The sequence below is a fragment of the Ixodes scapularis genome, unplaced genomic scaffold (assembly GCF_016920785.2).
Source record: "Ixodes scapularis isolate PalLabHiFi unplaced genomic scaffold, ASM1692078v2 PGA_scaffold2__306_contigs__length_199485367, whole genome shotgun sequence".
NCBI classification, from domain to species: Eukaryota; Metazoa; Arthropoda; class Arachnida; order Ixodida; family Ixodidae; genus Ixodes; species Ixodes scapularis.
In genome coordinates, this window is record NW_024609857.1 from 90,227,197 (window position 1) to 90,277,827 (window position 50,631).

Consider the following 50,631-nt stretch of genomic DNA (forward strand, 5'->3'; position numbering starts at 1 on the left):
AAACTGGGTTCCGGGGAACACAAGGGTTCCACGAGCTGGTCTCATGGGTTCCGCGAACACCCTAATTGAAACCCCCTCCCCTCCCCCCCCCCCCCCCCCCCCCCCCCCATGCCGCAGGCTGCGCGGCAGGACTATGCAAAGCGCCTACATCTCACTTTGTACTGACATCGCGATTGATATGGTGGAGATATATGGGAAGCAACACAAGCAAAATTGCCTACAATTGTGCATCTGTTGCTTCTCGGCCGGCAAATATAGAGGGGGGGGTCCGCAGCAGTTTTTGAGGCTTCCTGGGGTTCCGTGAGGCCAAAAAGTTTGAGAACTCCTGCTCTAGATAAATTAACATAAAATTATCATAAATCCTATTATTCATCTCATGGACTATGTCCCTGGCGTTGTATGCCTGGAGCATGGGGAGGGTCAGCACAAATATCAATATGAAGCTTTTAGTAGTACTTTTCAGAGAATTGAGATGTATAATACTTTGTGTTTTCTGTGTCTATATCTAAATGTATATATGTATAACATTTTCTGTGTATGTACCCTCTCAATGTATCTATGGTATGTATTATGCATTACATAGATACATAGTTACATAGAACTCTCAATGTATGTATCATCTGTTACTACGAGCAATGTAAATATTGCCGCCTGATTACTTTTTGAATTCCATTTGTCTTGTTTGTTTTTTCTTGAGCCACCGCTGTTTGTATGAGAGGGGGGCCGGAGACTCATCAAGCTGCATGATGCAGCTTTTTGCCTCGGTTTCCCTTTATCATTCGTTTGATGGAAAAATAAACACTATTATTATTATTATAAGTGCTCAGAGCTTGGTGTTCTGTCCCTCCCCACGCACTCGGGTTACAATGTCCGTTGTCAACCAGCTTGCTTGCATACTCGCTTTGAATGTGTGTGTCTGCAGTTGTTTAGACAAAATGTGAAATTTTACCACCTGTGTGCATACACACTTTCTGCATAAGGTAGCACTTTAGGTCCACCCTAAAGACCCAAGATCAAAGAAAAGCAACCTGAAGTCCCATCATTACTCTGAATGCGTTCTACTTTTCTTTACTTCACCCGGGCTGACTGAATAAAAAATATGGAGATCACATTTGCTTGACTTCAGTCATTTCTTTATAATTTAGACAAGTTTGTATATGTAGCATGAATATCTACATCCAATGCAACTTGAATCCAGGGACAGTGCCAGTGAGTGATCAAGAGTGCAAAGTTGCATAAAAAACAAATGCACCGTATCTTGCTAAAACAAAAAATTACACAGCACTTGTAAAATTCTTTAGCACACATTAAAAATCTTTAAGAACAGTGTAGTTACTGCAATACAAATAAACAAACATTATTCACTTATTGCAGTGTCTCAATATTTTATGGAAAAATCTATATACCCAAGCGTTTGCACGGTAAAATGAACAAAGAACGGCAGCATAAGAATGGGCAGGAGCCGATTGGCGCCTTACTTAAACAAGCAAGGCAAAAGGCCACAGCTTCCTACTCACATCAGGCGTCGAGAATCTTTCATATTTTGAAACAGAATGAAAATGAAGTGATTTTCATTAAATAGGTCACCTCAGTTGAGGAGCCGTCAACTGAAGATGAAAACTCAGCAACGAAGACGCAATGCATGCTTTTCTATGTAGGTTTCTGTGCCAGAGCCACACCATACACCGTGCACGTTCCAGCACTTCATCATATGATCTTATCAAAGTGTTGTAGAGAATAAAATGAAACACAACTATGCGGACTGCCGGAGCCCACACACTGCTGTTGACAAAGGACGAATCTTGGGTTGTGAACGTGCTTTTGGGTGGACCCATTCTCTCTTTTCACCGATAGAACACATGCGATGTGGTTGCAGAAAGACTTTGCCACTTCCCAGTGACATCACAGGCACACTTTCTACGCTTTCAGTCATACTTGCAATGCCTGTGCACTTAAAGCGAGGAGCATCGCACGTCCCGCGCAAACGAGACATTGTCATCAAATTTAAAATGCGCTGTTGCCAGTGTTGTTAGGCACTCTCTTTGGCAAGACAAAACCAACAAACAAGAACAAATGCTTGCAATGCAGTGGAAGGCAATCGTTGCCATGGCAAAACTGCGACGTTGCTAGATGTTATCCATCAAATCTAACTTGAAAGCTACTAACAGAGGTGAAAACATTGGTTCCAAGTTTTTTGATGGCCGCCAGAACAAATAATTGTAGAAGCTGAGGAGGAAGCACTGGAAACGGTGGCACCCTCCCCACCCTGATAAGAAACATGTACATGTTCATGTATGAAATAAATAGGTGCAGTGAAACTAATCAACAGTTTCTTGAGATGTGTCTAAAAAATTACTCAAACATTTACAGTCTTTCAGTTGTTTCTTTTCTTTACTACATTAGCTTTTTCAAAACATGGTAAAACAACTTTTGCCTAAACTTCATCATGACGGCGAAGAATTCTTGAAACCTTTCTTCTCGTTGTGATTGCAAAGTAATGTGGCAAACTTGCCTTTTGCCGTGTTACTCGAGACCTTGTGTCAGAATGAAACAATCAAACATAACTGCGATCGAAAAAGCTCACCTTCTTTGACAGGGAAGTATTATTGCTCCCTCCCTCCAAGTGCGACGTACAAGTGCAAGCTACACCAAAGTCCCTGGAACGCACGACTTCGCTCCCATACGAGTGTCGAGAATCTCCTCGGGCTCTGATGAGAAGCACAGTGCAGAAATCTTGCAGTTAGTCAAGTCAAAAGCAGAGCCCAGTTCGGCCATCAAAAAATCAATTGCACTACGGCTCTGAAAGGATAGCCCATTTCAACATTTCAACCCGTGGCATGTACAAAAGGCTAGGGAAGCATCTGCACGATATAGTAACTAACATGTTGCAGATAAAGGCTGACAAGTGAGCAGTGACTATTGTAAGTAACCTCGAAGGATGGACTGCCGACGGAGGGCCTCACGTACATCCCCGGACAATGTGAGCTGAAACACTCAATCTGGACTCTTCTATGCCTACAGTTCCCATAAGCTCTATTACCTGTCGAACTGCAAAAGTTCAAAGAATGAGAGCTAAGATTTGTGGGCCAACGCATGTTTTCATGGAAGCTTCTCTTAGAGCTGACAGATGAACCAAAGAAGCATGGAGGGATGCTTCGGCTCATATTGTCCACTGAACCAAAGAAGCACGGAGGGATGCTTCGGCTCCTATTGTCCACGGTGGTACAGCCTCACAAGCAGCAAAGCACTTATTGTCACCATACATCAAAGTGCTGTTGTAGATGCTGAGAGCTGTGACCACAAAAAACAATATTTTTTATAATGCGACGTCAACATGCTTTGTCGTAGTTGCAGCTTGGAATGCCTCCTTAACTCCTTCAATGTCTAGCCATTTACCATTGGTTGTACAATCTAGAGAGAAGCTGGAGGGGTGGTGCAAGAAAAGCTTGCCTTTTTTTGCTACAACGCCGGTTGCTTCGCCTACATTCAGGTCCCCGTGGGAAGAGGGCAGCCCATCGGCACATTCACAACGCCAGCCCTCAAGCACGATGAATCAGCAAACGCTCTGTGTCGCCCTGTCGGAGAGAGTGCAAAGCAAACTTGTCTGTGAGCTCCAAGTTCAGGAGAGACAAGAATCAAGATTAGGTAAGAACTTGCCAGTGGTTCAGAGCCTATACATTAGTCTATACATTAAATATCTTTCCAATCACTGCCTCACTCCTTTCTGAAAGCAGAGGAATATCACGTACTGTAAAATACTGAGCCAGCGCCCACTCGAAATATGAAGATAATCGTGAAAATTGGGGAATGAGCGCTTGTTAGGTCATTAATTTTACCTATATATATACTGTGCATATTTTTTCAGATGTTTCAAAATTTTGGGGTGAGCACTTAGTAGGGAATGTGCGGATGCTCGGTATTTTACGGTAACTCTTTCTGTCCTGCCGACGAAAACTACAGGTCCCTCGAACCTGCTGCCATCAGAAAGTCTTCTGCATAAATTAGCTGCGGTAAATACCGTAATTTAAATATCTTTCCAATCACTGCCTCACTCCTCTCTGAAAGCAGAGGAATAGCACGTAACTCTTTCTGTCCTGCCGACGAAAACTACAGGTCCCTCGAACCTGCTGCCATCAGAAAGTCTTCTGCATAAATTAGCTGCGTTAAATACCGTAATTTCCGCACTATAGAATATGGTCTTTATACCTATAAACGTTTAAATTTTACGCGGTGCAGACTGCCAGCAGGTGCTGTACAAATATTTGTTCCTTCAGGATAGTTTGCTACGATGAGATGCGAGAGGTTTTGCGAATGGTGATTCCCGTATGCTCCTCTGCGTGGTGATCACGCGGGCCTTTCTCAAGGTGTGTCGTCTACGAGAAATTTTACCTTCGGAATATTTGCCACATGCAGACCATACACCGAGTGCGGACTATACATGGTCCGTAAAACGCAGTCATTCGGCTCACCTTCTTTCACCGCAAAACTGTTCTTCAACTACCCTCCCATGAGCAGACTGGGAGGAGGCATCATGCCACAGTCCCCAGAACATGCATTTGGATCCGTCAGAGCAGGCAGCGTGTCCTCTGGCACTGTTGAGAAAGACGGCATAAGACAAGTTTCCGTGAACTGCATAAGAATGTTGCTTGGCAGTAAAGCGAGAAACAAGTTCTGAAAAAAAAAAATGCCGTTTTCGTAACTCCATTGAGCAACGTTGGCGGTCACTTGGCCAAGAGGCAGTGGCGTCACAAGGGGGGGGGGGGGGGGGGGGGGGGCCGGATCACCCAGGGAGCAGCGCTCAGGGGGGTGTCGCAGCGGGCCACGAGAGCAGGGGGGGTCGCGGCGGGCTGCCGCTTTGGGTGTTGCTGACCCTTGTGACATCACTGGCAAGAGACGTGCAATTGTATCAGAGCCCCCGTTGAACGCTGATGCAGTGCTCACGCCCAATATGTGCTCGGAGTGCGTGATCAACCTATGGCGTTCTCCGTCCTCAGCAGCTAATAGTTGCTGCACACTTTTGAAAGGGGTTCATTGTGTAATGTATGTCTTTTTAGACTTAAGCTAGGTGGTGCAAGCTAACGCTGTTACAAAGGGTATGGCCATTAACATCCATCCATCCCTCCAGCCCCCCTGCGCAAGAAAAAAAAAATTCAAGTTATGCAATAGGAAAAGTGCTCGGTATGATTCGATAGGCCGCCACAACTTTCAAAAAGTGAAAAAAAAAAAAAAGATTAATCTTGGCAAAACTAAAAAAAATAGACTGCAATCCTAATGATAACTATGGGATGGATCTTTATACTAACACGCCGATGAGCTGCCCAATGTGCTGCATTACATGCTGACGAAGTTGTGCGATGGTAACTGCCCCAGATGTCAGAAAGGCAGCAGGGCTTATAGGGATCTGCATATACTTGAGATATTCTGGTTCTTGTTCGTCTGACTGACACAAATGTTCTGCTAGCGAAGCGCCGAGTAACCGCCTGCATGTAGATGGAGGATGTCCAAACACACCTGAGTTGTGTGAACGCATTTCAGCTGAGTGAACACATGGTTCAGATTTTCTGCGTTCGTCAAAGACAGATTTTTTCCGGCTCTGGCGGTTTTGCGATGACCTTTTCTCAGCCGCCCAAAGATCGCAATGTCGGAATTCAAAACCCTCCTTTTTTTTAGCTTATTTTACGAAAAACATTTCAACTGAGTACTAACAAAATTCTGCATGGGAAGTCAGCAGTTCCAAACACAAACGATGCTGCATCGGCGCCGCCATCCAGCATTCATATATCCATATAGATCCCCTTCAGCCGATGTGATGCTGAATGCTACTTACCGGCACGATTGCCCTCCAGTTTTCTTGCACTCTTCGCAGCCGACGTTCCTTCGAGCCGCAGCGTCGGGTAGGCGCCCTTCCCGAGTCGCGCTCGTCTCACCTTTGCTATCCCGTACGCTTCAAAATGTCTAAAGCACACCACATGGAAATCGCAGGATTGAAGCGAACCGCGCGGATCATCCGAATCCGCTTATTTCTTACTATGTGGACCCTGGGAAACCTGAGGGGCGACACATCGTCGGCAGGGCACGCACCGCACTTGTAGACGCAGCACGTCTTCATTGCGTCTCGTAGGCACACAATTTGCGAAGACAGCGGGAAGATATAGAGGTCAGAAGATGTTAGAGTCGGACCAACAGCAATGATCGAAGAGATGGATAACGTGCTTATCTGCACGAAGGCGTAGTGTGGATCTGCGGTAGCAACGCGTCAGCGGGCTGTTTCTCTCCTATTCCCGTAAGAATATTCACCGTGCCCACGGCCCCACAATAGCCAGCATCCGGAGCAGGAACAGTAGTTCGGTCAGTCCGGTCCTGTTCGGCTAGCCGTCCTGTTCGGGCAAGAATTACAGCCACAACGCCCCAACCACTGTGGCCCCAACGGCCCCAACGGCCCCAACGGCCCCAACCGCCCCAACGGCCCCAACCGCCCCAACCACAGGCCACAACGCACAAATTCCCTCAAAATGCTCGAAACGAAATCCAAACACTGGATTGAATTGAATTGGATTAGTTTTCGAAGCAAACTTCTTCAATATTCAAAATTACTACTATTTATTTATTCATTTAAACTTCAATATAAACGCATAGACATATTAGTTTTTTTATAAATTATAAATAAAGCAACAGGTAAATGTGTTTTGCTTGGGTTTCTTGATTTCGCAAAGCACCAAATTTGGCGCTATATCAGTCATCTTGCTTGATAGCCCAGCAACAAGGTGCAAGCTGAACCGAAAACCAAAATGGCGGTTGCTGCGAATGGCCGGACGTGGGCTGCAGGCGAACGGAATAAACCGGACGAGGAGCTCTTAGTGTTCGGCTACTCGTGTAAACTTTTCAGGGACAACGAAAAGGCAATGCTTATTGACCGCGGCAAACATTTGATCCCCTGGATGGGTGACGACAGCCTTATGATTGACAGGTCCGTCTTCGAGCAAACAATGCTGCCCTCCTCACTTTGCGGATTTTCACTTGGCCAGGTTTTTACTGACGTTTTTTCTGACTCATACTTGCATGCCTTAAAACCCGTGTTTCGCTAATGATTTCTGCCTAGTTGTTCTAGCATTCCCTGCAGGTAGCGTGCGGAGCCGAAGCAGAGGGGAGAGAGACGCGCCCTTGGGATCTCTCTGTTGTCCCGATGAGTGTTGTGTAGCTGCGGAGCGCTCGCTCGCAGTATTAAGGTTCAAAAGTGCCAAATGTGTGTGGTGTGCCCCGTTGCGGGATCCCGAACAGGTATACCGCGATGTTGTTTCAACTATTTCTATCCAATGTTGCTGTGTCTTGTAGAACGTGCAGACGCCGTTATTCTGCTGGCGCTAGCTTAGAGCAGCCTCGTAGTGTCCTCTTGTTTTATTTAAAGGGATACTACAACGAAATTTCGGCGCTCATTTTTTGATCTATATGTGTTCAAAAAAGCACCATCAAATCGAACATACCAATATCTTGTTAAAAAAGTCACGAAAATGAATTTTAAAACGAATTAAACGATTAGCAAAAAGCACCTGGTGGATGTCGCTAACGCCTCGCTTGTAATGCCCGTCTAGCAACCTTGGCAGCTAGTGACGGAGGTTGTCTCACCTCCGGCCACGACGAGAGAAGGGGGGCAGGAGGAACTCCCCTCTTCCCGAGAATGCCTTTTGTGTGTCACAGAAGTCGCTATTGTCCCCCTACAAGATTATAGAAGATTAACCCGTCACTCAAAATGTGTACAAAAGCAGCCACTTCGGTGGCTGGAACGACTAGGCCATCCTCTCGACGTCAGCCTCGCCGTAGCTTTGCTCGTCTTGAGACGACCTACGTCACGATTTCGTTGGATGTCACGTGGTCTCCGCTGGGCCTTCTCCGAGCGTTTGCCAGAGTGGGCCGTTTATAATGAAAAATACAGCCACCAGGCTCAAAATACAAACGTGCGACTGTCTTTTACGGATATTGTGGATCATATTCAACCTGTTTTTGAACACGGCGGGAATATTTCAAATTTCGTTGAAGTATCCCTTTAAGGCGAGCATAAAATCAGTAAAGCGAAACATGCTGTAGAAACCGATGTTGTTGACCGAAGTAAGCTCGACACGTTTGATTCGCGCGGTATGGTGTGCTCGATATGGTTGCAGTTTCTGGTCATTTGTAGTGCTTATATATTTACGACATTGAACTAATAACACAAACAATAATATACAATTTTAGAGTCTTGATTTACTATTCAGCTACCCATCTTGTCATTGCAGAAAAATTGGCAGTGTCTCTTTTAATTCAAACGTCTTTGGTGGCAGAATCGATTTTGTGTAGACTGCAGTGTGCAACGAGCAATAAACTAAGGAAAGATGGCTAAAGGAGTGCTTCAAATTACGTTTTCATTGCTTAGACATTTGCGCACATATCACGAGGTGTTGCATAGATTTTGCACTGTTTCCGGCTGCATTAACATCGCTCATTCAAATCAAACTGTTGGTTAACCAGAATAAAGTAGCTAGGAAATTCATGCCACGTTGAAATTATATCAAACATATTTTGAAATCAGTCTAATCTTTTTCGTCCAGCTCCTTCGAGACTCGGTTCTGTTTCCTCACTATCTGAGGCAAACATTCAGTGCCATGCTGCAGTCTTCGTGCCTTATAAACTGCAACCATGTCGGCAAACAAGAGAGAAAAATAAGTGCCACACTGTTTTTAGCCAAATTCACTCTCGTGATTGTAATTGTTCCGTTCACGCTGCACCAACACTTCAGACTTGAATCGTGAGCCAGCAGAGATTAAGGAAGGAGCCACGTGGCCTCTAGCGTAGCAGTTTCCCCGTTCCCGAGCCTTGTCTAATGAGCGTCCCCGCGTATGCATAGGTACGACGCCAGGGGCTACCTGAACAACGTCGAAGAGCATGAACCCAAGCCGGGGGCCGTGGCGGCTTACATGGCAAGCCTCTCCGAAGAGGAGAGGGCCCTCGAAGATTTGTGCGAAGAGGAGCGCTTCCTGGCTCTCTTCAGGGATTTGCACGAGGAGTCCATCTTGCACGGTGAGGGTTTGCCCGTCTTCAGAGCTACTCTGCTTCGAGACGGTTTGGTAGGAACTACGGATCCTCGATTTCCGCCCAATGACGTCGAAAAAGTGTTATGCTGCTGCCTACCGCGACCCTGGCGACGGCACAGCTGCGGGAGCAAATGTTACGGGCCCCTGTTCAGCTGTAGCTCGGTCTCCAACCTGACCCGGAAGCTTGGGCAGCCAGCAGTTCGAGCGTGGCGACGACGGCGGTGCTCGCATTGGCTCTTCTTTTTGAAGTTATGCGAGCGTGTTGCGAATGGAATGCTGTAGTTTAAAAAACAAAGGACAAGGACGGACAAACGCTCTTTTATCTAGTGTTCCTAAATGAAAGAGATTGTTCGTCTGTCCTCGTCCTTCGTGTTTCTACTCTCTTAAACTGGAGCTTCCTTTTTCGCCAGTAATTCTGCTGCTAACTGCCGGGATCGCAATGTCTGACGGTAGGATGTGCCGGCATCGTTTGTTGCCACTTATGGGACAAGAAACGCACCAGTCCTAAGATGCATTCCGGGTACCATAGTAGGAACCAAGGAGTCTGTCGGAACATGTGCGGAAGCAGACCTTAGGTAACGAAGCTAGATTGAGCCGGGGCTACCTAGAAATCATAGAGCTTGATTGAGTTACATTCATCTGGAAAAAGTTTAAAAAAGCATTTAGTGCACAGCCAACCGTGCTGCGAGAGGTTTGCATATGATGCTAATGCCCTCGTTCCCATACTCCGTTTCACCTTATAACGGACTGTGGAAGACGCTGCAAGCCATGTAATCCAATCCGGTGCCACGTGACCGTTGGGAGGAGCTTGGCAACGTGCAATCACGTGACGCGCTAGCAGCATCAGATTGCCAGGGATGGCTCGTAGCGTTCGCTGCGGTCCATTTTGAGGTGAAATGGAGTACGGTGGCCTTCCTTGGGTGTTCGTTTGTTTGAACCAAATTCAAGTTTTTTTACGCAACATGTTTGTTTTTTGACGGGCAATTTATGTCTCAGGTCGCTTTGCGACAGTGCGGCTCACTTGCTCCGCATTTCATTTGGCAGAGGAAGAGCTTAAGCGCCTCAACGTGGCACTCAACTCGGATGGCACCTACAAGGAGACTCCGTTCTCCTACGATTCAGAAAATTCGGCCCAGGAGTTGCAAGACTCGCGTAAGTATCTTATGCTGCTTGGTGGACCCTTCTGCCTGGTGCCCTGATTGGGATGAGGGTGATTCGTCACTTGTGCTGCACCCATTATATTGACAGGTGGCGAATAGACCACGTCCCACTCTGGCCACAAAGGCAGTCAGGGTGGTTCAGTCTTAGTCGTGGCTACCATTTTGGGGTGAATTTTGTGCCACTCTTTTTGCAGAAGATGACGCAGAGACCCCTTTCAAGGCACCCAAGGGACTGCACATTCCACCTTCGGTTCCAACGGTATGTATCTTAATTATTTTCATGGAAGCATGGGCCCATTTCGCCTGCTCCAACGCTCTTTTTTTTTTTTTTCAGTTTAACTTTTTTTTGGACAAATTTCAACCTGTCTTGCTCTCTGCACCTTTCTCCTTTTTCTTTCTGCTGAGCTTTCTTTCTTCTCTCCTTTTATCTTACCTTCCTCGCTCCACATTGGTGGCACCACTACTGCCACCACATGTCTTTTGCGAAAAGACTGTGAGTGGGCAGCTGAGCTGGTGGTAGCTAATCGTGTTTAACACGTGAGACTGCGATGAAGAAAAGGAAAACTTTTAGTCAAAGCAACAGACATAGAAGTGACTCAAACTCATCTAACTGGTTTATTTCTCAAACATCCTATATATACCCGCACAGCCACTGTGGTGGTTTAGTGTGGCTGTGCTAAATAAAGTATGGCAGCCTTTCTTGGGTGTTTAGTTCATTTGTCTGAATCACATACCAGATTTAGTTTTCAGGTGTAACTCGCATGATATTGCACTATTTACATGCTATATGATTGTTTTTATCCTAACCTAACCTAACTTCCAGACACGAAAAACAGATCCCCACCCCATATTTAGCCTCCTTTCAGTCTCCCCTTTGATTATAAATGTAACTATGAAGCCGTAGGCTGTGGCACAAGCTTCTGCTCGATACAGTGTGCATACCTAGAGCTACAAAACTAGCTACGACGCTTCAGCTGTCGTGGAGCTTAAAACCATTGTTGCCAGTTACCTGAAGCTTCATCCAAAATCTCGGGAAACCCTTTCTGCCCTCCAGAACTCTTAAACCGATCTGCAGTGGAGCAAAGCCGATACCCCCAAGCTTCCCAGCGATGTGCATGCCTAAAGCTTGGGGGGTACAGTACAGTAGACTAGCGGTAATTCAAACTCAGATATTTCATAGTTCTCGTTAATTCAAAATTTGGGTCGTCTCATTACATTTTTAATGTATTTATAAGCCGCTTAAATCGAACAGCGTTTTTGTGTAAGTCCTACTTTTTGTTCCTGCAGCCCCATCGAACACGCTTCGTTCCAAGCGCCGGTGCACTGCTAAGAAGCAGTACCCGCGAAGCTCACTTTCGCAGGTGTTGCTTCTCTGCAGTGCACCGGTGCTCGGTAAGAGGGGCACTTCACGGGGCTAAGGTCACGTGAGGGATGCAAACGGGCGCCGTGCGGCAGTTTCCCTAGCACCTAGCACGGACGCTGTGACGTGGCAGCAAGGCATAGGTCCACGTCGCAGCGTCCGCGCAAGTTGCTCTGAAAACTACCGTGCGGCACCCATTTTCATCGCTCGTGTGTCTCTTTCTTAATAGTCCAATATAGACAACTTTTTTTGCTAGATAAATAAACTTAACTTTGTTTTGAGGTGTCACGTGTTGTCTAAACGGTCCATGATAAACAGCACTTTTTGCAGGATGAATAAACTTACGTCATACATTTCACCAATGTTTCATGTGTGGCATACCTGCTTATGATTATTAGGCCTATGTAGGGAAAATCGTAATACATCTGCTTTGTATGTGTGACCATCCATATAGCAAATCATAATTTTATCTTGAATCATATTTAGATGAATTTCCAATTTTAACTTCTGATAATTCAAATAAAAAGTGTGACTTTCTGGAGTGTAGTTTTAATTATTAAGCGGCTACTGTGACTGTTTCCACTTGCATCCGCTCTGTGCTGGGCAACGAGACGGCCGTGCTTAGAGGACAGTCGGGGAGTGGGGCGTCGTCATTCTGAGTGTATGTACAGGGCTCGCACGGATCCTTCAGAACCCTTGAATTTGAGAATTTGAAAACATTTTCCGGACATTGAAGGCATTGGAATTTTTAGCAGTGCTTGAATATTTTTGAATTTCCTGGTGATACATTGTAAGTTTTTTCTTCTTTTTTTGTGCAAAAATGAATTGTTTTTACAATAATAAAATATAATTATTATTTTTTACGTCTATGTTAACATAAATTTCAAAATTCCAATGGGGAAGTTTTCTTATATGGCACATGTAGACAGATTTAGCAGATGCCCGTTAAGCGCCTGGCCACAATGATCACTGATCTGGCAGCTTCAGCAGATCACTTCTCTGAGAAAGCCGAGGCAAGAGGTGACATCACCTACATTGTCAAGTCGAACAGCTCAAAGAAAACGGCAAAAACCAAGATGCATCAACTTCTTACCATCGACCAGGAAATCAAGGAAAAGCTGCAGCAGCTCTACTGAACCCTTTACTAGCACCACAAGTAGAAAATTTGTGCATGAATGAATTGTATCGATCAAATAAATTGTTGCGGAACTGCCGAAAAACAAGATCTTGTGCGGCGCCAGGATTTGTATGCTAATCACTACGCCACACCACCTGGTCTTTCGGCGTTTCTTATCTGTTTTACAAACGCACCGAAACGGAACGCATCCAACCAGAGGCATTCCGGAGACACGCACTGCCACGTGGAATACGGTACGACGCTCTCCGGCATGCGGTACGTGCTTGTACTCCTGAAGGCCTCTTGCTGTGTGTGCCACCACGTTTACGTTTCGTGGCTTTATGTGTAATCGTTGCCATCTGCCTGTTTTTCTTTGAGGCACAGTCTTGAGAAACTTTGTGGGACCGTTGGAGCTCGTGGGACATTTACTCGTCCATGCGGATACTGGCGTGACTGCTTCTGTTTTCCCGGTGCAGCCCCCGACCATGAAGCTGCACGCCATCATTGAGAAGACAGCGGTGTTTGTGTCCCAGCATGGGGCCCAGATGGAGATCCTGGTGAAGACCAAGCAGTCGTCCAACCCACAGTTTGCCTTCCTGGCCTTCGACCACCCGCTCAACGTCTACTACCGGTTCCTCGTCGAGCAGATCAAGTGTGGCACTTACATACCCGTGCAGCAGTCGAGCGGTGAGCCTTGTCAGAAACACTGTACTCGCAAAAAGCTTTTTTTACTGTGATAGCATAATTAAGCTACTACTTATGATTTTCAGCTATGTATATTTTGGCCTCCTAATGCACAATGGGTATGCACGCTAGACCACTTCAGCTCTCTGTGCTTGCATCCCATTGTGCTGCACATATGCGGAGCAGCAGTACACACTCCTTCGAATTTGCACCCTCTTCGAAGGACCTGATGACCTTGACATTGTCCTGGGGGTCGTCCTAGAGGTTGTCCTGGGCGTTGTCCTTGAAGTTGCCCTAGCAGCAATTTTAGATGTCGTCTTTGACATCGGTCTCTGGGATGCATTCCTTAACTTGTCGCGAATGACAAGGATTTAATTTAGTGGATAAATTCACATCACGACCTATGTACCAATTCAGTTTCCCCGCTAAATTTGGCTGTGTGCAAAGACAAATACTATCGCAATCATAGAAAAACACCGTTGTGGTTTCTATAAATTTGGCCCAACCATCAAGTTGCTGCCCTGTCATTTTTTTTTTAACTGTTGTGACAGGACACATGTTACAATATGCATTATTCCTAAATGAATACATGATGTCCACACGCTCAGGATCTCAGTGCAGATTGTATTTTTGAGCTCAAGCATTAGTAGGAACTCGTCACTGACTACTTTCCTTCTGTCAAGAGCAATTATTGGCTTCCACCTGTTTTAAGGGGGGACATGGCCTCGGAATTCCAAATTTTCAGAAAAAAAAGTTTTTTTTTCAAAAATTATATGTTTATGTTTATTAACTTCCAAAGAATGGTTTCAGAAAATTTCATTTATAAACATGCAGGATTTATCTCACAATAAATTATTTTCGACATGTCGGCAGCCCTCCAAGTCAGCAGGGAGCACGTTTTGTGTTTTTTATTTAGTGCTGCTTCATACTCGTTTAACATAGCCAGAACATCTCACCTTCATTGGAAGCGCCATTTACCCTAGATTTAGCCCGTAGAAGCTTTCAAAATTTAAAAGTATCGATGGCCAGGAAAATTTTTCACATCCAAACAGAAAAAATCCTGAAAATTTGGTATGAGCAATACATTGGCTGAGACCTGAAACAGGGTTTACAATTGGTCCTACCCAGTGATGTGATATCGTGTCATCTTCAGTAACACCCTTTCACAGTATCTTCCACTTCAGATCATATTCCTGCTTTGTTGCTCTTCCTTAGTATGATTTGCCTCTTAGTTCTTGCCAGTTTAACTGTCTAGAAATGCCTGCTACAAAAGTTAGCTTGCCAACAAATGACACAAACTGGCAGCTATTGCCAGGGGAACAACGAAGTCTCGAAGAGGAAGGTGCTAACAATGCCCCAGGTGAATTTTGCGTACCTCGGGCTCATAGAAAAGAAAGAAACCTAAAGTTGAAACTTCAAATGCCTTTTTCTCAGTTCCACTTTTTGGCAGAAAATGCGGTATGAGGAAATGTATCATTTGATATTTTGAAAGTATGAAGATCTCGTTCAGTGGTGTCCTGGACCGAAATTTCCTGAGGAACAAGTTAAGGTACTTATATTCTGAAAAAGCTAACTTCTTCATGACAAAAACTTAATATTTTAAAACACAGAATTTCGTTAAAATCTTTTGCACTTTTTGGGTGTTCTTGTTTTTCTCTAGAATTGCATTTTCTACAATTAATTTATACCTTAACTTGCACTATGGGTGTTCTACTTTACATTAAAACAAACGTTTTGTAAATTGCAATTAGTATATTTTTTAAATACATTTCCTACTCAAGTCACTTTTTTCTGGAGCTTTTTAAGCATTGTGTGTTGTAGAATTGGCCTACAAGACTGAAACTTTAGATGTCATCCATCCTAATGGTGTTCAATTCACCCTGAATGTTTGAATCAATTTAAGGGAACGGTTCAAAAGTTGACCCTCCCAGGCCATGTCCCTCCTTAAAGAAAAGCAAACATTATTTGTTTTGTTTTTTTACTTCTTTATGAAACATATGAATAGTGTACTACATACAAAATCTTTTCTTAGACAAAAAGTTATTTTAAAAAATGTGGTGAAATAAAGAAAGGATTTGTTCAGTATAGTGTTTTGTTATTAAATATTTTTAAAATAGTTATTTTATATAAGTAGTCATGAGATTCACAAGTTTGTAGTCCACTGTCAAAATAGGTCTCAGCGGTGCTTGAGTTCAGGAAACCAAATTTTACTCCGCTCTTCGCAGTCTCCAACTCTTTTGAAGTTTCTGTAAAGATGATAAACATGGACCCTGTTTTGATATTTTATGCACCTTGCCTCGAATTTTCTGAAAAATATATTTGACTCACAAAAAACGGTGTGAAAATGCTGTAAAGTCATTTCGCTCACTACAACGTTTGTAGACACTGTAGCTCCGAGCTGTCTATGCGATGACCACTGATCCAAATCCGAAATCTCCAAACCTGTTGTGCCTGCTGTTTCACTCTGGATGAGCATCGTACCGGCGTGCGGTTGTGTATCACTACTGCGTGGTGCACATTAAAGACCCCAGGCTAGCGGTTGTAGTTGTACTGCACTCGCTAAATTGCTCATCTACAGCTGAGAGACAGGTCGCCTGTTGAGGCAGACTAACTTCAGGCTGTATAAACATAGACACACCAATTATTTTGTTCTTAGGAAGTCGGGTTGTGGCTCGGCCATGTTTCCTTTTAAATGTGCCCGGTTGCCACATTTGATGCAAATGTTTGCTTTACGCGTATATGTCAAGACATTCACTTAGTTGCTTTAGTTTCATAAAGCGATGGCATACAGAAATCTTCCAAACAAGTACAGAGCGCGATACTGTTAGCGCGAACAAGCGATCGCCGGTTTTTTTTCAGTTTTTCTCTGTGAAACCAAGGGATGTCATTAAAGTTATAATTGCTACGGAAAGAGCTCATTTAGTTCTATAATGTAAGTGATAAAATTTTGTGCTCGCTAATACAAGTAAAATGCGAAAATGCGCCGATGTCGTGTTCGCGCTAACAGTGTCGCGGTGTGTACTTCGTAGTGTTTGTAAAGTCCAAGGCCGGCTTGCAGAGTCCTACAGAGAAGATATTGCGCATTTTATTTCATTGAGAAAAGGCGAAAAGTTTGACTTCTGCACAACGTGCATTTGCTGTGGGAACATTTCCTGCAGTGACAAGGCTGATATCAGGTGGCATGTTGCTTTACTGATACACCTGGGATACAGTTCTCTTGCGAAGTGGGAGTGACAAAAGTGTGGTTTTGACAATCCTTTGAGCGTGAGTGATCATGCTGGGCTGCTGTTCTGGAAAATGTTTCCGAAACCTAACAAAATGTACTGCTACGGATGTTTTCAAAAAATGTCTGAGGCTGACCGCTTAAATTCACGCCTCAGTAACACGAAGCAGAATGACGTTTTCTGAAATATCACAACTGCTATGGCTTGTTTTGACAGCAGTGTACAGATATCTGATTAGAATAAAGCAGTTGGGATGGATACGTAAAAATAGTTAATAGAAAACCACCGGTAAATAGCTTTGTTTTCTTACACAGCACATGTTGGCCTCCCTGTTCAATGAGTACAGTAAATAAAATTCCCCTTTGTACCGCATTCTCAACAGGCAACGAAGATTCTGACGACGATGACGATCACTATCTACACCCGAGCTTGTTTGCGACCTCTTCGCCCTCCCTGGTGAGTCTTTTATTTTCATTATCCCACATTTTTTTCTTTTTCTCTTCTCGACAAGTGTAGAGACTTGCATTGTACCTGATGTTCCGATTATAGATTGGTTAAACGCTCATGCCAATGTTTTGTTGTGAGCTTCTGCAACAGAGGCAGTGAATCGTGTAGTGTGATTGTAGTTATTATATGTGTACTTTGTGGAGCTTTGTATGTAGATATCATTGCATGGTTAAATCTGCATGTTCAGTCAGGGCAGGCTTTCTTGTGCTAGGTCTCTTTGTGCTGTTCTTGAACATTGTGAAATTCAAGTGCATTGTGTTTACTGCTCTAGGAAAAGTCCAGTGCAAAAGAGCGCCATGACGGAGACATTGCGTGAGTTCAGGTGATGTGTCCGATTGGGCGGGCTGTTTCATCTGCCGTTGACACGGAGGAATAAACGTGGAACGCTAAAAGGAGAGGCAAAGCACAGCAAATGCATGCCCTCTGTTTCACAGATTGCGTGCAATGTGGCAGAAACTAGGCGACTTTCGTAGGTGTTTTTTGTACCCTGTGCCTGCTAATTGTACTAGGAGAAAATGATTCCAACGTCTGGGGATCAACGTCTTTTCCTGGGGTTGTTATTCTGCTGGGCTAGCTAGGTAGACATTTTTAATCTTCCACGTATGTGTGGTTCAATATTTAGAATCGTTCGGTGGTAGCAGAGGAGGATGGCATTTCATACACCCGTGCGGAAAAGAGATGCTTGCAGCCTTTGCTGCATGGCACACAGTTTGTGAAATAGAGTGTGCAGGATCAAATGATGGGTAACCAGGGATGCTGGGGAACGTTGCATCCACCAGCCCCATTTCGGTGCCCGAAGTATGGGTGACTCGTTAATGGTATTTATTCCTCCGTGGATGCAAATCGGTGAGCCTTCGTGTCGGTGTTATTTGCCGATACATGGCAGTGTGCTTTGTCATCAGATGCACTTGCGTCAATTTTAGTGAGGCCCTAAGTCACATTATTTATTCTAGTGAAGGAAGCACCACATTCCTTGGTCACATAGTCATGAGCTAAGCATCTAAGTGGATAAAATGATCTCAAGAATCAAAATTAAATAATTCGAAACAAATATGTTTGAATCGCTATCCAGCTCCATTCAAAGTTTGAAACCTACCCAGTCAATTACTTTACCTTCGCTAGATCCGGATAGGTCTATCAAACTTTATATGTCCGTTTCGCACTTTACCAGTGCGAAACGGACAGTACATTTCTTTGCAAATTATATCTTAGCAAAATGACAAAGAATTAAGGGATGCTTTTAACAATGGAGACCTTGGTTGTATTACATTTGAGGCGCTTTACAGATGCTGCTAGCACTCATTATAATCGGTAGCCAACCCATCAGATTCTTTTCTCATCTGGAGGCGGAGTTTCTCATGCCCTTGAACGAAATGTGAATTTTTATAATAAATGGATGCAGTTTGCCATAAAACCTGGTTTATATTGAAATCAACTCATTGCTGCTTTCATCGTTCAAATATCTTTCTCGGGAAAGCTCGTATATTTCAACCAAAAGGTCCGCATTCTCCTTGGGTCTTAAATGTTTTGAAAGGCCACTAGCAATTGGGCCCAGAGGTATGCCCCTTGAGTCAAGGAATGCACCACTTGAAGGAAAAATATGCGTGCAAGCTGGTTAGGAAACATCACAATTTAAACCCAGAGACGAGGAGAAACAAAATGACGGACAATATGACTCGAAATCATACGTCCACGATCCGTTATTTTACTCCTAGTTTCAGTGTTTAGATTATGATGCATATCTTGCTGCGTAACCACAAAACCCGTCGCGGTACTCGGCCACTAAATCTATCTTTGCGCCACTCGGGAGCAGGCAGTGTGACACACGCCAGAGACATTGATGCAACACAGTTTCAACCGGGGGGCTCCCCATTGTTTGCAAAACCCCTGCAAGGTTTCGGACTCTGGGTGTGGGTGTGTGTCTTGCTGTGCAGCCCACTGCGGTGTCCAAGGTGTTCCTGATGAAAGAAGGGGAGGACAACGCCTACCTGCAGCTTGTGAAGAATCTCAAGCCGCAGGTGGACAGTCCCATCGGAGGGGCGTCACCGAGTCAGCCTTTGGATCGGCAGCAGGCGGCGGCACTGGGCTACGCCGACTACGCCGGTGAGGACCCTGCCTCGTTTAGCCGTGCGACGTGAACTACGCTGGATCATCCAGTCGTGGATAGATTCTGTCGTTTTAAAACTCTACTCTCTTCCACCTTGTGGTAGACTGCAGCAGACACCATACGAGCTGTGCCCCTTGCTTCGCTACGCCCCTCCCGAAGGTCATATGACACACCACACGACATTGGATTGGTGCCGATGGTTCGTAACCTTCATCGCAATTCACCGTAAGGTGAAACAGTACAGCTTGATCTACACGCCTCACGGATTCTAAATCATCCACATATTATCTTGCAGAAGTCACCAATGCAGTGAAGTGTGCTCTACTAAAATACCTAATTTATTTAACTGATGATTACATGGCCAAATTTAGAATGACGATGAAGACGTGATTTTGGCATCTGTCCCGGTCGCTGTTCCCAAGCCGTCTTGCCTAGTGCAGGCTTGTGTGGGTCTTTTGTGCGTCCTCCTTTCCCGGCACCTCCTCACAGTGCATCGCTCCGTTGGCCGAAGGGAGAACGGTGGTCCCTAGCAGCAGGTCAGGTACTGGCCCCCGCTGCACGCGGTGCCAAGAGTGCCATCTGGGGGACGTAGCAGAAGGCATGTTTGATGCATCAGCAGACGATCCATACTGCGAATGAATCTAGAATCAAAGCTAATTATAATAACAAACGATACATTCACACTGATGGTCAAGTTAGTGGTCATTATGTAGCTGGTTCTTTTTTCATAAGCTATTGTTGTTTTAAATGTTGCAGTTTTTAGCGGGGAAACATGTAATGTGGAAGTGTTCTCATGGCTACTTCTCTCTTTAATGCTATCTGTATTTTATGTGCGCCTTGCACAGTTTGTAGTGAAGCTTTGTAGGGCTATAAATGGCATACATTACCTGCAGTGGATCTGGAGGGAACATTTCTTTGAATTCTGCATTAGACTGTATAATTGCTCTTAGTAGTAGAGAGGCAGCTTTTAATTTTTTCATCACAGATACTGGAGCTTCCTTGGTAAAAGAAAAATGCCTTGTTTCTGCCATGAGCTAGCAACAGCAGCATTCTTTTTCGTGAGCAGCAGGACACTCATGACTGAGAAGACTTCTCGCATGACAGAACACTATCTTCTGTTAACCGTATGTAAAAGCATGCTTCACCGGTTCCCTGCTCTCCAGGCGGCCTGTAAGCAATCTTTGTACCCGGGTTGGGCAGAGACACTCTAAAATGTATATTTATGAATACAAATATACTGGACTACATGATAAAGGCAGCTAAAATATTGATACTGAAGTACACATCGCTACACTGTTAGCGCGAACATGTTATCGGCGCATTTTCGCATTTTACTTCCAAATAGTATTAGCGAGCACAATGTTTCACCGCTTACATTATAGAACTAAATGAGCTCTTTCCGTGGCAATAATAACTTGGATGACATACCTTGGTTTCAAAGAGAAAAACTGGAAAAACTGGCGATTGCTTGTTCACGCTAACAGTGTCGCGCTCTGTACATCTGTACAAAAGTATTGCAATACTTATCAGAAGTACATTTTAAAAAATAGTAAAGTATTTGGGAGCTCAAATACAGGAATACAATTTGTGGGGAGGTAATGCTTACATTACACTTCTTTTTAGATAACTTTTTATGATGTGAACTCTTGCATTACCAGCAAAAAAGTTATTTCCAGTCCGGGTATATCACACTTGGGTATTTTGAATTATTGTTTATATCAAACAGTCCATACATCCCCTTGAAAATCACATGTAATAGCATAGGAGCATTGTTTTTTTTTTGCATCCAAATCCCACGGCAGGGACACTCACTGTAGCAAACGAAGCCTGGCCGCCCGCCCGTCACTTTTTCTGCGATTCAATTGCGTCCCAATTGTGCCGGTGGCAAGTACATTGCTGGCGTTGTGTGGCTGGTAGACCGCCCAGTCTGCATACACGCACGGGGATACGCAGCAAGAGAGCAGTTGTGGGCACAAGAGACAAGGGCAACCGTAAAAAAAAAAAAAGTGGAGGACAGCAAAGGCAAGGGGAAGGGCACGCGGCGCGCGTGTAGGGAGGGCAGGGAGTGCCCGCTGTTGAAATGGTAGCATGCGCTCTTTCCCCGAACACTGCTGTCGCTGTGTGACTCCTTAGCCCCAAAATAAAATATGCGAAGAAACAAAAAAATAAACAAGTCTTCGTCAAGTTCAGTGTGTTGACAACAACTATTGAGCAATCGCACTTTGAACGCCTTATCTTTGTTCACCATTTTCTTTCGCTGTTATTGCTTTGCCCGTTTTTTTTTTTACATTCTTTTGCCTTTCTTTTTTTGTTTTGGTGAAGTCCCGTTCGTTGCAACCTTCAGTATTAGCAGAGACACACGGAAATTTCAACTGGAGCTTAACATATTTTTAAATATTGAATTATCGATATATCTAACTATTTTGCAATCCCCTTTGAATTCAATATATCTGGGTTTGACTATACTATTTGTAAAGGAGAAAAACAACTTTTTGGCTACATATTTTATGTTTTCATATGGAAGCAATACAAAACTAAACATACGAGTTTGCTTCTACACTCAACTACATTTGATGAGAATTGGCTTTTTAAATAGCTCGTCGGTCAGCCATTGCCGATTTGGGCAAAGAGTCATGTTAGCGAACGAGATTAAGCGTTCCACAGTTGTCAACGAACACGGGTTCATATTAAAATGAACCAAGACCTCTTTCACCATCCTGAAGTTTTAAACCACGCAAATATTTTTTGTTTTATTTTTTTGTGTTTTTTATGTATATGAAGACCTCACTTGGAGGTGGTGGCAGTTAGGCTACATTGACAGAGTTTGTACCTCTAAGGTGAAAAAAGAGTCCCCCAGTGAAAACAAAAACTCATACTAACCGTGAAGTAAAGATTGAAGTTGAACTTTGACGATCTCGAGTCCAAAATTATTTTCGCCTAGGATTGCCAATTTTCATTTAATATAAAGCTGTGGGAACTAAGTGAGTCTTCAGTAGATTGGAAATACTTTCCATCCATAATGCAGTGGAGGTTGTCCATTAGATATATTGCATGCCTTTGAAGCAACATTACATGAACCTCTAATATTGTTTTACATCTACCCAAAGATCCCAGAAAGATCAACATCCTCTAGTCCCATGTCGGTACATTCACTTCAAGGCGTCGCCTTTGAAGTAAATTATGTTCTCTTATCTGATTATCTGAAGGAATAAATTTTGCGCTTGCCCTAGTAGAGGGGCTGGGAGTGCAATGTACAGTTATGAAGCTCGTACCTGCAGTGCCTTCAGCGTTTTGATCCAACAAATATAGTTGCCCAGCTGAAGGACCCCAGAAGACATATGTTATCTTTGGAAAAGAAGGAAAGAAGTCACTAATGTCGGGGCCATAATGTTAGAAATAAACCTTGGTCTGCTTGATAACAGTCTCAAGGTCCCATTTGCTCTACCTTCTACCCCTCTGAACCGTGAAAGAAGAAAGGAAACAGTCTCTTGAGTTTTCGCTTGGGGGGTCACTGATTTCTCAAACATTGCCACGAGAAACATTGGCCAGGGACTGTATCACGATACGAGGAATGCACCAAAAATGTATCTTGATACTGAACTACAAATACCGATTGAAAACATTGTATTCTGATACGGAAATACAGTTACTAAAAGTATTTCTAAAATACTATCGCGATACATTTGTATCGCGATACTGCCCCACCCTCCTTTGTACATTGTTCCTCTACTGAGTCTTCTCACTGGTTTGTTTTTGATAAGTGTACTTGCTAGAAACAAACCTTTGTTGAGTGCTTCTGCGTAGCAGTGGTTGTAATTTAAAGAGGCTTTAATTTAAAAAGTGTAGTTTAGGTCTTCATAGGTTGTGGGAGCAAAATACCCATGTGTAGAGCCTTTTTATAGTGTAACATCTAATTTACAAACGAAAAAAAAAAAAGTTTTAAATATATTTTAGCTAACAATTTTAGTACCTCAAATGCCTGTAACACTGCTACAAGTTTACAAACGACAGCCACTTGATTCTAATTCCTGCTTCCACCATTTGAAACGACGGTTCTCAGAGTGGCTGCAATGAATGGTGTTGATCCTAGCGGTGCCAATCGTTGGTGACAATAGCTTGTGGCAAGCGAGTGGGAGAAGTGTGAGGCACAATCAACTCGAAAGCATTTTATCAATCTCGAAATTATGGCTGAGACGTCACCATATTTCGGGCAGTCTGCTTCTATCACAAGTCATCTGACATTGGTAGTGCCACGTAGAAATGCAACATTCATTGCACATAGACGCTCAAAGATACCTGACGCTACTGTACATAATGCCACGAAATGAATCCTACGTTAAAAGACAAACAAATAATGATTGTGGCACTGTCATGGAGTAGTGTGCTTGTTTGCCTAACAGTATTCTTTTGGTGATGAACAAGCTGATGCAATGAATCACAAATGGCTTGTTAATAGAAATTCCTAAAAAGTTACTAGAACATTTATATGAAATTGACTGGGGACCTGAAGAAATGTCATTATGGTGTCAATTTTACTGTGAAACAATTTGGGCGATTTAGGAGCAACTAATTTAGACTGAAAAATTTTGACCAAAAGCTGCCCTTCAGTGCTGCGTAAAAAATTCGAAGCACAGGTGGCGTGTGCCGTTGGCACCACATTCTGTCGTGTGACTTATTACTGATGAGCCACGCCTCCAGCTATGAACTTAAAAGCTCAGCTGAAGCACAGTACTGTGCATACTCTCACGAAGCAGCAGGCCATACGTAGCAAAGTGGCAGCACTCAGCTATGGCTGTACAGTGCAATCCACTTATGACAATACCACATATAACGATGTACTGCTTATGACGATCAGTTTCTAGAGTTTCTAGACAAGATACGCTAAGTTTTGAGTTCAGATACAATAACAATTGATTATAACGGTTGAATTTTCAGGTTTTCTCATTATTATTATAAATAGATTGCACTGTAAAAGTGCAGTTAGTTTGTGATACAGGTATGGGACTGATATAGTAGTAGCATTCTAATTTTCTGCAATGAGTTTACTACAGAGGACATTCATATAGTGAATACCAGCGCTATAGCATGATACACCATTTGTAAGAGTTTTATTTGATGCAGCAATCTTTGTGTGCCCGAGCTGCTGTAGAGAGATTGCTCTGGCATGTCAGGATCCTTGTCCACGATCACTTTCCTTTGTTGCCCCTCAAGCCTGTCAATTCTTGCAATCTCTTTTAGGCTACGAGGGCTATGGGGCGGTCGAAGACTACTCACAGCCCCCGCCTCCTCCGGGACTGGAGCCCATCCTGCTGCCCTCCCAGGCGTGCCCCACGGGCTATGCCATTCCGCCCCCGCCCGACGTGCAACCCATCATCGATAAGATGGCCATGTATGTGGCCAAGAACGGCGACGACTTTGAGACCATCGTCAAGAGCAAAGGTCTGTGTCTGCCACGATTTACACCATTACCCCTCACATTTTCTTGTTCTCGTTAACTGGAATGATCTAGCATAGGAATGTCACATATTGTCAGCTCATTGTATCCCTGCGAGTGTAAGAAATATATTAGCAGAGTGTCGGCTTTCTGCAGCCAGGCTCCAAAGCAAATTGCAACCTACGGATCCCCAGCTGGCGGGCTCAAATACCGGCCGAGGTGCTCACTAGTCTGACGAGGCTTATTACGGAGAAGGTGCCATGTAACTAAGATCTCGGTTGTGCATGAAGAGACCCCCAGATGACAGAAACTAATCTGAGCTTTTTTGCTGGAGCACGCCAGATGCCCTTTCTTAATTTGGCACGTGAAACTCCCAAATTTGACTTTGTCAGCTTCGTATGCAAAATATTGTAATATCTTGTATGAAAAGTGAAAATAGAAGTCTGCCTGTCCAAGATAGAAACATTTCCATTGGGCTTGGTGGCAAGGACTGCTGCATTGCAGAGAGGGAGGGCAGAGGAAGAAAGTGCCTTGTGGCACTAGTTTTGTACATCACCTACTTGTTTCCAGTCTTCGGTGAAGGGCACGAGGAAGTCTAAATTTATTTGATGCTTTGCTTGTAACCAGGGAAAATTCTATTTTATGCAGCTTTACGAAGTGCATTCTTAAGCTACTGCTCATTCATTTGTATGCTGTCTTTAAACCGAGTCAAATCAACCCAGTTTTATTAAAGCAGTAGCATTATAGGGCCAACCAAACCTCAGGAGCCGCGTAAGCACGAAATGTGTAGGTCGGTCGGTCCCTAACCTCTAAACAATCTTGGCGGTACAAGGGGTTGAACCCCGGACACTGGGCTGGACCCCGAGTCCGCTGCTGACTGAGCTACAGACCGAGAACGCAGGAACGGAAGGAGCAGAGGCAGGTGGTGTGTGAAAGTGCGTGGGGTGGAAAGGACGAAAAAAGAGCAGAAACAGGTGGTGTAGGAAGAGCGTGCAAAACAAGGAGTCGAAAGGGCAGGAAAGCGTGTTTCCCATCTCGGTGACCCAGAAAACTCTGCCCAAAGGCTTTTGTAGTCGGGTGGTGCTGACAGGAAGCTCACGCATTGTCACAAAGAGACATTGATGTGACATAGTCTGTTCCCATACACCACCCACCCTATGCTGTTTTAGTGCATAGGGTGGGCACCACCCACCCTATGCTCTAAAACACTAAGGATTATCCTGCTCCAGGCACCACCCGAACTAAGAGCACCACCCACCCTATAAAACTACCGCATTTGGATGTGTCTTTTTTATTTTATTTTTTATTTTATTTACAAAATTCTTTATTCTCCAGTCAGGAGACACGGCAGAAGAGCAACTCCAACAACTCCTAAATCAACACGGTCATCAAACTGCCGACAACGCCTTTAGATTTCTTTCTTTACCCTGTTGCAGGTTAAAAAAGCTGGGCAAGCTCCTCTCGCGATGCCCCCCACTCTTTCCACTTTATCCGAGCAAATGCTGGAGGGGAGGGCGTCATGATAGGAGCACGCTCACCTTTTTGAACTGCAACAGCATACGGGTTTCTTTCCAGTAGTAGCGAAATTACATCTAACCTGTTTTGTGCGGGCTATTTTCTCGTGGCGGAACTAGGTGACAAACGGTTTGACTTCCTGCTTCCGGACCACGAGTACCACACCTACTACGTCTACAAGAAGCAGGACTACCTGTCGGAGCGCATGGAGACGTCGGCAGAGACTGGGACCAAGGCGGCAGCGGCAGCACCTACCCCGGTCCAGGGCGAGACGGAACCCACGAAGGAAAGCTCGGCCTCCCAGCAGCCGGCTTCGCCCGTGGACACTTCCGTCGCCGCCATGGCTGCGAAGCTGAAGAAGGCTCACAACGGGCTGAGCACCATGGACGACTCCAGGGGGTCCGGGTCCGACTCGCCCTTCCCTTCGCTGGACAGCAACGACGGAGTGCCCCAGCTGGGACCTACGGAGAGGGCGTATGCCAAAGGTGGGAGGTCACTTTCGTGCCTTGTGGAACCTTTTGGTGGCAGGGAGGCTTTCCGAACGGTTTGCAGCTGTCCGAATAGGACTATCGTAAAGTTTTAAAAGAACACCCACTCAAAACGAAAAGATAAGTGGTGACCCTTTCACGTGGCATCGTTTGCTTACTTTGCATCATGTTACTGGAGCTTACGTCGAGTTACGACTGTGAGTTATTCTGACATTCCCGATTCGTATAAAGTGTGGCGACCGATTCAAGAAGTAGGTTTGCACGCAACGTACAGAATGCGAGTGACTCGGGGTCGTATTGTGACGTAACATAGGGAAACGTAAGCAAATGTTTCTGCATAGTTGGGCTTTTATGTTCACGATTCCTCTAGTAGAGCTGAGAATTTGTGCAAAGGTGGTGTTTTCTTTTTACAGCGGAGCTGTTAAGGGCTTGGTTCCCCAAGATTGTGTCCGGTACCAAACAAACGTCGACACAAAACTCTGGACAGCTACCGCCATCTATGAGCGACGGCGACAACTGGCTTGTCGGCCTTGCTCATAGATGGCGGCAACCGGAATCCAGCTTTTCCACTCTGGTTTTCACCAGAGTGGAAAGGCTGAATTTTTTTCGTCATCGTCCTAGATGTCATCCTCGAGATCATTCTAGAAGTCGTCCTTGAGGTTGTCTGAGAGGTCGTCCTAGAAGTCGTCCATGAGGTCGTCCTAGAGGCTGTCCTAGAAGTCGTCCTAAAGGTCGTCCTAGACGTTGTCCTCGAGGTCTTCCTAGAAGTCGTCCTAGATGTCGTCCCTGAGGTCGTCCCAGGCGTTGCCCTTGAGGTCGTCTGAGGCGTTGTCCCTGAGGCCGTCCTAAAGATTGTCCTAGAAGTCGTCCTTGAGGTCGTCCTAGACGTGGTCCTTGAGGTTGTCCTAGACGTCGTCCTCTAGGCGTCGTCCTTGAGGTTATCCAAGAAATTGTCCTTGAGGTCGTCCCATCATAGTACAGCTTCGCTGGTCTTCCTTCTTCACCAGACTGGAAAGGCTCGAAGTTTTATAAATATTTTTGTTTTTGCATTCTGCCACAATTTGAAGCTGTTGCCCCCGCGCACAATATGTGTGGCTCGAGCTGCTTACAGTGGACTGAGACTTCTAGCCCATCACTGGACTTGGGGCAGGCTTGCACTGCATATGATGTGAATGCTTGCTTACACTAGTGGCCTCGATGCCTTAATTTTTTTACTCCTGTGGTTTTACGCTTCTTGCTTCTTTCTTCAGCATTTGCCAAGGAGCTTGCACAAAGAAAATCCCTATGTTTCACAAATGAAGGAAACTTGAAAATATAAATGATGTCGTTGACTTTATATGCTTGACTTTGCAAAGTTTTTGTTTCTCTCAAATTTTTGTTACTTGCCACCCCTTCCGAAAGGCTAGTGATAATTTGTCTAATTTCTTCCTGTCGTCTACTCAACAAGGAGGGCACTGTTAATTTTATTGCGTACAAATAAAAGAAAATAGCAAGAGTTTCTAATTCCTTATAAAACTACAAGTGGTGTCATATCTGTATTAGGTGTATTGCATGGTCTTTGCAGGGGTATGACATCTGCACCAATTGCGCCATTTTGATACAAACCCAATTTTCTGCGCCTAGTTGCGCCAAAAACACAAAATCCGTCGAAATTGCGCCACACTGCGCCAAAGTAACTAAAAAACTAAAAGAAAATTTTGCGGCGACGCTGGATTTAGCGGGAAACGAGTGCTTGGTTGGTAACATTCAATCTTGTCATAGTAAAGTACACGTCACGGGTACAGGGTGGTGCAAGCAACCGCCGGATTCGAAGATTTCAGCTGTAGTACCCTTCTATACCTATGATACGTGGTCTTTTCCCGATTTTCATTCTACTTTCCGCTGTCATTTGTGACTGCCTGCTAACGGTGCACTGTCATGCGGTCTGGCTGCGGGAGGTACGATGCACAGGCTATCAAGATGAGCAAACCTAATTATTTCTTTCGTTTTGAGAGTAAACCTTTTCTTAAAAGTGCTATTGAGCGCGCCTCCATTGTGTAATTGTTCATTCGTGTCTAATCTCGTCAAAATGGACGGCGCCGTCGCCGTGAGTACTTTCGGTTATCACACACGTGCTTCCAGTGCATGAGCAATTGAGTGAATCAGTCACAGAACCGTATTTTGCATGGTGCTCATAGTTTTTTTTATCAATTCGGTACATCGTAAGGTGAAATAGAGTATATACACGAGGCTTAGGGGGCCGAGTAGCGACTGACTGTCACATTTTGAAGCTGATTCATCTTTAACTTAAACATTATTGATGTTGGTAAAAACAATGAAGTGCACAAATGTTTGCGGAAGCACATGTGCTATGTCATTTTTGAGTTAACTGGTTCACGTTGACACCCATAGCCTTTGGTTTATTTAGAACGTTGTCTCTGATTTCAGAAAAGTTAAGAAGAGCTTCTTCACCCCTCTGTCAATATATTGAGCTACGTAACCGTAGAATAAATTTTTATACGCCTTTTAGAAGCTACGGCAAGCCATCTTACGAGCGCTGACAACCGTATAGAAAGCCGAAGTAAACGGAACAAAGTGGACCATCTTTTCGTCTCTCTTTCTAGGTCCCGTGAGCTTCTCGTTGAGGCTTAAAGACTCGGAAGGAAAGGAAAAGAAGCGGGTAACCCTGGGCACCGACGAATCGGATTCCGAAGAGCGGGACGGCGGTTCGAGACGCAGTCCCTCGGCGCCGGTTCGGGAGACGCCACCCGCCAGGTCGGCAGAGGGCGGCGAAAGGAGCAGGCACGTGGGTGAGTTCTCTCAGCACCCGTCGGCCACGGGGTGCCAGGACGTCGTTGCTCTTTTGGTGGAGCCATCCTCCGTAGTGCCCGATGCCGGCGGCGCACGATCGCGGAAAAATACGTCGAAATGAGAGGAAACAAAATGCTGCCTTAGTGCGGATTGAAGCGGGGAGCTCGAGGCCGAAGACGCTTTTTCCGCACTGCAGAGCACGTATTCTCAAACTGGGATCTTCGGAGTGCACTCGGAGTTTCCTCGGGCTTCCGAATTTTCTCGACCGCCCCTGCCCCTAAGTAAAGCGTTTTCCCAGTTCAAAGACTAATTTAGAACAGTCATTTGTCGATGCAGAGCTATGTGCCAAACACACTTTTGTAGGTGTTATTTACGAGGTCCCTAGACCTGTGCGCTGCTTTATTGCTTCAGTGTCGAGGACTGGTTCATTCCAGATGTTTCAGAATTTTCGCTCTATGGTAAAGGAGAAAGAGAAGCGTCGCCACACAAAATGGTCCGATGTCACCGCCCTGGTGACATCACAAAATGGTCCTGTCACCAATCCAGTTAGCCACTTTGGCCAACATGCGTTCGCAGAATAAACACTAAAAAATCCGGTCGAAAAGAAAACCAAAATAAATGACTGGTATCGCTTTAGTGGCACAAAATATGTTCACAGCCGACATATTACGTCAGAGTGCAGGCGCTTTCTCCACTAAAACTGATTTTAAAGATGCGACCAGCTGCTTTTTAGCAGGCGGCAAGTGGGTTAGCTTTTAGTCAAGAAAAACTGGCGCAGCGCTCTTGTGATGTCACGTCGCGGCTATACGGCTGATTATCAGTGTTGCCGTCCCTCTAGCAGATAGTTTCAGTTTTTCTGTGGATGCCCGAAACCAAACTTTGGACCATGATATTTATGAAACTACACACAATATCAAAGAAGAAAAAAAATTATACCTTGCAATTCAGGGACACTGCTTTAGGTGAGAACAGTCGTAATCCTAAATTCGAAAATATTGACTGAAGTTGCCCTTAAGGCGTGGGGCAACAAAGCAGTTTTAGCACAGAATCTGTTTTATTAGTTTATTAGTTAAGGAGGGAGCAGGGCCCCCCCCCCCCCCCCTAATTGACAAAAATGGGTTTTTTGAGAAAATCGACCTCAAACTTTCAACATTTGTTATTTCTTACAACGTTTATGTGAAGGTAGTGGAGCGGCTAGTCGACAGATCATAATGATATTATTATATCTATAATGGGCTTGCTTTGGGCTTTCTGTAGAGCCAAAGATAGAAAATTTACCTTAAGTACAGACAAAGTAATGACCTGTCAAAGTTGACCAAAAAGCAACTGGTGTGACTAGTTTGACATGTTTTTTTAGAAAACAATCAAATTCCTAAAACGATTTGAATACGTCAAGATATCTTTATAGTACCTATCAAATGAGGGCAAAAAGTTAGAAGGGTGTAGAAAAAACATTAGCGCCAGCAGAGGGCGTCAAACACGCGACCTGCGACTAGGGAGGCTCAAGTGAGGATGGGTGCAACTGCTAGATCGGCGATCACGGGACATGGACGCCATTTAATTGCTAAATTTTGCTGGGAGTCTATGGGGCAAAGGGTCGTTTTCTTTCCTAATTCGGGTCATAAAAGCCCATTAAGGTGCTTGCATAATTTACACAAAGTATAAATGATTACTTTTCCATAGCCACCAGTTTTGTTGCGATAGGTTAAGTATTTTTTTAACGCGAAAAATGGTAAATTCCACCATCTTGGACGTTGCTGCTTGTCTGGCAACTTTGCTTTCTCCGCTCGACGTTTGCAATTCTTGGTGCGAGAAGGAAGCGAGAGAGGCTGTGCCAAGGCGCTCGTTGCTTGCAATGGGAGGCGAGAGGAGGAAAGGCGCATGGTGCAACAGAGTTGCAACAGAGCGGGCGCCTGCTCTCGTGCAGGCAACACTGGCGCATATCCTTTCTCGAATCCTCTCCCTCAGGCGCCGCCATTAAATTGCAAACGCTCTCCAGGTTTTGAGTTGCGCCCCCCCTCACTACAGCCTCCCTACCTGCGACGGCAGGCAAAAACATTAGTTTCTGCCACTGCGGCTTCTACGGCTCGTAACTCGCGAACAAAAAATCGGGGGAACATGTGGTTTGCACCCTCCTTCATTTGAGAAATGCCCCCAAAACATACATTTTTTTTCGTGAAAATTAAAAATTAGACACTTTTAGCCTGCCCGATTTGAGATGAAACCACCCATGTGTATACACGAACTCAACTCTCCTACGTCATGCCGCGGTGGTGGCGCGCCGGACGCACTTTCGGTCTGGGGCGGTGGGCAGAAGTCGCCGTGCCAGACATGCATTCCCGTGTTCCTTTGGAAGAAACGAGACAAAAAACCTGCCCTCTCGTCAAAATGCTGCGATGGGGGATGTACCAAGAGAGTCTGGAAAGGTTTGAAGATCAGTTTTCATGAGTTTCTGCCCCCTCCGTTCGTCCGAGAATGTGGATAGTAGCCGTGAAATGGGCGAACCGGACGCTGTCGAACTACGACTGCGTGTGAGGGCAACACTTTGTGGTCGCCAGATGTATTTGCTTTGTTCCAACATGAACGAGAGAAAACCGCCAAGTTGTCCGGACCACCCACGGGTTCAGTGCGTCTTCAAATTCACACGGCCGCCTGATCGTTCCAACTTTCGTCTGCTCTTTCGAACTTGTCTGCTTTTTGTCGTCAGCTCGTTCAAACGACAGCGGCCCGTAAACGAAACGTTGACCCGGTAATTGCGATAAGAACAAAGTGCAGGCCTCAAAACACTTTTGAAGGTTGTTTGGGGTAAGTAGGCTAAGTGTAAACAGTAGATACAAGAAGGTGTTGATCATTGTTACCAGTGGCCATCACCGACTTGTAATGCCCAATTCTACTTGCGGTTTTCAGTATCGACGTCCACCATCTCTGCTACTTTGCAGTCCGAGCGCCGTCGCGACTGAAAATAGCGAGCACAATCTCATTGTGGGAGTCAGGCTTTAGCGCCCATTCTACGGCTTTCACGTGAAATGAATCGCCGCACGTCACATTATTCACGCAAAGTTTTCCCTCGTTAGTTTTGCTGAAGCCGCTCAAGTAGTCAGGCATTGTTAGGAGGACGTAGAATCAACAATTCCAACGCGAAAAAGAGCACGGGGACTCCCACCGACGCCGACAACAATGCAATTCAATGGTTTGTTTATGGGCGACGGCGGGCTTCTTTCCCACCATCCACCGCGCATGCGCGGCGCCGGTGGCGTCCGCTAGGGGCGCTCCGGTTTGTTTGTAAACATGAGTTGGTGTATATTATAGGGTAGGGTCGGCTGGATTTCGCGGGGGGCTGAAGCCCCATAAGCCCCCCCCCCCCCCCCCCCCCCCTTCCCGGCTATGCCTCTGGGCAAAATCATCTCCCGAAATAGACAGGAGTGGTCTGTGTCCTCTGAGGAGCTAGCAGACATTCTGTGCACGATCCTGTTGTACTGTGCACCTTAAAAGCCTCGTGTCAGCCCTTTTAGGATGTTGGCCAAGCAAAGACTGCATCTCTGTTTTTCACTTTAATAAATTGAAGATATGTCAGTATTGCCTAACGTGATACCCCTAGGAGAGACTGTGCACAGCATGACGGTTGTCCAATGTCGAAGCACATTTCTAAAGAGCTTTTCTAGAAGAAGGACGTTAAGAAGGGTGTCCGACCTAGAGTTTGTTTGCCCACACTGCTCGCTGTACAGTGTTGGAGCCTTATCGTAGCTGGCGGTGCCGCTATTCGGTATTTCTAGCAGCGTATGCGACAAGCTAGCTGTGCCATAAGCACTGCAAGAACACCCTTGCAGGAGCGAGATTGAGAGAAGAGTAATGTCTCAGGGGCGTGATTTAGCTCCCATCCTCGTCGCCATTTCTATGGTCATTTATTGCGCCATTTGTTCCCCCTTTCAATGTGTCCCGAGGAGATAAAAGGAAAGGGAATTTGCTTTGTTTTTACAATGTTATCAATAAAGTTCCGTGTTTTCAGGGTTTTCTTTTTTTGTTTTGTTTTAGATTTTCCCAGAGATTTGGTGTCAATTTCTTTGTCTTGGACAAACTACGGGTGTTTATCGGTACTCGTGTCAATGAAAACGAGAGACGGGCACGAGATTACCTAGCCTCCGGGGAACGTGCGCTAGACCCAAGCACGTGGAAAACTCTCCAGTGCCAATGAGAAGAGGAAACGAGATGAGGGGCATCGATTCCGAAGAAAGTAGTAGTCTAGAGGGGGCTCTGTTCCAGGTTGACGCAAAATTACTCCCTAGATAAAACTTGCTTCCCTTGAAGCTTGGGTTTTTCTTGTGCATGGAAAACTCCGATTCAAAGTTTTTTTGGTTTCCCCCAACTTTGATAAAACTGGCTCAGGACTGAAAACACGGAATCCTAGCTGTGGAGGAGGTTTAGGCACTTTTCAGCATTATAGAATTGCATCACGGAAGTGCGTAGCAGAAATGCGTTGCGGAAACATCAAATTTGCCCGCAGGGGCATCGCCCGCCTAATTTAGTGGACAGCGATCATGTGACACCAACTGTGCGGCCGTGTCGCGCGACATCGCTACGCAACGTGACGTTGCAATGTGTCTCGCTATGTTGCGACATTGTGGTGTCACATGACTTTTAGTGCTGCCAACTGTGTGACCGTTGTAGGAATTCTATGTATTGCGATTTTGCGGGGTACGACCAAAGTGCTGCAGAAACCCTTTCACGAACATCGTACGATTGATTCGTGCGACATAGGGGAAACACTTATTGTTTGACTGAACCCAATTAAAGTGCACAAGCTCATTCAGTTTTGTTTGCTGAATGCAAATATCTGGTCAGTTCTTCAATCAATCTTCAAGATAATTAAACTCAAGTGTCTTTGTTTTGAGGAACAATGCAGACCGCAAGTTTATCTTCTTGAGCGAGAGTTGGGGGACGTCAATATGCCGAGCTCTGATTGATTCCTATTGGAAGGATAGCAGGTAGACCTCGACCCACCTAGCATTGAGGTCTACCCACTATCCCACCATCGGAGCCAATCGGAGCTCGGCATTCTGACGTCAGTGGAACCCCCTGCGCAAGAAGTGGACAAACTTGCGCTCCATAGAAAAATGTCTACTCAACAAAAATTTGTTTAATGAATGGCTAGATACTACAAAGTGTAAAGAGTACAATGTCGGAAGTACTTGTGAGATTGATCTATTATTAGTGATGTTATGGTTAGGGGTGTGCGAATACTCGAATATATGAATTCGAATCGAATAGAAAGTTCCCGAATAATTTGATTCGCAAATCGAATTCCTAGTATTCGGTCACTCGAATATTCAATATATTCGACCAAAGGCATGCGGTCGGCGCAGAGCTGACAAAAAGCTGTTTTTTCTCCTGATGTACGTGCCGTGATGTTAGACAGACCATGCAAAAAACAGCTCTTGGTCCTACCATTCCACAAAAATCGAACGCACAGGTTAGAAAAAAGAAATGAAAAGATTTACTCACGATCGTGGCACAATCTACCCTTGAATCACAACTGAAACATCCCGTTTGCGCCGCTTCCAGAGAGGAATTTTTGGGAGGCCGGAACCCCGCGCCATGCCTAATTCTTTTCACGAGTAAAGCCCCTCGTTTCAAATTGAAGCACCGATGTAAAACACACTTTGCCGCACTCATGGAAATCGGCGACTGCACGATCACAGAAAGAAAAGCACGTTAACCACACCGATGAAACCAGCCGAGTTATCATCGTCGTTCTTTTGGAACCGCAAGCCACAAATTCTGATTCGGAACGAAACGGAACGGAAAAATAGTGTGCCTAGATTTGAAAGGGTTTCCAACCATTCGATAGCCGCCTTTGAATTACGAACTGCGAGAAGGTGACGAAAAGACGAAAGCGTCGATCAGGATCGGGCAGGCAGGGCAGGCGTCGTCGCTCTTCTGTTTGCTCGCCCTTTTTCCCCGCGACAACACAACACATGCGCACTTACGACCAGTCTGCGCTGGAGCTGTCTCCGTGGTTTCAGTTTGGCTTGCTCCCTCTTTTAATTCAAGGCTCTCTAAAACAGGATAAATAGACAGGAAAATGGATGCATAGCGGCAGTTGGACGGTGACTTGCGCCACCTAACCACCTTTTTTTTTTTTTCTTGCTTCAGATTATATTGTTTAAGCCTGTTTACTCAGATTTAACACCTATCTGTTTATTTATATGAAATAAAATTCCGGGGGCCCTTTGTCTTCCTTAAAATGGAAACCAAATATCACAAAATGTCCCTTTTCTGAGATATACAAATATTTATAAAAAAAAAAAAAAGTTGCGGTGTTAGGTTGTGCTTTTAACCAGAAAAAAAGGCATGCGTGGCTGTAACTTTGCTTTTCTTGTGACGTTTAGGGTAGATAGATTATATTTGTGCCATAAAATTGGATTTTAGTGCCCAACATCCAACAGCAACTACTTTTATTTTTTTTATTTTTTATTTTTTTCCACCATAATTTTTTTGCATTTTAGCTTTTGTTCCGTACAAGATTCATATTCTGCACCAGGCGCATACTCTGCACATATAATAATCTCACTCACAGCACACTTTGAAAAATTCCTACAAATAAAATCACTATTCGATATTCGATTTGATATTCGGCTTTTTTTTCTTGATTCAATTCGGTATTCGATTTGAAAGCTACTATTCAGTATTCGCGCACCCCTAGTTATGATACATTGAAGTTCAGTGTGGCAAGTAATAATAAAACAATAGATGAGGTGAAACACCTCCTAGGCTTATAGTGAAAAATCAGCTCTCAACATTGTAGGCTTCACATATCTAGCTACATATTGCAGTAAAAAATATATTTCTATCTGCCCTAAATGTTGAAAGATCCCTCCTCCAAATCTGTGAGGTGCACAAAATTTGTGCTTCAAGAAAATGCCGTTTTGGCATAAACTTGAACGCAAATTCAGCCCGCATATATATTATAAATTGATATTACGGCACTAATACTGATCCATAAAATTAGAAACTTGGCCAAATAGACGTGAGATCGGGACTCTCTCTCTCTCTCTGTCCCGTCAGACTCCTCGGGAGCCAAGGACCGGCTTTCTCCGAGCCGGCAGCTTCAGCTGGAGCGCAAGAAGCGGCTGGCCAAGTTCCTCAGCATGATCAAGGAGTCCCCGGCGTCGACCGGCGTGGCACCACCCGCCGTGCCTCCGGAAGCAGCCAGGGTGTCCAGCACCACCACGTCCGGGGAGGGTCGGTCCAGCAGCAGGTCAGTGACAACCTCGCTCGAGCCGCCGTCGTCGTCGGGTTACATTGCCCGGAACACCTTTCTGGTTGGTGTGCTTGCTGCGTCCTAAATGGTGGCCCCTCGACTTCCGCCCGACGGCGTAGTGGGAAATCTCGCGTTGCCGGCTGCGATCCCAATGGTGTCGCAGCAGCAGCGGTAGACATGACAGATGTCTTTTTCGCCGCGGGTCACTCTTCGGCCGCATGGTCCACGGAAGCTTGGGCAGCCAGGAGTTGGGACGCCGCGCCGACGGCGACGCTGGCGCTCTCTCGTGCTTTGTTCCAGAACTCCTATGCCCGGCCGCCGGGATCGCGATGTCCGCTAGCATGACGCTTTGGCTTTTGCAACGTCGTTCATTGCCTCGGCAGCATTTTTGATGCGTGGTCGGAATGCGGAGCTCAAGATTGTCCGCTTCTTTTGCTGGGTTTGTGGTGACGCCGGGGTGCCGAGCTTTGATTGGCTCTGATCGAAGGATAGTGGGTTGACCTTGAGGCAGCCTGCTTTGAAGTCTAGCCACTATCCTTCAGTCGGAGCTAATCGAGGCCCGGCGTTTCGTTGTCACCACAGTCCCTGCAAAAGAAGCGAACGAACTTGCGGTCTGCATGGAACGCTAAACACATTGGTTTGGCTCACGTTCCGGGCACCGTAGTTCGGTTACTTGCAGCTCTTGATCCTTGAGATGTCTTGTTCTAAGCTGTCGTTGAAACTCTGAAGGAAGACTTTAATGGGCACTGAAGTAGTGTGTGCCTAAATAAAATGCAAACGTCGCAAGCTAGAAAAAGAAAAACAACATTTTAGCGCAATATTTACGTAGTTTTTGAGTTACGGGCGATTTCGAGACGTGCATCTGTTTTGAGACGTCTACCTCGAAATGGTTGCATGGTTGATTTTGTTTTGTATTTGTCGCTTTTACATTTATGCTCGTACATTGTTTCATTTTGTTTTGTCCAGTTCTTTTCCCCCACTCCTGAGGTAGGCTGCAATAATTGAAAATAAGTTAAACGTATGGGAATCATTCGCGCAAACCTCATAGAGTAAAAATTCCACTAAGGATTTTTTCTCGATGACATTGTTGTTTTATTTAAACAGTTAAAAATTGTTTCTTGGGAGTTTATTGTCCTGTTCAGGTCGTTCAGCTTTGTATGGAGCCTTTCAAAGACTGTGTGCTTGCTGTAGTAAGCGGTAGCTGTCTAGAAGGTTGGGGGCATGACGAAGGTTTGCCATACCACCTCTAAACTCGAGTTCCCCAATTTAAAGCAAGATAAATAGAACCTGGGTGATCTGGTGTACAAAAGAACCTAATTTGAAAACTTTTGTTTATTGAAAATATAGAGTTCATTGGCACTCTCGTTTATTGTAGTCGAGCCTGGTTATGTCACACTCGGGTATTTCAAATTATTGTTTATATCAAACACTCCAAACATCCCCTTGGAAATCGCATGTAAAAGTATAGGAGCGTTGTCTTTTTGTATCCAAGTCCCATGGCGGGACACTCAATATAACGAACGAAGCCCGGCCGCCCCTTGCTTTTTCCCGCGATCCGATTGCGCCAATGGCAAGCACATCGCTTGCGTTGCGTGGCTGGCAGACTGCCAAGCCAGCATACACGCAGGAAAATATGCAGTGAAAGAGCAGTTGTGGGACAAAAACGACAATGAACCGTAAGATTAAAAGAGAAAAAAGTGGAGGATAGCGAGAACAACATTTGTTGTCGGAAGGGTAGCCTGCACCCTTTCCCCGAACACTGCTGATGCTGTGCCCCTAACCCCAAAATAGAAAGCAAAAAAAAAAAAAAAAAAAAAAAAAAGTTGAGTGTGTTGACAACAACGGTTGTACCACAGCCACTCGATTAGGACTCCCCTTGGGAGCGGCTTGCCGTATGCCTCACTCCGCCGGTGAGAGCGATAGTTCTACTTTACCCCGCAGTGCCAGCCGTGGCGCTCGTTATCGGTGACAGATAGAGTTCCTTTCGGGGGAGCATATCGAGGAACTCTATACTTCGTTTCACGTTAGTATGTACTTGTTAGCCGCGCGTGCTAAAAGGGCGAGATAGTTGCTTCGAAGGAATCCTCGGCGGCTGCATGAGCACTCGTGCAGCGAGTGCTCCTGTCAAGGCAGTAAAGGCTAGCCGCTCGCGCTAGCACAGCGTTTGCGGTTAGTCCATGCTAAGGTAAGACGAAATATAGCGAGAGAGGAGCAGTACACCCGGGCCGGCCCGGTGTGGCTATTTATATATTTTTTTTCCGTGAAGCCGCAAGTCTTAATTGAAACGAGTGCCAGATTGCATGAATGATGTGACAAATTTGTGTAGAATAAAAGCACATGATTCTTTCTGCAAAAAGCACACTCAGCTGCATGCTGCGCGTTAAAGCTGCATTCTGCTGGCAGTATGAGCGGATTGTCGTTTTCTTGTTCCCGTAACTGTTGCCCCGTTTCTATTACCACTGTAATATAGGAGTTATAGTTGGATATAGCTAGGCCGTATGATTTCCGGTTTTAACCGACGCTCAAGCACGCGCGAGCTGTGCCATTTATTTATCTGTGAAGGACAATATAAAATCAGATTCCGAATGCATAACTTCAGCAATATAAACTTCATTGTGTTCACAAAAAGCAGACTAAGGGAGTCATATAGTTCACAAGCGGAGTACCTTTCGGGAAAGAGGCTTCCGCGAAAGCCTCAATATATTCTCTAGTGGGCTGTTTAGGTCACCAGCCCAGTTTGCCAAACGAGGACGCCACATAAGCATGTTCTAGATAGGCAACTGTATGAAGCGGGCAGCCAGAACGGCTTGCATTGCATTTGCTGCGCGATTAAACACGAATTCGGCATGACACTTCATTGACCACAAACGACAGCAAACACCGGGTAAAGATCAGTTCAGAACGGGGGCCACTTCGGGCTGCCATACCGCCTAAGGGCCAGACCGCAAGCCAAAGCTGCTCGCCGAAGGCCTTCGGAACGCTCGGAACCGGTCGGATCCTCGACTGCAGCGCCGCCGCGTACATCTGGGACCTTTCTACGCTTGCCTCTCATCGGTGCCTGATCCCACTACACCTTTCTAGCTTGCGCTGTCTTTTCCACCGCTTGGTGGCGGGTATGTCGATAGGTTGTTTCTTGTTTCCGTACTTTATAAACTGCATTTGTTTCTTTTCTGATCTAAAATGCTGAACAAAAACTACTTTTATAAAAAAATTTAAATGGCTCGTGCCACTTATATTTTGTATTTCGACTAAAAAAAAAAGCTTTTAGCGGCTTTGACCAGTAGTAAGCCCAGGACCATAGACGCCACATTTCACGCCCTTTCGGCACCGCGGGTCGCCCCTGTAGGTGGAGGAGGTTTCCGCGTCGTCAGGTTAAAATATGACGCACTGATGTTTAGTTACTCTCTCCGTGCCCGCTGGCTTGCCTAAACCCTAAGATAAGTGAAAACCGCAAAAAAGGTAGACGCTTAAATATGATTGCAGGGCCGCTTTAATCCTTACATTTACACATAGTTCATTTCTACCATAGTACAGCTTTGCTGGTCTTCCTTCTTCACGAAAGTGGAAGGAAGACTTTCTTTCCACTTTTGCGGCTCTTGCTTTGCCCCCTTTTTTTTTTTTGCTGCCTGAGTTTAGTGAGCTTTCTTTTTTGTTGCTTGCTTTACTTTTTCTATGGATCAAAAGTTGACCCCCTGGGAGGGTCAACTTTTGAACCCTTGATTTAAAATTAATGAAATTTACAGGGTAGGCTGGTGGTCATGCTAGAGGGTGCATAACGAAATTTCAGGTCTGTCGGTTAAGTGGAAAGGAAATTAGGGCAGCTCTTATCAGCAACACCCCTACGTTGTTTAGTTAATCTGTCGTCGGAAAACTATCACAATATTCAAGATTTTTATTCGCTAGATATGTAGCAGAATGCCTAGGAGGTGCGCCTATGGAAAGCTTTTTGTAAAAAGTCATTGATTTCTATCAATTTTCTCTTCTGCAAAATTGGTCATCTTTTTGGTCTTCTGTGTCTCTTACAAAATGTCAACATTTTTTATAAAAGACATCCGTAAAGTGACAAATAAACTCCATAGGCGCATTCCTTATTAAATTTCAGTCAGGAAAAGTGAAGAACGAGCCTTCCCTGTATTGCCATTATCAAACGATAGATTGACTAAAATGGAATTTATACAAAAAAGTGGAACGGAGAAAATTGTGTTCAAAGTACTCCAAACCCTACCTCTTCTTTAGTTCCGGTGGATAGAAAATAATTTATAAAAAATTAACTAAGCAGTGTAAACTAGTGAAAAGATTATTTTTGTGTTTTGTTGTTTATGTTTTATGGAGGTTCCGGCCAGGTGCGTAAGCATGGCGGTGTTTGCGGTCTTCGCCAACTACGCTCTACTGTATTTAGCGGCTCTCGGGTGCTCTATTTAGTAAGCTTCCGTTTGTCGCGACCTTCGGTATTAGCAGAGACGCCAGGAAATTTCAACTCGAGCTTATTTAACATATTTTTGTATATCAGATGTTGATATACAGAACTATTTTACGATCCTCTTTGAATTCGATATATCCAGGTCCGACTTGCATGAAATTATGAGAACAGCGGTTCACAAGTTTGGTAAAGCAGTCTTCCGACAGGCGACAAAGAACACCTTTCACATTATCAATCAACTTGTCAGAAAAAAGCACACAGTGAATGAAACGCACTCATCTGTCTTGAGACAAGCTCACTTCATGTGGATGTGCCGATTGCAATTCCTGGACTCAGAGTGAGGAGGGCGACGAGCGTCGCTTTTTACCAACCAGTGTATTTTGGACATCATCAAATTTACCCAAAATATCTTGGGTCCCAAGTGTGGCCATTACACACATCTTTTTATACATCCAACTTTTCAACAAACTTGGTAAGTGTGGCTCTCGCTCCAGTGCAGTCCTTTACCTGCGTAGTAGTAGAATCGGTGCCAAATTATATTGTTTGGGTATGAAAGAGCTGAATCGTTTAAAGGTATGAGCAGTGTCGTAGGGGGCACAGGCAAAATTGCGTGGCCTTCAAAAGTGCTTTCTTCGCTAGAGTGCTTGTGTTAACGATAAAACATTTTTCAGCATTCATGCCTCCAATGGGTCTTTGCACAACTCGCAGGAATGAATATAAGATAAAGGCTAAACCGCCACTCGAGTCTCCGCTCGTGTTGCAGACCATGGTGCCTACTTCGTGTTTCTGCACCTCACGATTTCATTTATATACCGTGTATTGTGGTTAGCGTGCCCTTTTGCATCTTGCTGACACATTGTTCCAACAAACTCCCAATTTGACCTCTTAGCTTGGTGCCTTCGAACGAGCACTTTCCTTAGTACTATTAGCTTCGATAGGAGCCCTTCAATTTTAAGAAAAAAACAGTGAACACCATAGGTCGTTTATTTGTGCTCACGGTGTCGCACTCTGCAGCTTTGCTGTGACTGAGGGTGTGGTTGCCACACTACTACTTTCTTTTGAACGGAAGCTAACTCGGATTTCGCAGCCGTAAGAAGCGAAGCTTGTTGTGGCTCACTAGAAAGTCAGAGTTTGCCGTCTGCCCAACACTTGCATGCATCGCCTAGAAACCGTGCATGTTCGCACGCGTTGCGTGTCTCAACATGTCACAAGTCGCCCCACGACTCTCTCTCGCCTCAGTCTGTGCATTTTTTGTGTCCTTGCAAGAAAAAGGTGGGAGAGGATGATGAGGGGAGCCTTTGAAAAGACACGACAGTGCATGATAAGAAGGATCTGAGATATTGTCACGAATTAAAGCAGCAGACGATCGCGGAACCGGGAATAAATGTTTAATTAGGCAAACTTGCGCCTTCAAGCTTAAGCATACGGTGACGAAGGAGCGACTGACCCAGTGTTGCCAGTCTCAGCTTCTTTAATAAGGACTATGTAGTCCGGAATATTCTGCACAGGAACAAGCAATATATTACTAGATTTAACTAGAACGTTGTAGAAGAGTTGTAAAAGATAAAATGACGATATAGACTGGTGGGTTTGAACCCAACGCCTTTTCTCAGGGGACCTGCATGCCATGCCAATCCAGCCACGCACGCGGCAATATCGAACCCGAGTGTCGGCTGCATTTCTCATAAAAGGCATTTCTGTATATGACAGTGCTATCAATAAAATAAAACACAAGTGTGGATATATATATATATTTTTTTTTTTAATAACCTGGCTCATAATGCACAGGCTGAGCGACGTCCAGCGGAGCCCCACGGACTCCCTGCCCGGCTCGCCAACCGCCCCGGCACCGTCCTCGCACAGGGGGCGCAGCCGCCACAGTGCCAGGGACAGTGGGGGAAACTCCTCGGACGGCTCGCCGCCGCCCCCGTCGTCCAAGGCGGCCTCCCGCAAGAGCTCCTCCTCGCATTCCAGACACCGCTCCGGGTCGCCGGGGTCCCGACACCGACACTCGAGGCACCACCGCAAGGCCGCCACCTCCCGGTCACGCTCTAGAGAACGCCGCCACCGCAAGCATCACCGCAGTCATCCACAGGGCACCAAAAGGTCAGTCGCGTCTTTTCACGCGCCCAGTTTGACCGTACGCTTTCGAGTCGGCACCTCATGTGGGGCATGGACACTCACGAAACATTAAGACGGACGAAGGAGGAAATAACAGTGTCTTTAAAGTTAAGAGGATAAAATGGATTACTTAGCAGCCATATATGCGTGAAATTGTTCGCCTCATCGGGCTAGGGCACTGCGAAAGAAATGTCGCTCACGCTAAAGTCGCCGGGTCCAGGGACAGTGCCCATTACTCAGCGGTGTCTCCCTGGCCTCTTCAGATTTAAGCGAGGTGCTCAGAATTGTGGTAACACAATGCTCGGTTGGTAGAGCGCTCCGCTGGTGTCGGAGAGGTCCTGAAATCTGTTCCTGGTCCAAACGGACTTTTTCGGCGACCACCACTCCCCTACAGGGTGCTAGTTGCGTTACATTTTGGGTAGGAGTCAATTTATTTCTGCCTCTAGGTAACGAGGCCGTAGGGGTTGAATTTTCTACGTCACCTAAAGAGGCACATGCTGCGAGATTCTGCTGAGACTCAAGTTCTCACTGATCGAACACCAGTCTCTGCTGAACACCGATGCAGCACTCCCATCTACACGTCCATTCTATACCCCACATCTGCCTCTTCAGCCAACCTCTTTGGGCGATGTAGAAACCTCAGCACTAGGGCCGGGCAATCTCACCCTAGCCAATGTTTTCTGCTTTTCTTAGTATTCAACTACCGTAAAGTATTTAGCTACCGTAAAATCCCATAAGGGCGCCCACCCAAAATGAAGAAATAAATGGTGAAAAACATGGGCTCAAACATGACTTGTGATAAAGTTTTGCTGTCTCATTTCAGAGATAGCCCATACCCTTGAGGGTGAGACAGCAAAACTTTATAAAACTTAACACAGACGCGTGCTTTGTAGTGGTTATAAACCACTACAAACTGGGTGACACGAGAACTGACACCGCGGATCACGGACACAACAAATTCACGTTTCGCAGCGCAATTAACATGCGGGAATTTGCTACAAACTCCTGTGTCACGGGAAAGGATACTGTGGGTGCAGCAGGCTCGTGTTTCATGGTGCGATAAACACGCAGAAACTGGCTAAACTTGCATACCACGGGAACCGGTATTGCGTGTGGAGATCACGGACAAAAAGCAGAGGACTTCGCAACGAACCCGCATGTCACGGGAACCAATATTGTGCGCGCAGATCACAGTCAAAAACACAGAAACCCACTGCAAACCTGCTTGCCACATGTAAGGGTACCACAGATTGTGCAGTTGATGTGATTTCCCCCATTGGACATCACGTCATGGGAATCGGGGGAGGGGGGGGGGGGTGAGTGGGCAATGTTTTAGAATTTTTATGTTACGGACAATTAACCAGGAAAACGGGATGGGCGATCTCTCAGGGGAGGGCGTCCTTACAGGATTTTACGGTACTATCTAACAGGTCCCACCGCTCCTTTCTGATCTTTAGAAAGCCAGTTCAGTTCAATCATTTTTATGAAAAAAATGAAAGAGAGGCATCTTTTATTGAGCAGGTATGCACCATCCGGAGGCTTAGTTGGTAGACGTGTTCCTTTCTTGTTGTTTGTTTATCGGCTTTTGATAGCCTCATTTAAAAGGCTGATGCAATACCAAGGCCTTGTAAATTTGGAAGTATTGCGACAAGAAACTGAGGGAGAGAAGAAGACCGAGAGTGTGCGGGGATGTCAGAACGCAGAGCTCTGGTTGAAATGATTGTGTTCCGTTTACCCTTAAGCTGAGGCTAGAAGCTCTGCCTTGAGCGCGAGCTCGCTGGCTTCCGCAGTGCTTGTGCGTGCCTGCATGTTCACACTTTTGTTAGCATGGGTAGAAAGCTTACGCTGAAGGTGGAGATTCTAGTCTCAGCTTAAGGGTGGACGGAGTATAGTGGGTAGCTGCCTTTGCATCCACTACACTCGTCAAGCACGGAACACCGGCACTGCACTCCCAGGTATACGAAGGTCGTTTGATAAGTATGGTAAAAAAAGCAAGATAAACACCACTTTTTTTTAAATTTATTTTATTTTTTAACATAGTCTCCACTGAGGGCTACGCACTTGTTCCAGCAAGCTTAGACTTTTTCTATTTCGTCGGAAAAATAGGCTTTCTCAAAACCTGCGTTGACGGCAGTGATGGCGTCCTCAATCGAGGAAAATGTTTTTCCACCAATGTCCCGGGATTAGGTGCGGAGGTTAGGGGAAGATGAGGAATCAGTTTGGAGCCCAATTCTTGCAGTTTTGCAATTGCAGCGGTCGATTTGTGGGCTGGCACATTGTACTGGTGAATTTTTAGTTATTCTTTCAGACAATCTCGTAATGTTGCAGCTGACAAGATGGTCTTTGCCTTCTTTGGTGCACTCTCCCCAGTCGTTGTCCACTGCTTTGACTGCTGCCTCAACTCGGGTGTCGAGTGGTGGATCCAAGTTTCATCAACAGTCACGAATCGACGCCAAAAGCCCTCCAAGTTGCGATTCAACATTGCCAAACACTGCATCGAAGTGTCTTTTCGGGCGCATTTTTGCTCCATGCAGGATATTGTGAACTCGTGCAGTTCAGATGCCTACAGTTTCAGCTATCTCACGCACTTTCACTCAATGGTCTTCCAAAATGATGATGTAATTTTTTTAACGATCTCCTTCGTGGTGACTTTAACCATCCACTTTTTTAAAAAAAATGTTTGGTCACCGAACGGAACTTGTTTTTTTCCATCTTCGTGGTAGCTGACAAAGCGCCCGCTTCAAACTTTTCTTGAGCGTGAACCACTTCATTGGCTGAAATTAGTCCAGAGCTAGTTTGAAGAGCCATAGTTGTCATCCGTTTCACCTAACTTATCAAACGACCCTCGCAATAAAACCTAGATTCAACAAAGCCTCACACCCTCTGTGCAATTTCATATATTCAGTTCTAACTGTTAATGAATAAACTTTTAGGGGCGAAGCTCCGGCATCCGTGCTCACATCGAAGACAGATGGGATATCTGTCGTCTTAAAAAAGGAAAAAATGTTTGTGCAGTCGACAGGATTCGAACCTGTGCGGGAAGACCCCAATGGATTTCTAGTCCATCGCCTTAACCACTCGGCCACGACTGCGGGACAAGTAGGGGGCTCCGAGATGTGGTAGTAACTCAAGAGCTGGGGTTTCTGTCATGGGTGAAATGTTGCATGTAGCCGCTCAACGTCTATACAGGAGAGGGCGCTGCGGTCAAATGCATATATAATCACGTTAAACTTTGCATGCATTGGTTCAACGTTTATAGACGAGAGGGCGCTGCAGTCAAATTCTCAAGTGCTTATATAACCACGTTCCAGACCACACTTTCTCTTTCTGACATGGATGAAAACGAATGAAAAGCTTGGCATGCTGCGGCTCAGCGTCTACGCACCACCAGAGCTTCGCCCCAGTCAACATCATTCACCACGTGAAGATGCAATCCATTTTTTTTTGTTCATTGTTGGCTGTTGTGTATTATTTGGTGTGCCTTGGGGGGTCATCATATATTTCAGTAAAAGCAGTATGTACAGCTCCGGCCCTAGCAATTGTTTATTGCTGGTTTTGGCACTGTGGATTTTCCATGGGTGCTTGCTCAGTATTCTAGAGTAAGTAGTACTCTTTTTATATTAATTCTTACAAGAGGTTGAATATTAAATTACAGAGCCAATGAAAAACCTGGGCAGCGTTTCGATTCTTTCTAGGGAAATGTGGGCACTCATTTTTTTAATAAGCTATACCTTTTATTTTTTGAGCTAAATGCTGAAGTGGTGAGAGTGAAAACTTGCTTGTGTGCAAGTAACAATTTTTAATGCACGCATATTTTACAGGTCAGGAACAACCAGTCCATCACCGACAAGGAAAGTTCGGTCCCGGAAATCTCGGTCGAAGTCACCATCAAAGAGGAAGTAGAAAACATACGGCCCATATTTGTACCATAATGATTGCTGTAAATAAATTTGTAATTGTGTATGTATCACCAATTGCGAGGTACCTTTTTCTCTGGTTCTTACCTCACTAGTTTTCAGCGTGCCATGCTAATCTTACTCAGCCTAAGGGTAGCCAGAAAATTGGGCAAATTTAATAATTTCATGAAGTTTTCTGTGCACTGTTGCGATGCAATAGCTATTGCTTTTGATCACACTAGATCAATGATTTTTAAGAAACATGCCGGTCAAAAAAAGTTTTTTTCCCGAAAATTTTAGATTGTTTGTTGTGCATGTTTTATAAATATAAATATAAAAAAATCAAAACAATATCTGCACGAAAAGTTCACGAAAAACGCGTCTGACCAATTTGCGGCAGGCCGACAAATTGCAAAATTTTCCAAATCTCTCTTACCTTTGAGCGGCTCCAACTCGCGACAGCGGTGCTGCCTGCCATTGCTATTGTTTGGGTAGGTAGGCACAACCACAGTGGTGCATACATATGTGAGCATCGTACCAACGTTCGGTCGTGTATCACTACTGCGTGAGCACGTTAAAGACCCCAGGTTAGCAGTCTTACTGCGCTGGCAAAATTGCTCATCTACAGTGTAAACCAGTGTTGCCCCTACTGGCACCCCAACCTTACGCTGTATAAATCACTAAAACATAGAATTTGTTTATTTTTTTTCGCATACATATGCATCAGTGAAAGGAATTAAAGGAGGAAGAGGAAGGAACAAAAAAGGCGAGAGGTGTTGGGGAGGGGGGGGGGAAGTCAGGCTATACATCAGGGGTAACCAAGCTGTGGCTCGCGGCTCCCTCCCCTACCCCTCTTCCCTTCCCCCCCACTTTCCCACCTCCCTCCCAGTCACACGAGCACTTCCCCAAAAAGATAAATTGAACGCGTTTTAAATCCAAAGACAGGTTGCATGCAGTTTGGCAGTCTTGTGCTACTGCTACCTTACGTACAGTTTCGTGGTTTTGTTGGCGGCTCTTAGGCTGGGTCAGCCTGGCCACCTCTGCTATACATCATCTGTCCCCCGATGGAAGGCAACCAAGGCCCCGGCTGGCCCAGTCTAGTCACGAGCCCGTCAGAGACAATGCTGTGCCCAACTCCAACGTGCTGTCGAGGCAAGACGCCACACAATCCCGAGCCAGCTCCAGCCGCAGTCCAACAGGCGACAAGGGACATAGGGACAAGACCCAGGTGACAAGGGGCCAGAGATTACCGCTTGCTCTGCGCAGCCTTTATGATCAGTGAAATCATCATGATAGTCGGGGGGGGTGTTAATGTCATTACGAGTTCTGAGGGCAGCTGCCGCCATAAAGCGACAACTTGCGGCAGCCAGGAAGAGCCGTGCCTCTGTTCGGGCCCGTCTAAACGGGAATCATGAGGCGACACGACTCCAACATAAATCGTACGGCGCTTCGCTTCAATCAGTCTTTTTTGCTGGGGGGACCCGTGTCGAATTTTGCCCGTGTCCTCCACAGAGGCCTTGAGCACACCCATCATGTGGGTCCGGACAGCCACTCCCAAGCTTGTTGGCTGTCGATCAATCGCCCAAGGCCTCCGCTTCTCTTCAGGTCCCGAAAACAAGAAAGGAAAGGGCTGTGTTTCAATTTTTGCCTGAATAGATCCGAGCTACTCAAGATTTGCTATCTGCACAGCATCAACCGGGGGGGTCACATGACACTCCAGTGACACCGCCCATTGAGCTTCAACTGCTTCAACTTCATTTTCGGAACCAAGGCAAAGTCGCAGGGGGCCAGGTTGGGTAAGTAGGGAGGGTAGGGTACGATCGGACATGGTGTTCTTTTGCCAAAAAATCGGTTATCTTAAGGGAGGTGTGACTGGGCGCTTTGTCATGGTGCTGCAGCCAGTGGGTCGTTTCCGGCGGACGTCGTTTCACAGGCGTCGCAGAACGTCGGAGTAGAACTCTGAATTAAGAGTCTGCCCTTTGGGAACACAGTCCCTGTGGACGACCCCTTTTGCATCAAAGAAAACGATGAGCATGGTTTTGGCACCACAAACTCCTCACTCCTCTCGGTGAACTCGGGCCCTACCACTGGGAAGATTGCTGCTCGTTTAGGGGTCGTACCTGTAAACCCCTTGATTCATCAGCAGTGATGACCTTGTAGGTTGCATCCGCACGTGCAGTGGCACTAAGCTCCATGCACATATCAACGCCAGCCCCAGCCGCAGTCCAACAGCCGTCTTCACAAATTCGAATGTGGCCAACCAGAAGCTGGAAATAATACCCTGGCGGTGGTCGGGCAAAGCAAACTTAATAAGTGCGTCGGAGTAACTCTTGGTGACTGAAAATATGGTGCATGTGATGCTTCAATCACGGTCATTCAAAATCATGGTGGAAGAGCGCAACTAGCGGAATGATTGACATAATCCGTACGCCAGGTGCCGAGGGCCTGGAATCTGCTGTCCAAGCGGTCACATTCTGTTTGAGCAAAACAGAGTTCGAGAGCACATTCGTTTCTTACATCTTTCTGCATGATCATTATCGAAACATCACATGCACCCTATTTTCAACCATTTAACCCTTATGCGCTCATTAAAACCGCATGTCTATGATTAAAACTGTTTCTCGCTACCACCACTAGGGGAGTCTTTTTGTCTACACGGTGATTTAAAAAGTGCAAATGATTAAGGAAAGAAGGGGACACCGTCTAAAGTCTAGACGGTGATTTTTTTAAATCGCCGTCTAGATGTTCAACCAACTAGCCTCCCAACTGATCTCACTGCAACCCTTTTCGGCTTCTGGTTGGCCAAGAGAATGTGTCAAGCCCTCTTTTTGCGTCCGATGCACGCCCTGGCTCTGCCCGTGCCGCCCATTGACCAAACTCTCTCTATACAAGGCTCTGCTCGCCACTTGATACATCTACTCGTGTGATATGTATGCAGCTACATCTAATGGCACCAACCACAAGCTTTCCTTATTTCCCACATGATGACAGCAGTCCGGGAACTCAGACACCACCTCGTAGGTTGCGATATGTCTTGACATTTCATTTACTTGTCACTTTATGTAGGGATAAGCTAGAAGACATTGTCGGGAGTGTTGACAATGCTTTTCTTATAGAATTCTTTGGCAACTGATGTCAGCTATTGATCTTTGTTTTTTATCTTCCCAGTGAATTTCTTTTTTTTTTTAAGAAAGAAAAAGAGTGTACATTGTTTTTTTTTTAAAGAAAGGGTAAATGTAGTACTGTATTTAATTTTTTGTTTTAGTTATACACTACATATACATAAATGGTGCCCCATCACTGGAAGTGCGCCCCTGGCTTCCCAGGCACGAGTTCCATAATCATTGTCTTTGCCAATCCAGTTTGGTTTCAACTCTCAACCTACACGGACGACTCTTTTCTTCTCAGCGTTGGCGCACTGCTCCCGTGCATCGCCTTCTGCCGCTGTCTTTACATGCTTTTTGCTTTCCGTAGTCCTGCGTGGG

At 45.4% G+C, this 50,631-nt stretch overlaps 1 protein-coding gene and 1 non-coding gene across 2 annotated transcripts; one reads left to right on the forward strand and one right to left on the reverse strand.

Annotated features, from left to right (window-relative positions):
• The first annotated feature begins 6,777 nt into the window (after nucleotides 1-6,777).
• LOC121832996 (splicing factor, suppressor of white-apricot homolog) lies at nucleotides 6,778-47,224 on the forward strand. Its single transcript, XM_042291948.1, has 13 exons — nucleotides 6,778-6,967; nucleotides 8,879-9,051; nucleotides 10,110-10,217; nucleotides 10,420-10,484; nucleotides 13,179-13,389; nucleotides 16,993-17,066; nucleotides 19,052-19,220; nucleotides 24,463-24,663; nucleotides 26,293-26,658; nucleotides 29,265-29,450; nucleotides 36,514-36,706; nucleotides 42,918-43,235; nucleotides 47,072-47,224. The coding sequence occupies exons 1-13, from the start codon at nucleotides 6,789-6,791 to the stop codon at nucleotides 47,151-47,153; spliced, it is 2,325 nt and encodes a 774-aa protein (XP_042147882.1). The 5' UTR covers nucleotides 6,778-6,788; the 3' UTR covers nucleotides 47,154-47,224.
• Nucleotides 46,261-46,342, reverse strand: Trnas-aga. Its single transcript has one exon. It is a non-coding gene; the product is annotated as a tRNA-Ser (tRNA).
• Nucleotides 47,225-50,631: the final 3,407 nt, after the last annotated feature.

Excerpts from the sequence above, each read along its gene's own strand:
- LOC121832996 (XM_042291948.1), top strand. The coding sequence starts at position 6,789 with ATGGCGGTTGCTGCGAATGGCCGGACGTGGGCTGCAGGCGAACGGAAT. Across the intron at positions 6,968-8,878 it reads GACAGCCTTATGATTGACAG|GTACGACGCCAGGGGCTACC; the intron begins GTCCGTCTTCGA and ends GCGTATGCATAG. Across the intron at positions 17,067-19,051 it reads CGACCTCTTCGCCCTCCCTG|CCCACTGCGGTGTCCAAGGT; the intron begins GTGAGTCTTTTA and ends CTTGCTGTGCAG.